At 32.0% G+C, this 71857-nt stretch overlaps 9 protein-coding genes and 1 pseudogene across 10 annotated transcripts in view; 3 read left to right on the forward strand and 7 right to left on the reverse strand.

Moving 5' to 3' along the window:
• The first annotated feature begins 4969 nt into the window (after positions 1-4969).
• Positions 4970-5928, forward strand: LOC129881854 (ethylene-response factor C3-like). The gene has a single exon (XM_055955964.1). It carries the CDS (start codon positions 5048-5050, stop codon positions 5765-5767), a length of 720 nt encoding a protein of 239 aa, XP_055811939.1. The 5' UTR covers positions 4970-5047; the 3' UTR covers positions 5768-5928.
• Positions 5929-17498: 11570 nt separating this feature from the next.
• Positions 17499-19665, forward strand: LOC129883126 (uncharacterized). Its single transcript, XM_055957715.1, has one exon. The coding sequence runs from the start codon at positions 17534-17536 to the stop codon at positions 19496-19498; it is 1965 nt and encodes a 654-aa protein (XP_055813690.1). The 5' UTR covers positions 17499-17533; the 3' UTR covers positions 19499-19665.
• Positions 19666-31615: 11950 nt separating this feature from the next.
• On the reverse strand, positions 31616-33389 carry LOC129881855 (germin-like protein subfamily 1 member 7; annotated as a pseudogene).
• Positions 33390-40363: 6974 nt separating this feature from the next.
• On the forward strand, positions 40364-42951 carry LOC129881856 (germin-like protein subfamily 1 member 17). The gene is made up of 2 exons (XM_055955965.1): positions 40364-40503; positions 41428-42951. The coding sequence occupies exons 1-2, from the start codon at positions 40383-40385 to the stop codon at positions 41976-41978; spliced, it is 672 nt and encodes a 223-aa protein (XP_055811940.1). The 5' UTR covers positions 40364-40382; the 3' UTR covers positions 41979-42951.
• A 2402-nt stretch (positions 42952-45353) lies between these two features.
• On the reverse strand, positions 45354-46704 carry LOC129881857 (germin-like protein subfamily 1 member 17). The gene is made up of 2 exons (XM_055955966.1): positions 46575-46704; positions 45354-45907 (listed from the first exon to the last, which is right to left on the reverse strand). Exons 1-2 carry the CDS (start codon positions 46702-46704, stop codon positions 45354-45356), a joined length of 684 nt encoding a protein of 227 aa, XP_055811941.1.
• A 2814-nt stretch (positions 46705-49518) lies between these two features.
• LOC129883127 (germin-like protein subfamily 1 member 20) lies at positions 49519-51166 on the reverse strand. Its single transcript, XM_055957716.1, has 2 exons — positions 50812-51166; positions 49519-50201 (listed from the first exon to the last, which is right to left on the reverse strand). The coding sequence occupies exons 1-2, from the start codon at positions 50933-50935 to the stop codon at positions 49651-49653; spliced, it is 675 nt and encodes a 224-aa protein (XP_055813691.1). The 5' UTR covers positions 50936-51166; the 3' UTR covers positions 49519-49650.
• Positions 51167-51883: 717 nt separating this feature from the next.
• LOC129883714 (germin-like protein subfamily 1 member 7) lies at positions 51884-52610 on the reverse strand. Its single transcript, XM_055958325.1, has 2 exons — positions 52517-52610; positions 51884-52431 (listed from the first exon to the last, which is right to left on the reverse strand). Exons 1-2 carry the CDS (start codon positions 52608-52610, stop codon positions 51884-51886), a joined length of 642 nt encoding a protein of 213 aa, XP_055814300.1.
• On the reverse strand, positions 52292-55776 carry LOC129883128 (histone-lysine N-methyltransferase ASHR2). Of its 2 annotated transcripts, none has more exons than XM_055957718.1 (2): positions 54341-55776; positions 52292-52431 (listed from the first exon to the last, which is right to left on the reverse strand). In XM_055957718.1, exon 1 carries the CDS (start codon positions 55515-55517, stop codon positions 54342-54344), a length of 1176 nt encoding a protein of 391 aa, XP_055813693.1. In that variant the 5' UTR covers positions 55518-55776; the 3' UTR covers positions 52292-52431; position 54341. The 2 variants fall into 2 exon arrangements, with proteins under 2 accessions (XP_055813693.1, XP_055813692.1); XM_055957717.1 differs by lacking the exon at positions 52292-52431 and adding an exon at positions 52535-53130 and having other exon boundaries at positions 54341-55775.
• A 1079-nt stretch (positions 55777-56855) lies between these two features.
• Positions 56856-58500, reverse strand: LOC129883131 (germin-like protein subfamily 1 member 17). Its single transcript, XM_055957720.1, has 2 exons — positions 58235-58500; positions 56856-57588 (listed from the first exon to the last, which is right to left on the reverse strand). Exons 1-2 carry the CDS (start codon positions 58359-58361, stop codon positions 57035-57037), a joined length of 681 nt encoding a protein of 226 aa, XP_055813695.1. The 5' UTR covers positions 58362-58500; the 3' UTR covers positions 56856-57034.
• Positions 58501-65921: 7421 nt separating this feature from the next.
• Positions 65922-71857, reverse strand: part of LOC129883129 (uncharacterized) — a 6306-nt gene continuing 370 nt past the window's right edge. Inside the window, exons 2-6 of the mRNA XM_055957719.1 lie at positions 68806-68949; positions 67899-67966; positions 67734-67784; positions 67406-67465; positions 65922-67258 (exon numbers count right to left, since the gene is read on the reverse strand). Of these exons, the coding sequence (XP_055813694.1) occupies positions 66968-67258; positions 67406-67465; positions 67734-67784; positions 67899-67966; positions 68806-68949 (614 nt within the window). The 3' untranslated portion in view covers positions 65922-66967. The remainder of the gene's footprint in view (positions 67259-67405; positions 67466-67733; positions 67785-67898; positions 67967-68805; positions 68950-71857) is intronic.

Below are 71857 nucleotides of genomic sequence, written 5' to 3' on the forward strand. Positions count from 1 at the left end.
CAATTTTTAACACATATATATAGGATGTGATCAAAAGCTATTGGTTTTTCTAGAGCTCCTCGTAAGACTTGTTGAAAAACTCGTTATCAGACTTGATTGATTTCGATATCTCGTATCTAAAGCGTTGCATCTTTGCATGAGGCAAGACTATCATAAAAAATACGAATTCAACAGAATTCAATAACTTTGATTCAAACCTTATATATTTATTGAAAAAATCACTGAATATGTACATATAATAAACTTTATTAACCTTAAACTTCAAATTCTAAATCTGTTTCTAACATAAGCCCATGTGATGTCTATATCACTATATGATAAAAAAACAAAATGAAAAATATATTCCAATATTCATTGCTATTTCCATAAAATGTCATTTTCCATGGTTTGGCATGTTAGTGAACTAACGTGAATTTGGCATATTTTTTGACTTGAAAGAAAATTAGAAGTTCACATGAATCCCATATATATATGGGGTAAATGCTGACCAAAAATTAATTAAAGTAGTGTAACAAATCAAGTTAAGATAAAACACGCAACTGGAATTTGATGATTCACCCCATAGAAATTTTGATGAGTATTTTGATCATTATGAAAAAAAATTAAAAGTCTCCAACTTTTTAACATCAAATAATTCAATGAACTAATTAGGTAGAAAAATATTAGTTAAAAAATAGGTATACCTGGCTTCTTTTCCACCGTCGTCTTATTATTCTATGACTTGTGCGGTAAACATTATATGCATACTACAAACAAATCAAGAAGCAAATGAACTCCTTCCACCGTTTCAATTTATTTGTGAAGTAAATTCCAGCTAGAAAATTTAAGAATTTTTTCATAATAAAAATAAATAGCAATTATAATTTAAATTATTAATTGTCGAAAATCTTAACGTGGCGGATGGATACTATTTGTCTGTTGCTCAAAAATCTCTTCATTAGTGGATTTGATCTAATAATATATAATGTATCAAAATATTATTTAGTTTTGTACTTTTAAAAATATCATATGAGACATTGAAATTAACAGTTATTCTCTCCCGTTTTTATTAAGTGAATTATTGGGCTATGACACACTCTTAAGAAAATCATGTAAGAATAAAAATTAAATAATACTTTTTCCACTATTAGTTTTTTGATTATTTTCAAACTATTTTTCTAAAAAATGTAAAGTAGTTAAAAATCTCATTAAAAAGAATGGAACAAATTTCTTAAACTTCGAAATTTTTTACTTATTTTGAACTAAAAAAAAATCTCAATAATCTATTTAATATGAACTAATGGGAGTATCAAATTAGGAAAAAAAATCTTTTTAAAATAATTTTTTTAAAAAAAGACAAATCAATTAAAATCGAGGAAGTAACTATGGTCGATATGACGCAGACTATTTTATATTTCGCAGGATTTTTAATTATCCCTGTCAGTTACTATTCTTTTCCTTAATCTGATAATTAGGCTGTCATTATCAGAAAGTGTCAGCCAACTTAAAAAATATGCGTTCTAGATTTTGCTGTGTCATCAAGTTCTAAATTTGGAACGTGAAATTATTAAATATAATTTTTATGCAGTTATTAATAGTGAATTGATTATTGTTATCATGTTATGAAATAATTATTTACTCTAAGAATATGAAAGAATTATTTACTCTTATGAGATGCAAGATGATTCATCTAAATTATTTTTTATCTAAAAATTACACTGTATAAAAACACTAAATATTAATTTCTTTTGACTTCTTCATACATATATGATATACTTGTTTATATTGTGAATTTCCTTAATGATTTTTTCCCCACCACGATAGTATCAACATTGCCAATCAAATGTTGCATTGAATATTACAACAATTATTTTTTTTGTTACACGAATAATTAATTAATACTATAATCTATCGATCTATCTATCTATCTATATATATATATATATATATAGGAGGATTATAGACAAAGTGATGTGGCACCTCTTTATGACCTCCATTCATATTATTATTTTTTGCCTTTTTTCTCTAATTTTCTTTCTAAATATGTATTAGTCACAGAATAATAAAACACACGCACTAACAAATGTCAAAAACTCATGCATATATATATATATATATAGAAGAGGATTATATGTTTTTTAAAGTTATATAAAAAAAAGAGATCTTTTTTAAGAAAACCTTTTTAAAAAGTAAAATGTGATAACGAAAATATTTTTTATCTAATTTTTAACTCTAATAGCAATATTTATAAATAGAATTAATTTTTTTTATGTACATGAAATTAATGAAGGGGAGCCTTGGAGTAACTGGTAAAGTTGCTGCCATGTGACCAGGAGGTCACGAGTTTAAGCCTTGGAAACAGCTTCTGGCAGAAATGCAAGGTAAGACTGCGTACACCCTTGTGGTCAGGCCTTTCTCCGGACTCAAAAAAAATATTTCTCAAATTAATAACCGCGCGAAGCGCAGATAAGTTCAGTAGTTTTATGATAAATTTTATTGATACTAATTAAACCCGACAAATCACAATAAACCAAACCACACAATTAAAAATCATTATTTTTTAACTATACAAATATTTTGATTAAATTAGTGAGAAAAGAAAAAATAATAATATTTTCACATGAAAAAATTTAAAAGTTTTTTATTATTTTATTAAGAATTCCTCTCCTACCATGCATATTTTAAGTGAGCTGATTCGATAAAAATGAGTCGAAAAATCATATTCTAAAGAACAAATTTTCCATCAAATAATTCTTGCGGCTACCATCAAATATTGTACTAAAATGATAAGTATTTTTCGATCTTTAATCAAAAGTTTTTAATTCTTTGTATGAGGTCATTTTATTTGGAAACCGTTAATTCCTCAAAATAAAAAAATCAATATAAATTTAAATTAATTAGACTTCAAATAAATACCAGACACTAGACACTGAATTAGAAATCAAAAAAAAATCTTGCAGCGAACAGAAAGTGTGACTTTTCTAGAAGCAAGAGTGAGATTCTTTATCCAAAATAACGGTCAACATATTTCGAGGCAAAGGAGAAAGTCCTTTTTACTAAAATATAATTTCTATATAATATAAAACCATATAGTATTGAGCAACTATTACAGCATTGACTAACAAAAATTTACCCAATTAAATCACTAACATTAATATAAACTACCCTAATTAGAAAACAAAAATTAAGGAACGCACAAAGAAAGAATGAAAAATAAATAAATAAAAAAAGGTAGACAATTCTTGAATACTCTACTTTGAAAACTTTTACAATTGAAATTTCTTTTGCAGCAAAATTCAACAAAAACTCATTCGTGGAAAAACTTATAAAAATGAGTCAATATATTAGTTTTATTTTGGAACGTGCGTTATATTTTTCTTAAGGCACATACCTTATATGAAATTGGTCAAGAAAATCAAATATATATTATCTACTTGTTGAATTTTTTTGTGACACTAATATTTATTGTGGTGGAATAATTGAATTTTTAGAAGTCTCGAGTTTGAGTTTCTGAAATGAAAAAAAATAGAAAGCGCTATCTCTAACAATAAGTTCAGTAATGTGCGAATTTAAATTTAATCAGATTTTAATATTATAAATAATAGACACCGAAAATGAAAAAAAGATTTATTTTTTTATTCTTTAGTTTTCCTTACTAGTTAACGAGCTTATAGTCTAAATTAATGCAGTAACAGTCAAAATTCTTATTTTATACCGTTCTCAATAAATTCAACTATACTTGGAAAACAAGTATGTAGTTTCAAGTCAATTTTGAGTGCAATATTGCACAGGCGAAGTCATAATTAAACCTTTTCAATTCTAAATTTTAAGATATCCATATCAGATATTAGTAATTGAGTTTTCAGTTTTATTAATATACTTATATACATATTCAATAGATTTTTTTAAATATAAATACATTATTCGAACAAAAGCTACTCATTTAAAAAATTCATAATTTTGTTTTCAATCCTCTATCTTTTATCTTGTAATATATTGAATTAAAATTATATTGTTAAGCTATAGAGTTCAATTCGTGTGTTTCATGTTCATAGACTTTTTTTTTTTTTTTTTTTCGTTGATGAGAGAATCCGCATTTGCTATTTTTCGAATACACACAAATTCCATTCAAATATAATAGCAATTGAATCACACCAAAGAAATAAACTACACTGTACAAACTCCAAGAGATGATCTCGATTGAAAAAACATACATAAGATTTTAAATTTCTAACTCTCTTAGTCCTTATTTGAAAAATCATGTGCTCAGCAAACTCAATCACTCTTATGTATGTGTTCATAAATTTTCATAACATATATTATCAAGCATTTATTTATTTGATATATACCTTTTAAAAAAAATTAATTTATTAACCAAATTTGGTGATTCACCTTGATTTTATTTTATTTTATTGAGATTTTATGTATAGTTGAGACTGTTTCCTCACCAATAATTAAAACCAAAAAAAATGAAAATAAGTGAAGTCAAAAAACGTCCAGGTTGCTGACGTCATTCGATCCCCGTCTGACTTGGCCGCCTTGATTGATTTGACCCACGTGCGCTATTGCCCATCGGTACAATTTAAATATTAAAATATTCTCAAAACATCTTCCTCGGTCACACTTCTTTTTTTATTTCCCCATTTTGCCCTTACTATCTCCTGCACTACGTATTTTACCCCTAATTCCTTATTTATATAAGTATATATTTTATAATTTTCTCCCATTCGCTAAAAAGTAAAACACTTCGTATCAAAGACGATTTCATATATACAAGATTCGAACTTGATATTTTTGATCAAGAATAAAAGAGTATTTATTACTCCACTAGAATTTGGCAATTATATATATATTTTTTTTATTTGGCTCCACCTACATATAATTTAATAATTTTTTTCATCTCCATTTAGATTTTCTTTGTGGGACCCACCTCAATTTTGGATATATATAAACAAGGCCAGCCAAGCCCAAAGTTAATTCTCCTAGTATTGGACCATTACTTGAAAAAAAAAACAGAGCATCTACAAAAACAGAGCATTTTTTTCCCCCAAAACATAAAAAAAATTAAATGGATTCTTCTTCTTGTTCTTCTCATTTCTTCTATTCTATGAATTCTGATTTAAATTCTTCTGATTCTTCATGGGAATGGTCCAATTTAAACATATCATCTTCTCTACCTTTCAACGTTAACGACTCCGAAGAGATGCTTCTTTTCGGTGTTCTTGCTAACGCTGCTCAGGAAACAACTTCAGAGACAGTTACCTCGTATCGCGTTAAGGAAGAGGAAGTAAGTTCAAAATCCGAGGTAATTGAGGCAAAACCTGGGAAGGAGAAGTCGTTTCGAGGTGTTAGGAGGCGTCCATGGGGGAAATTCGCGGCGGAGATAAGAGATTCTACTAGGAATGGTGTTAGAGTATGGTTAGGAACATTTGATAGTGCGGAAGATGCTGCTTTAGCTTATGATCAAGCCGCTTTTTCAATGAGGGGTACATCTGCCATTTTGAATTTTCCAATTGAGACGGTTAGGGAGTCTCTACGTGACATGAAATGTCACGTGGATAAAGATTGTTCCCCTGTAATGGCGCTAAAAAAGCGCCATTCAATGAGGAAAAGGAATACGAGTTCCAAGAAGAGTAATAATAAACTAGTGAGGGAAGTTAAAATGGAGAATGTAAATAATGTAGTTGTGTTTGAAGATTTGGGGGCTGATTATTTGGAACAACTTTTGAGTAGTAGTTCAAGTGATCAAAGTTGTTGTGATGCAACAACTTATTTTAGTCCATGGTAAAATCAAAGATTTATCCATGGTTTTTATTTATTATTTTATTTTTATTTCTTTTTGTCTTAGGGGTGGGAGGATTCCGTCTCTTTGTTGTAAAAATTTTGGTGATGGTTGTAATTTAAGCTTTATGTGATTTTGTTAGATGACTAGAGACTCATTTTCATGTTTTCGTGGTTTTTTTCTAGAGTGAAAAACAACTTTGCAATAGAATTATTACGAAAGAGATAATATTTGTTCTTATTTCGTATGGAAGGAGATCATTTTAAAAGATAATAATATCATAATTTTATTGAAGATAAGAGTGAAATTTGGGACGCTTTTAAGTAAATCGAACTGATTTGCATTACACTTCTAGTTTTGTTATGCACTAAGAAAGGAGTTCTTTAACATGCATGTATATAAAGTTTTTTCCATCACGAGTCAATTAAGTAGATTGATGAAAAAAGAATATATATATATATATATATATATATATATATATATATATATATATATATGTATTGAGAGACGCAAAAATAGATTCAAATAAAACGTGTCAAATTTTGGATAGTGAAAATAAATTGAGATTCTTGTGCATAACATTTTCAACGTCTACATTATACTCCTCTTAACACATGTAAATCCAAATAAACAAACCTAAATTGAACATGACACTTTTGAACTATTCCCATAGAAAGAACTTGACTTTAATTTCCATTATGCATAGGTTGACAAATAAAAATTGGCAAGTTGGCATGATTTTAACAAAGAAAATACAATATGCTAGTTTTAATGTTTTATAGAGCCTTCTTGGAAGCTCTCCCTATATCTTTTCCACATAACATGGTTACTATTTTGGTCCATTCTCAAACACAATTTTTTTTTAAAAAAAATAACAAAGAAGATTCTTTTGGTCTTAGAAGTTAGGTAGAGCTAAAAGCCATAGAAGCTATCATATCCCTATATTTTTGTTAAAAGTATAGGTGATCCAAGTGCATCGTATATAATTTACTTGAGATCTTTTATGAAATAATTTATTCTTAAAGTTATCTAGATGTCAAAATCCCACTTTGGTAAAAAAGTGTATAATCCAATCTAAGCGCATAGATCATCATTGTATTGCTTATCTCATATATTATTTTTAAATAAAGAATTGACTAGAGGGCAAATTTTTTATTTGGAGCAATGAGGTCCTCATTCATGCATTTAGCTCTTTTGAGCTCCTCCTCTTATGTTTGCTCATTGGTTAAAAGTAAAAACCTATTTTCCCATTTGGTAGGTCACTAAGTTATTCATATTTTTCGCGATTTTTTGGTGTTACAATTTTCTTACTAATTGAATCAATTTAGAATGAATCGATTAAACATCTCATTAGGAAGCCTAGTTTGATTTTTTTGTGGGGTATTTATTTTCATTCCACTTATATATTTAGTAGTGCACCGGGCGGTCCTTTATACATTTAGTAGTGAATGACATAATTGGTAAAATCCAGCTACTTTACCTATTTCATCATTCCTGACTATTTCTCATACTCTGTTGAAACAAAATAGTTTCATGTTCATTTAAAGATTGAATATTTTTCGATCTTTCTTGATACCACTTTTTTCAATTTCAATCTTAATTAGTTCGCAAAATTAAATGGCTAGTTTTTCTTCAAATCCTCGGATGTAACTTGTACCTATTACACATCAAAAATTTTGTATTAGCAATGCAAGAAGTTCATATCTATTTGAGAAAATTATTCTAAGACTGAAGTTTTTTCCTTACACGCACCAAAAAAAATAATTAAATCAAATACTAGTATCATGTGTTTGAATAATCAAACATGAATATTTACGTGTAATAAAATTATATTGAGCACGAATTCAACTAAAATGAAGAAGATAATACATATTACAGTAAGTAATTTCTTTACCGGTCTAAGAGTCTATTGGGCATTATTTTTGAGAGATTAAAAATATTTATTTTGAAAAAATAATATTTTTTTGAAAAATCAAGATATTTGGCCAATCAATAAAATTGTTTTTATATGGAAGCAGAAAAAATATTTCTGCTATTAGAAAGAAACTAAAAAAATAAAATTTCTTTAAAAAGCAGCAGCAGAAGAAGAAGCAGAAGCAGAAGCAGAAACAGAAAATTATTTATTTCAAGATCAAAATATCTCTGCCATATATACATATTTACCAATATATTCTTTATATTTATTTATTTTTGTAATGAAATTTTCGTATGTAATGATTTAATTTGTGGATTGATTTTTAAATTTATTTTGTTTGATAGTTTTAATTATATTTAAATCATCAAGTTAATATTACATCAATATTTTAAAAGGTTTGATGGAGTAATATTTTGTTTGAAAGTGCATTGATACTTGTCATTTTTCGTAATTCAACTCTCAAAAGCACTTTTTTTTTTAAAATTAGTCAAATATAATTTGCTTATCAAAATCACTTTTCAAATCAATTAGTGAAATACATATTGCTTTTTTTCTAAAGCATTTTTCTGAAAAGATATTTCAAAAAAAAAAGAAGAAATGCTACTTAAGCTAAATAGTTTTTAACATTAATATCAAAAAGACTTAACTTTGATGAACAAAAATACAGTGCAAGTATATACTTTTGGTAATAATAGATATTCGATAAAATCATTGAGGTATGGTAAACTATCTCAAACACTATAATTTACTAATCAGTATTTTCCTCTTTTTTTTTTCTTTGAATAGATATATAAAGTTCCTTCTAGAAAAATCTTGGAAGAATAGTATTCCACGTAGGGATGGGATTTGCAAGTTGCAAAGTTGATAGTATCATCAAAAAGACTTTATTAAATTTATCACGTGATTATAAATAGTGCTTAATATTCTTGGTTCAAATTCAAAGTTCTCATTCTGTCACCATCCTTAGCGTTAATTATTTATACACTCCTTAAAAAAATATTTAATTATATTATTTTTTATTTATGTTTTAAGATATGATTTTTCTTCATTAAATATTTATGAGAAATTAAGATCTATTGACCAATTACAAAATGAGTAGAAAAAACAATATTTTTGGCTATCTTATGTGTAAAAATAGCAATCTTTAATTTAAAAGTCATAAAATAATAATAATTAAGTGACCTAAAAACTCAATTCTCCTTAAACTATTTATGTGTCATAATTAGGATATTTGTAGTTTTTAAGAATAATTTCTATTAAAGATAAAAAAAATATTTTTTTTTATCTTAAAATTCTAAAATAATAAATAATTTATTAACATTTTGAGACGGATGGACTTTAAATAAAACTGAAAAGGGGCAATTAATCTACCGTACTCCTATTTCCTATGGACGTTAACATATTAAAATAATCGATTCCAAAAAGGGGTTAACTGAACTTGGCCACATTTTTTGGGACACCAAAGAGCTTTTTACCAACACACTAATGAGGATTTTAGTTATATACTAAGTATAATTGTTGTTGACTACGTTATATTTCTCCCTTATTATTTCAAGCATGCGTTGTAATATTGTATATAATTATATAATAGAAATGTGACAGCATGATATTGAAATATAAAATATTTTACATTTTGGTGGTAAAAGGCAGAATACGTATAACAATTTTTAAATTATTTTTTTTTGCGTAAGGGGAGGATTTGGTCTGATTTTGATACTATGTTGAAGAATGTCATGATCATTTCATCAATAAATTTAAATTGTTTAAAATAGCATTTTTATTATTTAATTATATTCTCAACACACACTCCCACATGTGGGCCGGATAAGAGAGAGCACACTTTTTCTAGGCTACACTTCTTCCAAATTTATCACAAAAATCAGATATCATGAAAATTGGTTAAGCATGAAAATAACTACTTCCCCTCAAATGGAGCGCGGCGTGAATTTGAATTAGTCGGACTTTAATGTGTATATCGAATATCGGATGAAAAATTAAAAACATTACGGGTCTTCTCTAAATCAAAATCAATATTACCAAAACTAAAAAGAGAAAAATAAAATAAAGAATATTTATTTGGGTTAACAAATTAGCAGGTATTCAAGAAACCCTGAATTCGAGCTTATAATACTGTATAAAATTTGAATGTTATCTGGGGGAATTTGCACAAATGGCCTTCTATGTCACTATTTAAATTCTGTCCCGTTAGTTTGCGAAGTATTTATTTAATTACTTCTAAAAGAGAAATTTAGTTCACTTCCATTGTAGGGACAAAATTTAAAGAATAAATCTTTAAAAAATATGGAAATTGAGGATTACGAAAGAAAACTAGCCAGTAATTGAGTGTTGTCACACTAAGTGGAAGAAACAGGGGCTATAGTCTCCTCTTCTCTTTATTATTAATATTATATAGTATTGATGTAGTATCTTATTCTTCATTTTTACTACTTGTTTCATTTGCTTTATTTATTTTGCTATTTGTTATCGTAATTTTTCTTTAATCTTGTTTTGATTACACTTATTTTGAACCTTGATGATCTATCAAAAATAACTTTTCTATCCAATATAAAAAAGTAAATATACGATTTATATACATTCTACCCTCTCACTGGTTATGTTGCTGCTGCTGCTGCTGTCATCTTAAAAAGGTCATGTGATGCAAATAATCCCATGGAGACAAATATTTAAGTTTTCACTATGACAGTACCTAGGTCCATTATTTGGGCCTTATTTGGGCCTTATTGGGCTTAATATATGGTACAAGTTGGCCATTATTTCCTTCTGATAACGAAAACATCGTATTTGATATACTGAATTTTATACAAATTAAAGCAACTAAAAAATTACCAAACATAGTATAATTTTACTACATGACCTTACAGAGTATTCCTAAATCTTGCAAGATTTTACTAAGGGGAGATTTGCGTTAGTATAGTTTAAACTTTAAACCTTTTGATGAAATTGTAACTTATATTTTAATTTAATCTGCTCATATGTTAATCCTTAGATGTGAAAAAAAAAATGAATACATGCATGGTTTTAGCTATGCTAATTTTAATATATGAGTAATTTTCTTCCAAACTAACAATTCATGGAATTTCCACCACTATTACCACGACCCCACCACCCCCTTTTTAGATTTCTTTTTCCACATTTTCCTGACACCCCACATCAAGATTTGCTAAAAAGATTACAACTTTCTTGGAATTTCAATGATTTAACTATTTGCAACTTAAGGGGTGTTAGAGGCACTGGAAAATCAATGAAAGAAGGGTTTTACACTTGTGCTTTATGGCTTCAATTTTTACCATCCTAAAACCCTTGCTTGTAATGTTAATGAAGCCATTCTTGATTTTGGGTATTTTAAGGATGTTTTGGAGATATTGTATGTTAGAAAAAAATGAAAATGAAGAGTGGAAGGAAAAAAAAATGGGACTAGTGTTTCTTATGTGGGTAAAGGTAAGGCGAAAAAGATTCGATTGGAGAAGCATGTTGATAAAGAACAAGATTGTAATTTTCGGTTTTTGTATGATAAAGTTTCTGTTTTTTCTTTGCTGATGCATTGAAGGAGGACATGAAATTGTATAATGAGGGGAAATTTTATGAACTTAACCTCGCGGCGAAGTGGTTTCCCTCTCTTGATTTGTCTTATAATAAGTCATTGTTAATGTGTGAAAGCATTGCAAGGAAATTATTCCCATGTGAGGAGTATGTTGAGTATAAGGATGTTGAAGAGGCGCATTATGTTTATTGTGTGAGGTATAGATTGAGGAAGGAAGTTCTCGTGCCATTACATAAGGCATTTTATTACGTGAATGGAATGGGGTTACAATACAGATTTTCAGGAAGTGTTTGATCAAATTCTTGAACTTGCTGTTGTTAGGAAAACGCGGACTAACACAAAATATATATGATCAAAATAGTAGAAATAAAATAAAAAAATAATGATACCAAGAATTTTACGTACTGCGGGACAAAAGGAGCAACTGATATCACTATAGTAAGGAGTTTTACACTGGATAGTGCTGAGTACAATACTCAAAAAATGACTACCACACACTCAAAAGAAATAACACTTTTTTGATTTACCACCTTACTAAAATATCGCTCACACTCTATTTTTCTTCACAGACTATTTTCTTAGAGTCTATGAAATCCTCACAGTTCTCTAAATAATTTTTATCTTTGTGAATTTTGGTGTATAAAATGAGGAGCTCAAAAGCTCTTGTTATAGGAACTCTTCCCACCCACCTTGCCTATCCTTTTTGACAAATCTTTGCAAACTCTTGAAGAAATCACTTGAGCCATATCATCTCTTTGTTAGCTTCAATAGCCGCAATATACTCAGCTTCAGTAGCCGCAATATACTCAGCTTCAGTTGTAGACAGTGCAACATACTTCTGCAACTTCGACTGCCATGAAATAGCTTCCCTTGAAAAAGTAAACAAATATCCAATAATGAATTTTTTATTATCAAGGTCACCTGCTATATCAGCATCTGTATAGCCCTTCAAGATTGGATTTGATCCTCCAAAACACAAACATTTATCTGAGCTTTCTCTCAGATGCCTGAGTATCTACTTTACAGCTTTCTAATGCTGTTTTTCTAGATTGTCGACAAACCTGCTGATAATACCAACAGTGTGAGCAATATCAGGTCTAGTGCATACCATTGCATACATTAAACTTCCGACGATGGAGGAATATGAAACTTTGGCCATCCTCCTTTTTTCCTCCCTAGTTGTAAGATACATCGTTTTGCTCAACTTCATATGACCAACAAGAGGTGTGCTAACAGTCTTAGCATTCTTCATGTTGAAGTGCTGCAGTACATGTTTAATGTGCTCCTCTTGTGACAGATAAATCCTCCTTTCATTTCTGAGACGAGTAATTCTCATGTCCAAAATTTGCTTGGCATGACCCAAATCTTTCATAGCAAAAGACTTATACAACTCTTTCAACTCGTCAATCTTGGAAGTATTCTTTCCCACAATCAACATATCATCCACATATAGAAAGAGAATGATTAAATCATTGTTAGAAAATTTTTGTACAAATACGCAATGATCTGAAGAAGTCTTCTTATAGCCTTGCTCCCCCATAACAAATTCAAACTTCTTGTACCACTGTTTAAGAGCTTGCTTTAGCCCATAGAGACTCTTTTTGAGTTTGCACACAAAATTTTTCTTTACTATTTACTTTGAAACCCTCAGGTTGTTCCATATAAATCTCCTCTTCTAGGTCACCGTGAAGAAAAATAGTCTTCACATCCATCTTCTCAATCACTAAATTAAGACTAGCAACCAAACTAAGAACTGTATGAATGAAGGACATTTTCACAATAGTAGAAAATATTTGGTCAAAGTCAATACCCTTCCTTTGACCAAATTCTTTAACAACCAATCTAGCTTTGTACCTGGGCTTCAAGCTGTGTTCTTCAACTTTAACTTTGAAAATCCATTTGTTCTTCAAAGCTCTCACGCCTTTAGGCGATTTCACCAACTCGTAAGTGTGGTTCTCATGCAAAGAGGTTGTTTGTGTTTAGTGATATGGAATTTGATGTGGCTTCAACAAGTCCATGGGAGATAGATAATTATCAAGTGATACATAGGATGTTTAAGGAAAAAGGTTATAACAAGGTACCTGAAATTGTGTTTTGGAGTTTGAGGAAACACCAGTACCTAGTAATGAAAAAGGGTGGCACTTGTGAATGGATTTTCCAAGAATCTGTTGACTTTTTTCTTGGAGGAAGGTGGGATTTTGAGTCCAAAAACTGTCATATGCAAGCTATTTTTAGTGAAGAGTATCAAAAGTTTGTAGTGTTTGATTGAATTTGTAAAAAATAATAATTTGTTGATGAAATTGTGTAGACATGTGCTTAATTCCTATCTATTAATGAGAAATATGAGTTCCTCTATATTTGTATTCATATTTATATAGTTTAATTTTTTTTGCTAATGCACTTAATTGTACAACCAACCCCCAAACCTTCTAGCGGAGAAGGTTTTTTTTCTTCGAATCTTTGAATAATCCTTGTGGATAGTGTTGAATGTCTCTCCGCCAGTCCTTAATCCTTTTCTATGTTTAAGTCAATGTCGTAGTATGAAAACAAGGAAAATCCTTCATCTTATTTGGTCTTTTAACCTTTTTATCAGATAATTATGAAGTTGATTCTTGCTTGAATTATAGGCTCACCCGAGGTGAGGATTAATTTCTTTCTTACTTTATAAAAATCACCTCTCTATTTTCATAAGATGGGGATAAGGTCTATGTACACATTGACTTATACTTTTAAGTGCTCTATGTAATCTTGATGATTTTTTACTCTCCTTGCCTAATGTTTGATAGTTTTTCCATGAAGAGTTTGTTATCATTAAGAAAAGAAAAAAAGGTTTTACAAATCCATCAAAATAGTAAAGTTCGAACACTAGAATTATATTTTTATATAAAATAAATGGTTTGGACCTAGCAAAGGCAGTAGTGAAGTTCATCTTAATATAGGAAAATATGATCATTTGGCATTAAATTCAGTGTTCAATATTTTAAGGAAATCTTAATCGTAAATTTTCCGTTATTCTTTTTCCACTACATTTATTTTTTGGTTGATTTTCTACTTTACCCTTCTAAACGGCAGGATCATTTCTACTAATAGAATTAGACAAAGTAAGAGTGGTTTAAACTTTAAACAATAGTTTTGAACAAAAATTTAGGTGTTTGAATGAAACTTTTTTTTTTTGTTTTTTCACTCGGTGTCTGAAGTCCGTAGAGCCTCGACTAAATTTGGATAGTGTACTGCAGGACCCAACAATTTTTTTTTTATACCCAGGATTGAAACCTGAACCTCTAGTTAAAGATGAAACAGTCCCAGCACTGCATCACAACCCATGTTAATTGAATAAATCTTTATACTGTCTATAAATGTTTATGAGGAACTTTTAGAAAAGTGTTATGAATAATTTATTTACGTAGATGTCTACTAAATGTAATATATATTTATCTCCCCATTAACTTTTTATTATTATGTTCTATCTTCTCCGTGACCTCAAATCCTAAATGTTATGTCTATCATATTCTTCATGATCTTCCCCCATAATTGTCATTCTTAAAGCCATATATAAGCACTTTTATTGCAGCCACTTGAACATACTTATTGAAAGAATAAGAAAGCTCTCATCTCTTTGTTCTATATATAATTTGTCTACTTTCTTGTTTCTTAATTGTTGCTTTTCGCTTCATTTTAAGAAAATTTTTATATTTTAACATTTTATTTAGTTCTTTATAATATGGAATATAATTGATATTTTAATTTTTAAATAGACTAAATGAATTGTACAAATTAAAATAAGAAGAATATTATCTTTAGCATAAAGAGAGTTAAATAGAAAAGGAGATAGATGAAGAAAATAAATGAATACGTAATATAGATGAAGGAAACTCGGGGTTGAAGAAAAGATAGAAGAAATAAATAGGGGAGAAGGTTGTTAACAAAAATGTTGAATATTAACATTAAAAAGAATTTTTCATGCGCTTTAAAAGGTGAGTAACCTCACAATATGTGCAGTAAATTTTTGTGTTAAAATGGTACTCCCTATATTGTATATTAATTAAAATTTTGGTTTTTTTTTCATAATTCAAAATAAGTGAATTATTCAAAGTTCAAGATAAATATTTGAACTTTTTCCATTTTTGCCTTTCATTTATATTTTCTAGATGATAAGTTCAAGAAGTTATTGCTCATATTTATACTTTTACTTTGAATTATTTCTATTTTCAAAAATAATTTGACAATTACTAAACGGGTAAAAATGGAAAGTGATGTTCAATTTATATACTAAACTTTTTTCTCCTTAATAAGTGTGTATTGCTTCACAAATTTGTTAATATGGAAATATAGAGAGTACGTGTGAAATAGAGTTAAAGGATTAAATAAAATAAGGTTGAGTTGGAGTGCCAAAATGAAAAGCATTTGACCACAAATTTTCAAGTATTTTGGCAAGTCATTTTGGATGAAATTTTGGGTGAAGTTTCACCATGCGTTTGACCATAGATTTTGGAAGAAATAATTGGATTTTTCAAAAAATATGATTTATACCCATAAGTTATAGAAAATACTATAATTATCTATAAGTTTATATTGTTATTTTATAATGAACATGTTTCATAAAAAAATAACATTATAACATAATGGCGGAATGACTTGGGAGACTATTGTAATTGGCTCTGTTTGTCACTTGAACCCTTCTACTCACGATTTTGCCAAGTGAACACTTAAAGTTATTAAAACACGTTTTTTTAAACCCCCTATGGCCATAAGTGTCTCTCAATCGCGCTGATGTGGATAACACATCACTATCCACATCAGAAAAAAATTGCCACATGGATAAAAATTACCACATCATTTTTATCATTACAAATACTATTTTCTAAAATAAAAAATAATCTCAAATTCATCTCCAAAATTAATCTTTTGAAATTGATTCACTGAAAAAAATGTCTTTCCGGCCACATTATTCAAAGTTGACTACCGCCGGCGAATTGTTTGGTTGAAATTGAATTGGAGTAAAAGTGTATCTTCCTTTTCTTTCTTGATTTCTTTAATTAACTAGAATAAATCTTAATCTTTTTCAAACTTTCATTTTTTTTCTCTCTCTTCTAAACCTTTTCATCTATTTGCTATTTAAATTTTGTTTTCTCTCTTCTTTATTTTTTTTTCCTTTTTTTCTTTGATAAATCTTTTGTGTTAGAAGAGAAAAATAGAGAAAAAAGTAGATGATAGAAAGATGATGGAAAAAGATAGGAACTGAAGAAGAAGTGGGGCAGGGAGGATGGTGGGCGGAAATGGCCACGGCGGCAGCAAGGAAGAAGAAGAGGAACAGTAAATGGAAAGATTGGAAACTTTTCTCTTTTTTTTTTTAATTAAATATTATATATTTTTTAATTTAAATATATTTTAATTAAATTTTGTCTTCACGTGCTTTTAAACGCGTGTAATCACACATTTCATCTGATTCAGTAAATAAATGTCACATAAGTTTGGTCAATGATCAGAGAGGTTTAAAAGAACGTGTTTTAAGAATTTTAAGTGTTCACTTAGCAAAGTCGTGAGTAGAAGGGTTTAGGTGACAAACGGAGCCAAGTACAGGGGTCTCTCAGGTCATTCCGCCTAACATAATTGATGAGATTCAACAACAACAAAAACAACAATATAGGCAAGATCAATATAATAATCACACACTTAAACTTGTCACTGATTCAATATCAACTTAACTCATTAAAAACAAATTATTCTTTTTTCTCAAACTTGCCACTCAAATTATAACTCAAACTCGTCACTGATTCATCAATACATTAAAATCAACAATGATTTAGTAACAAGCTATTCTTTAATATAATATTCTACGAATAATTTTTTTTTCTCGTGAACAAATATCATAATGGAGTTGGTTATACATAGATATTAATTGAAATTAATAGATGATGAACGTTTTATAAAATATAAAAGTTTGGGATAATTTTTAAAAATTCCTAAATTCTAGAATTTGGCCTAAATTCAAGGTTTTTTTGTTTGTTTGTAGAATTTGACAACTTGAAATATTTGCTAAATATATTTGCCTAATAATAATAAGTTATATGGCCAAATATTAATTATTATTTTTTTCAAGTTTTTCCCAAATATAATTGTGGCAAACGGCACCTTAGGAACTAGTTTGACCTTAATTATTTTTTTTATTTTTTTTTAAAACTTTCTCAGTGTTAAGTAATTGAATTGGGGGTATTTGTGGAAAAAAGATTTTGCAAATATTATTCCCCTCCATTTTCAATGCACATTGAACGTGTCCAAAACGTGTTTCTCCCGCATGTTAAACTTCTCACTGAAGTTTTTTTTTCTTTTTGGTTCCATTCATCATATGCCATCAAAATCTTTTCTTGTTGGTCCGCCGGTGCTCCGCCGTGAGCGACCGTTCTCCGCCTTCACACTCGACGATCCCGAAACCGTTGATATCCCCATCACCGGTCCATCTGATGAAATAAAAAATCTCGATCTTTCAAAGCTTCCTCTAAGGGGTTTGACTGAGAACAATTCCGCCACTTTCATATCTTCTGGAAATCCTTGTTTGGATTTCTTCTTTCATGTCGTGCCGGATACATCGCCGGATGATTTGATCGGACGGCTGGAATTGGCTTGGGCTCACAACCCTTTGACGGCTCTGAAACTGATTTGCAATCTCAGAGGCGTTAGAGGCACAGGTAAGTCTGATAAAGAAGGGTTTTATGCGGCTGCGTTTTGGTTACATTATACTCACCCTAAAACCCTTGCTTGTAATGTTCATGCACTTGCTGATTTTGGGTATTTTAAGGATTTACTAGAAATTTTGTATAGAATTCTAGAAGGACCATTTGTGAGGAAAACTGAGAAAGAGGAGAGGGAAAAATCGAGAGGTAGAGGTGGTGGTGGTCGTGGTAGATTCAAGAGGGTGAGTAGGCCTAGTGAGGATAGTAAGGAGAAGAAGGTGAAAGTTAAGAGAAATTTAGAGGAATTGAAGGAAGAAATCAAGGCAGAGCAAGAGAAAACAAGGGCTTTGAGGAAGGAGAAAGAGGTAGCTAAGGCGAAGAAGGCATTAGATAAGTATTATTCGGATGAACATTATAGGCGTTTACATGATAAGATTTCGGATTTCTTTGCTGAGCTTTTGAGGGCTGATCTTGAGAAGTTGAATTCAGGGAAGACAAATGAGATTAGTTTGGCTGCAAAATGGTGCCCAACTGTTGATTCTTCATATGACAAAGCCACTTTGATGTGTGAGAGCATTGCGAAAAAGATGTTTCCAAGAGAAAGTTATAGTGAATACAATGGGGTTGAGGAGGGTCATTATGCTTATAGGGTGAGAGATAGATTGAGAAAAGATGTGCTTGTGCCTTTACATAAGGCATTAGAATTGCCTGAGGTGTACATGAGTGCTAATAAGTGGAATTCCTTGCCATACAATAGGGTGGCATCAGTGGCTATGAAGAACTATAAAGAACACTTTTTGAAGCATGACCAGGAAAGGTTTAATGCATATCTTGAGGACGTGAAGTCAGGGAAGGCAAAAATTGCAGCCGGAGCGCTTCTGCCTCATGAGATTATTGGGGCATTGAGTGATGGAGATGGTGGAGAAGTAGCTGAACTTCAGTGGAAAAGAATGGTTGATGATCTTCGTAAGAAAGGAAAATTAAGTGATTGTATCGCCGTATGTGATGTTTCTGGAAGTATGAGTGGGACACCGATGGAGGTGTCTGTGGCACTTGGTGTCTTGGTTTCAGAATTGAGTGTGGAACCATGGAAGGGAAAATTGATCACATTCAGTGAGTCGCCTGAACTGCAGAAAGTTGAAGGTGATACTCTAAAAGAGAAGACCGAGTTTGTTAGAAATATGAACTGGGGTATGAACACAAATTTCCAGAAAGTGTTTGATACTATTTTGGAAGTGGCGGTACAAGGAAATCTTAGTGAGGATCAAATGCTAAAGAAGGTGTTTGTGTTCAGCGATATGGAATTCGATCAGGCATCAGAAAATGCATGGGAGACAGATTATCAGGCAATTCAACGAAAATTTGCAGAGAAGGGATACAAAAATGTGCCCGAGATTGTGTTTTGGAACCTTCGAGATTCAAGGTCGACTCCAGTTTTGGAAAAGCAAAGTGGTGTAGCACTTGTGAGTGGGTTTTCTAAGAACCTATTGACCATGTTCTTGGAAGGTGGTGGAATTGTTAATCCGGTGGAAGTTATGGAGCTTGCTATTTCCGGTGAAGAGTACCAGAAGCTAGTCGTTTTAGACTAATGTGTGAGTCTCTCAATACATTTTGGTTGTTTTTTTCAAACTGTATTGTCCAACTTTGTTACAGAGTCTCTCTTAGTTGAAAGAGTTGTGTGTTACTTACCGTCAACCGGTGGGGTTAAGCTTTGTGTTATGGATCTTGTGTTTATAAAATCTTGTGTTTTTTGTGATTCTTCTGTTCTGTTTTCTTTTAAATATGGTTATCTGAATCCCTAAGCTTGCTTGCATTCTTTATTAGATGTATGTTCTGCAACTGAAGCTCAATTAAACAAATCATTCTATGTCCAAAAATAAAAGTTGGATTATGTCTTTGATTAAACAGAGGTATGTAAATTCAGACTATGGTGCTGGGGATTTCCGATTAATTCGTTTCTGATTCTGAAACAATTTTCTTAGATTATTGGTTCGTATAATGCGAGTGTGGCGTTAGAAGAGTAGTCATGAATCTCAACTGATATTGAATATCCTCTTCAATGAGATGAAACTTTCAGGCTCTGGATATCAAGTATCAATCTCCTGGTTCAATATTTAGAAATCTTTATTGTTAGTTGATCTTCTTTGATCCATGTTTACAAAGTTCTGTTGAGTGAAAATGTGCATTGATAATAAAAAAAAAGTTCTTTATACACTAAACATTATAGTAAACTCTTTCCTTTTGGCAACTAAAAATAGAAGAGGGGTTGGAAAGATTTCTTTTCTTAGGTGTAAACCTGAAAAAAACATCTTTCGTGCAATAGTACTATGATGGTGTCAGGGGAGGACCCACGTGCAACCCTTCATTAAAAAATTACACGGTATATATAATATAAAAATTTTAATTTATGTGTATATATTTAACATTGAAACCCCTGAGCATAAGCCAAAGGACTAGCTTAGTGGCAAATGGGGTCCAATATTTTGCCTTAGCTTGTCTTAGCTCGCAGGTTCGAATCCGAATAAGCACATTTTTTTTTCTGATTAGCATATTTAATTTTTTTTGAACCCCCTTCATAAAATTTCTGGGTCCGCCACTGGATGGTGTGGGAACATTTCATGCGGATTTAGGGTATAGAGTGAGGGTTATCGAACCCACTAACTTTTGCGTAGACTTGTATTTATATTGAGAAATTCATAAAACATATAAGAATTGTATTTATATTGGGAAATTGATAAAAACATATAAGAATTATTAGTTTGGAACGCAATAACAAAGTAGGTTGTTGGTTTAGTAATATAATTGGAACCTCTTTGACGAGTGTTCATTTACCACCCTTTGGCATAGGCCTTCATTTTTCTCTCCTTGCCTTTTTAATTTAGTTTTTTTTGGAAACCTTTAAATTTTGAATTCGAATTTAATAAGAACCAAGGTGAATCAATCAAATTTTATATGCAAGTTAGTAAAACATTATGAGGGTGGGGTCGGGGGTGGAAGGGTTGTGATGGGGGTTGGGGACATTGTGTGGGTGGGGAAGAGATAGCAAAGTTACTAATGAATTTTTCTTCCCTCAACTTCCACTAGAAAAATTATTTTCCTCATTTTTAAGGAGTTTGTTTTACTAGAGAAAATATTTTGACCAAAAATGTTTTCTTCCATACCAAACACACCCTTAGTATAAGTTTTAGTAATAAGTTATTTTCCCCTGTATATATTGCCATAGGACATAACTTGTATGCCTTTTGCAACATTTTTTTGTGGGATGTTGTGATGCTAACGTATAAATTTAAAAAATAAAATAAAATTATTTGTTATTTCGATGTCAGGGACATAAGTTATTGCGTTTTTACGATATAACTTGTGAGATATTATGATACAAGAATGTAAACTTCTGCCCTGTAAAAAGTTATTTGTTGTTTTGATGCCAGAGGTATTTTCAATCACTTAAGTTATTACTTAAAATATCGAAGGATAAAATAATAAACCGTCCCTAAATAAGGGATATTTGTGCGAAATGACCCGTCTTATTTTGGTGTAATTTTAGCAGACCTATTTACCTGCTCGGCCCAATATGTGGCTCTCGGCCCAAGTGAGCTCATAATTCAATGTCTCATCCGTATACTTTGTATCACATGTAATCTCATCAGTTTGATGCAAAATTAATGCAATCTTGACTAATAAATGCAGGTAAAATAAATTCAAAGAGGAGATAAATCACAATTTAATCCAACAAAAGCCATATTTCCACTTTATAAGCAACTGTTTTCTTCACAATTTCTCACCATTCACAAAAATGGCCACTTTTTCACTTTTACTCTTTCTTTTCATTGGCCTTATCTTTCTCTCAACTCCAACTCTCTCAAGAAAAATACATTTGAAAAATACTTCAAGTGCCCCTTCTCCAAGCGAAGACACTTCAACTAGTATTTTATCACCTGACTATGGAGAAATCACTATTCCACCATCTCCTCAAAATTCATCAGGTGTCATCGTTACAGTTTCTCCAGCTCCAGCTCCTGAGCGTATATGTGGCGGTCATCCCAATAAGGGCCACCACCCAAGTCACCATCCTAAATGTCGTCACGAAGGCCGTCACAAAGAACATGATAAACCACCTTCTCCTGAGGGTGTTTCGCCTGCTCCAGCTCCAGCTTCTGAGCGTATATGTGGCGGTCATCCCCATAAGGGCCACCACCCAGGTCACCACCCTAAATGTCGTCACATAGATCGTCATAAAGAACATGATAAACCACTTGCTCCTGAGGGTGTTGCTTCTCCTTCTTCTGCTCCTTCTCTTGAGCGTATATGCGGCGGTCATCCTCACGAAGTCGACCATCTAGGGACTGTAGGCCACCACTGGCCCTACACTAAATGTTATAACCCCCACCACGGTCATAAAGACCGCAATCAACAACTGATCAACTATCTACATAAGAACCTGCGGCTGACGCATTAGCTCATTCTTCTAAAGTTTCTAAATCAATTAATGATTTCTCTTTCTTAAAGTTTCTAAATCAATTAATGCTTTCTCTTTCTTACTTTTGTAATACCTTATATATACAAGGGTTACAAAGGTAGATCAAAATTATTTATGAAAAAAAAAGGAGGAGAAAAATGTTGTATGTGAAATTTTGTTGTTAGAAGTGAATACAATGTTGTAGTACTGGATTAATCTGAATCTAATGCTTTTAATATAGATCATAAATTTTGTGTAAACATTCATTAAAATTGTTCAAATAGTAGGTCCGATCTAGTAACTTTAAAGTATCATGAGTTTGATATTAAAACTCTTAAAAATTGAACCCCATAAGATCTATATCTTGAATTTGTCTAAGTAAGTAGTGGGTATAAATTCACAATTTTGAAAGTGGGAAAACTAAAACAGCTTTATAAATTTATTCAAAGGACAATTAGAGATCAGAATTATCAACAAAAGAGAAAAAGGAAAAATGATGTTATATATTTTGTCTTTAAAATGTACTAGTAAAACAGTAGAAAATTATTCCAAATGTGACAACTTAAAATTTCACATTACATTTTTTACTTTCTTTGTGTTATATATTTTTCAATTTTTTCATTTCTGATTTTTCAATATACTATACGAGTTGCCATGTGCTACATTGAAAAGTAATGTACAAAATATCAGCCTAAACGATTGAAATAGACTTTAAGAGAAATTTAGATGATTGAAATGGTTTTAAAATGTTTAATTTTGATTATACACAATAAATTAATCGATGGATGTCTATCTCAAAAATCAAGGTGGATCATCAAGAGTTTTAGTGTAAAATTAAATTTCTTATTGATGGACTCGTCAAAATTCATAACAAACTAATAATTTAGTATAAAAATATTCCATCGATCGTCAGAATTTATGATTGTTACGAGGGTTGCGCTTGCCACAACCACAAAACAATTGAAGTACACCAACTAAACTTTATATAGCCAGAAGTTTGGAGTGGGTCTCTATCCATCATTCTAAATTGAGATTTATTTAAATTAAATACATTGTAAATGTTGAATACGTTATACTGTAAGTTAATTAGGGGTGTTCACATGTTGATTTAAGTCAATTATTTTAAAGGAATTCAAATCAATTAAGTCGATTATTCAAATATTGAAATTAAATCAAATCAATTAAGTTGATTTTTGCAGCTTCAAATTTTTGTTGGGTTTTCAATTTATTCAAGTTTTGTCAATTCTTTTAATAAAAATATATGATAATATAATTCTAAGCACATATTAGATTAACTATGTTCCAACATAATACTACCAAAATAATTATTTTTTAAGAAAAGAAGGAATACAAATTTTCAGGAAATATAATCAATGTCCTTAAAATTTATACAAAAAATTACTTTATATATGTAACTTCCTCTCAAAAAATCGTATGAGTTGTCCTACAATCAGCCATTTCCAAGAAATATAATAAAAAGAATATTTTTTGTGCTAAAAATTTAGTTATGATATACTAGAATATCTTGACGATATTTGATTAAATAAAGATGATTACTTTAATGGATTCAAAGATGAATTATTTTTGACCAAATAGATTCTTGGTATTATCAATAAGAAAATTCCCTAATTTGTAGAAATACTAAATAACTTTTGAATTCTTTTGGATAATATGGTTATCAAACTATGCTCATATTTAACAAAGTAAAATCTAAATAGAAACTTTTTAAACGAAAGTTTACCTGCCTTAATTAGTATCTGTTTTTAGACATAGTACCCCTTAACACATTATATATTTATATAAATTATTAACTAAGGAAATGAAACGAACTCAAATGAATTCGAAGTTGATACAAATAATTCATATAATTAACCCTAACATCAATATTTTTGAATTGCAATATAATTGTTATTGTTAAACAAATAATTGAACAACCATTCTCAACTCAACGTGTTTTCATTTATTTATTAATTTATTTATTTTGTTTCCTTGACCATAAGTGAACTAAAATAGTAAGTGGACATTATATATGATACTTAAGAAAGTATAAGATTTTCTTCTTTCCATTTTATATGATACAATTGAAATTTTCGGCGTTAACTAAAGAGATTTTTAATCAAAAGTTCTTTATATGTGTTTTAAATATTTTTAAATTATTAAATTATTTTTGATTTACAGTATTTTAATGTTGTTTTTAAATATATATATTTTGTTGGAAAAAACATAAAACTTCTATATCTGAATTAACGATTAAAATTTAAAATTTTGAATTTCAAAATTTCAATTTTTCAACTGTGCCACATAAATTAAGACATAGAAAATAATAATTTTCCTATTCGTAGATTCAGATTAATTTTCATGTACCTAATTCAATTCATCAATATAAATATTATTCCTTAATTGCTTTTGGTAAGCAGTTAAACTATGAATTTACTAACCTTGTATATCAATTCAAATTACTTCAATTCATTTATATGGTTACATATTAATAAGATAACTATATATATACTATTAAATCTTATGCATTTTTAGTAATACATTAAATTTTTTACTAGATATTACAATACCTTAATTAAAAGTGAGAATTATAATTAGTACTACTATATATAAAAATCAATTTTAGAGAATTACTTTGATACATTTGTATGGTTACATATTTATAAGATAACTATATATATACAGTTAAATCACACATTTAGTAATACATTAAACTTTTTACTAGATATTACAATACCTTAATTACAAGTGAGAATGAAAATCAATTCATAGATTAATTTATCACTGATGGAATATAATTTTTATTTCATTCGCTAAATTTTTAAATTTTTTTTAAAAAAGGGTCAAATAAGTTTTATATAATTAGTTTTACGTAAATCCTGTAAGTATGAGTGTATGACATGTAAACTTTCATCAAAAATTCACTTTTTCAAAAAATAATTTAGTGAGATATTTCTACAAGTTGGATAAAGAATCTAATAATGTAAACACAATTAAAATATTTGTTTTAGATAATCAATATTTCAAAACTTATTCTTCACTTTGTCTTTTAAAAAGGAGTACTCCCTCCTCCCCGTTTTATTGGCCACATTCTGATTTTCGAAAGTCAATGACATGAATTTTAACTAATATTTAAATTTTTTTAAACTGTATAAATTTTGACCAATATTTAAGATACGACCAACTCAATAGTAAGACGCAATCTTGATTCTTAGAAAGTAAATCCAATGGAAATCAAATAAAATAGATTAGAATTTAATGTCAAATACCTTGGTATCCTCTATAAAAGCCACTATTTTCTTTACACTTTTTTCTCACCATTGCAATTACAATACAATTTAGTGAATTGCAAAAATGGCCTCTTCTTCACACTTACTCCACTCTTTTCTCCTTGTCCTTTTGTTTCTCTCAACTCCAACTTTCTCTAGAAAAATAATTTTAGAAGATACACAAATTGCCCCTTCTCCTAGTGATGATGACACTTCAACCCCAATTAGCCCATCAACTTCCGGAGAAATTACTATTTCACCATCTCCTCAAGATTCACCAGTAGATGCTCCAATTAGCCCAGAAATTACTATTTCACCATCTCCTCAATATTCACCAGTAGATGCTCCAATTAGCCCACCATCTTCCGGAGAAATTACTATTTCACCCTCTCCTAATGAACATAAACATCATCATCAACATCATCATCATCACCAACATCATGGTCATCACCATCACCAACATCATGGTCATCACCATCACCATCATCATGGTCATGAAAGCCACCATCATGAACATGATCAACCTACCCCTGCTCCTTCTTCTGAAGTTTCAAGTGACACTTCTAAATTTTTAGATGATGATTTTTCTTTCTTAGTATTGTAATAATTTAATATAGACTAGGGTTATAAAAATGCTAGAAAGAATGATTTGTTATTGATTCCAATTTTCTTGGATCATGGCTATTGCCTATTGGAATATTATAATCATTCTTGAATTTCTTAAACAAGGCCTTATTATTCCCATATGTCGAACTCAAAATAGATATAGTAATTATATGACTCTTGATTTTCATTTTTCATAAAATAATCTCCGTAGAGTTTTAAAAATTGTGCTATTGTTGTTGTAAATAATTTAATCATTAAACGAGTATCATATCGATACTATCAGCAAAAATAAAGAGTATCGCATCGTTCTTCACTAGGATTTTTATTTTTTTGTTAAAGACTAAACTTAAATTATTTTAGACTATGTAGTCAAATTTATATGAAAATACGTTTTTAAATTTCTAATCAAAATAGATTTTATACTATTATAAATATTGATATAAATTATGATTTACTTGGCGGAGATTATTCAGATTCATGAGACTATAGTGAATTAGTTTTGGGCTAATTGTATCTTTCATTTTTTGAAAACTCAATTGGTGAAATAAACATAAGTCTTGAAAATTTGATGAAACAGACACCATTTCACATAGCTTTTCAATTTATCTGTCAATGACACCTTTTATGACATCAACAACAACAAAAAAAAAAACCTTAAAAAGTTGCTAACCTTAACACTAAAGTCTTGAAAAATAGTATAAACTAATTCTTATTTCCAAAACTCCTAAAAGATTTACGCATTTCCAACTCCAAAGTCTTGAAAGATAAAAGATAAGCCCCATCCCCAACGTTTTTAAAAATCCAAATTATTAATAAAAATAATTTTTTCCACTCAAAAGTGTATATTTTTCTCCCCTTTCAGATATATTTCTTTTTTTGGCGAAAAATTTAGAATTTTCATTAAAAATCGTTCCTCAATGTTGAAAAGCTTTTTTAATTTAACCATTGGTATTCTTAACTCTCAATTATTATTATCATCCAATTCAATTATCGTTATCTCTGATTAATTTTTTTATTGTTGTAAAAAGTTAAGCACTTCACTAATAATGATCGACTATCCACCATGTTGATAATGGACAATAGATAAGTATATCATACCATTGTCCATGTCAAATGTTAATATATATGTTTTCTACTCAACTAAATCATTTGCCAATAATTGATCGCTTGATAGTTGATATATACAGAATAGACTATTATTTAGCCAAAAAGCAATTAATTAATTGAATTATAATAAAGGTTTTAACACTATCTAACATGAAACTAATTCTTTATTATATTATATGCGAGCCACTATCAAAGACTTGAAATATAATTAGGCTCATTAACTACAGTTTACCTAATTATATTCTATAACTATAATTTCAGTTGCTATGCCAATTTTCATTTGTATATCTTGCTGCATTATACAAATTGAACTTTTCCGTTTGTATATCTCACTGTATTATACAAATTGGACTTTCAAAGAGATTGTATATACAAATATAAATTTGCTTTAGAGATTTGTATATGAGCCCTAAATTATCTTTGTATACAAAGACAAACTTTTAAAGATTTGTCTATGAGCCCCTAAATTCGCTTCTAGATTTGTTTATGAGCCTCCAGTTTTGTATAATAACAAATTTCATAAAACTGTAGCCGCTATTCATAATTATGTAAAACTATAATTATATTATAATAACTAGTACTGTTTGCCAATTCGTATAATTTTTCCATAATTATTTTATTTTGGAGTAAATGGACCTTCAAAATTCTCTTGTTGTCAACAATAATTTGTTGGGAAATCTAAAGAAAATACAAAAAGTAGTATAAGCTGTAATTGCTCTTATATCAATATGATAAAAAAATACGTTTTAACATATTGGTCAAAGTTTATATCGTTTGACTGTCAAAAAGAAAATTGTGACAAGTACAAAAGGAACAGAGGAAATAGGACCTTTTACGTAGTTTCCAAATGTGTAAATTTTATTACTAAAAGATTTTGTATCCAACCATACAGTCAAAATTAAAAAATTTGAATCTCGAAAAGCAAAAAATATCAGATAAATTGAAACAAAGGAAATAGGAGGTACTAATGACATCTATAATATGCAATCTTGTTAGACCGTTGGTAGCATTAAAGTTTAATTACTCTTTTCAAAGAACAACATGCTTAAGATCATGTTATTTCCTTTTTCCTTTTTTTTTTGTTAACTTTGAAGTTTGACCCTATAATCCTCTTCACACAACCATCAATATTTCAACCAGGTTTCTACCATGAGTTCAGACTTCAGACTACCCCAACCCCCCAATCAACAAAAAAAAAATTAAAAAAATGTCTTGTTGGCCTTTAAATTTCTTCAATATAACTAAACATTTGAAAATAAATTCTTTTAAACTACTCTAGTTGTCGTGCATATTTAAAATAATTGATCTACAATAGTTGTTATTTTAGAAAATTAAATTAAATTAATTATTAGTTTGCACCTTTGTTCTTAATTAATAAATATGAAAAGAAATTAATATAACGAAAAATAAAGTAATATTAAATATTAAAGATCAAAAAAGATAATTTAGTCACATTATATCTTTTTAATTAATGTTCTCTTAAGAATATTATAAATGAAAAACAACGACAAGTAAATTGGACTGTACTTATACATTAATGCTACCAAGCCTCTAAACTAGATTTGAGTCAATGTTGAGTAAATGCAAGTAAATACAATACAAAGAGGAGATAAAACATAATTTAATACCACAAACCACTCTTCCACTATATAAGCCAATGTTTTCTTCATAGTTTTTGACCATTGAAGTATCATTAGCACAATTCATTAGTGATTCACAAAAAATGGCTATTTCACATTCACATCTTTGTCTTCTCCTTGGCCTTGTCTTGCTTTTTACTCCAACTCTCTCTTTGAGAAGAGACTACTTCTTTAGAATTGGACCTAATGTTGATGATCATCATCTAGATATCCTACATGATCAAAAAATCCCAATAAATATTTCTCCTTCTTCTGAAGATCTTCCAATTGTTTCACCACCTCCAGAAGACACCCCAATTTCTCCACCACCTCCAGAAGAAACTCCAGGTAGTTCACCACCTCCAGAAGAAACCCCCGGTGTTTCACCACCTCCGGAAGAAACACCAGGTAGTTCACCACCTCCGGAAGAAACTCCAGTTGTTTCACCACCTCCAGAAGAAACCCCAGTTGTTCCACCACCAACACCTGCGCATAAACACCACCACCATCACCATCATCATCACCACCATCATCACCACCATCATCATCACCAACACAAGCCCCACCATGATCAACCTTCTGAAGAACCTCCACAAGTTGCTGCACCAGCTCCTTCTCCTGAAGTTTCAATTCAAGCTCCTGATCAATCTATGATTTTAGACTATATCAATTAATTCGTCACCCTTATGTATACAACGCTTAGAAAATCAATCTAAATCTAAGAGTACTACATAACAAATATAAAACTAGAGTTTAATTAATTTGCTATTTTGTTTTCCATAATGTTAACATGTATTATCAGTTTAGGTGGCCTGAATTTGTTTTAATTTGCCCTTTTCTGATTAATTATGATATATAAACGTTACTGATATTACTAGATTCTATGTGGATTTTAGTTTATTCCTTTTGACTTTTTAATCATCTTCCTCTCCAAAATAAAATAAAATAAAATAATTTTGTGGATTATTCCATTCCAAAGGAACTCAAGCCTAGCCTAGCGATGTTCCTTGGATAATTAAGTTTTGTACAAATAGGAGACGCTCAAAAGTTATGGTGATTCTCATGATTTCTTATTTGCGATTGAAAAATATTTATTTCAACTAGAAATTATGATGGTTTTCCATGAGTTTTGATCAAATTTTGGTTATCATAATGTGACGTGTAGTATAACAATTCACCACCATAGTTTTGCTTTTTGATATACAATTTTTTAATATCAATTTCGACAATTTTTAATAATTAAATTCAACATAATTAGATTCAATACTTAGATTCAACATAAGTCTTCAAAAATTGATAGAATCACTTGTTTCTTCAAAAAATCACTAATAAAAAGAAGAATTAGCGATTGATAAGTTTGTAGCTAAACAATAAAATTCATCGGTAATTCTATTTAGCGACGGGTTATCATAGTACGAGGAATTCAGCTGCAAAGTTCATAACTGATTTCATTTTTTTTTTTTTAGTGAACTAGGAAATAACGACCTTGAATAATAGTAATAGTTAATTATGACTTCAAAAATCCAAATTGACCGTCAAGAACAAAGGAAGGTAACAAAGTAAAATCAAGCACATTATTCCAAACGTTCATAGTTATCTCTAAAACATTACAAAACCGATAACAAATAGTACATATTAGAAAAAACAACTGTTGGCTTGTACGAGTCCACCACACGAGTCAGGGAACCATGTCCCTTGACACAATCAGTTAACAGAATGCTCAAGTTAAGTGCAGAAGGTAAAATGACACACAATGTTTACTTGTCCAACAGGATTTCACCAATCATTCTTCACTGAGATACAAGAACAAAGTAATCTATTACAACTTATTATAACTAGACACTAACCCTCTCCACCCCTTGGCTTGCAATACCTCTATTACAAGATTTTGATCCTAAGCAATACCTCTATTGCGCACTATCCCAACTAACTCTAGTTGACATAGACTTTGAATACTCCGATCAAGCTAACTCTAGCCATGACTCGGAAACTAAGCAATAACTCTATTGCCCACTATACCAACTTCCTCTAGTTGACATAGACTTCAAACACACCTTTCAAAGTTAACTCTAGCTATGAACTCGATGCAAAACTGATAAAAGAAAACATGCTCAATATTCCTTTATAGCATAGTAACTGATCTTACAATGTTAGAACATAAGACACAACATTACAACAAATCAACATCCTAAAAACTATTCTTCAATAGTAGCTCAATCAGGTCCCTTGCTGCTTTGAGGAAGTATTCTTTTTTTTGAGCACACACTCCTTTTTCCTTATGTCTTATAAATGTGATGTGTGGAACTGATTTGTTTCATGTCCTAAAGATAGTATTTAGCATATGAACAAAATTACCTAGTACCTTCTGATTGGCTGGACGTCTCTGTCCTTCAGCTGCTTTCCACCAACTACAGCAGGTGGTGGCAGCTTTTACAACTGGACCAGGTTCCCTGATCAGGTCCCATAGTTTGTAATCTATTCTTATTTGCCTACCAACCACAGCAGGTGGTGACATCTTTTACAGTTGGCTCCCATTTGGTATGTGACACACACCGATCATGGGACCAGGTCCACCAATCAGGTCTCATGATTTGTTGATGCATCAAAACTTGAATTATAATAACAACCAATAATTCCCACGCAATATAATTCTTTTTATTTTATTTTAAATTTGGGGTTATTAGGGGAAGGTGATACAGGGAGGGGGAGGGGATTACAAGGCGGAGAATCAAATCTTCATCAACAAGATTAAAATTCAGATAGCCAATCAATTACTGATCTAAGATTTCCTAACATAGTATACATATTATTTTTCAAGACACAATTTCTCTTGTTTAATTCTATAAGAACAATCCTTGAAGTTGTTTCACTATTTTCTTGTCCAACTGGAATGCTTTTGAAAGAACATCATCCACAAGTGGCGGATTTGATCCAAATAGTTCACTTCCAACCACAATTAGCCCAGCATTTTGGCTATTAAAAGCACCAAAAACAGTTGCATTAGTATGTCCAATATTATACTGAAAATGAATTAATCCTTGTGGGAACACAAATACATCCCCTTTACTCAATATTTTTGTAAAAGATTTAGTTTTTAATGGATTTGTAGTGTCAAGGGCCAAAAATCCAACATAGAGAGTACCCTCTATGACAACAATAATTTCAGTGCCACGAGGTGTGTATGGGGTGGAATTAGGCCCAATGGTGAAAAATCAGAGCGAACAAGTGAAATTTCAAGAGTGTTGAGTCCTGCAAGACGATTTATATCGACTAAATTTACAAATGTTCCCAATCCTAGTAAAGGATTTCCACTAACGTTAAGTCCTGCAAGAAAGAAATCGTCTGCTGTGGCCAATTTTGGATCTTTGCAAAATTTTCCATTCACAAACACTGCAAAATAAATTAGAACAAAGTTGGAGTATGTATTGGTGCAAGTCTAAGAACAAAAAAAAAAGAAAAAGAGTTTAACTTCTATACACTGAAAGAACGTTTGGTTCAAGGACAATATACTAAATGGATGATTATAGTAGATGGCCATTCGATCATTTTAATTATCAAAAAAAGGCTAGTCGGTGTATATTCGGTGTATATTCATGTATACTCCATGTATATGTCATGTATAGAATGTATCATAATGTATATTCAGTGTATAACTCATTTATAAGTAATTTATATTGTATAGTCAGTGTATACTTTCTATGACTTTTGGTAAGCTGTATTATATAGTCAATTTATATTTCCTATGATTTTCGGCTATTTTTTATGTAAATAAAACATGACTATATTTGTTATAAACTAAATAGTTTATTGTATATATTTGAAATTGTCCCTATACTAAAATATAATGCAGGAATAGTAATTGAGAATAATAATCCATGTTTTTATGTATTATTAGTATTTTTTTTTGATTTTATTGAATTAAAAATTGAGACATATTTATTCAAAACAAGTGTTTGGTTTGAAAATGGACAAAATTTGAATAAGTTTTTATTTTAAATTTTAACCTTGGCTTTCTTAAAGGACCTTGATAGAAGAGCTTTGGAACAAGGGCATATAATTTGTCATTTGTTTTGTTTGAGTTGAATAAGGTAGTACAAAGATTAAGATATAAAATAATCCCCAGATTATTTAACCTGAAATCGAATGTTTCAAGCAAACACAAGATAAGATAATTTCATATGTCTTGGAATTATTTTTTTTATTCTGATATCAAACGTCATTTAGTTAATATAAATAAACTTTTATATTATTATCGTCAGATCAGTGAATAATACAACTAAATTAGATTGAAATGGTAATTTTTAACTGCAGCATTGGAATCACTAGTTGCAACACAAAAATCTTGAAAAGGGGTTGGATCAAAAGAAGAACCAAAGTAAGAAAGAAGACCAAAAGTGACTATAATTGTTAGGAGGCAAAAAGCCATTGAAAACTATCTTTTTTCTTGTAGGGATAATTAATATAATAGCTAATCACATGTGATGAATTTTTACAGAAAAATCTGAGCCTATTTATAGATATAAAGTTGTCACAATTTTCTTAATATTGAAGTGTGTAGATTTTACGAGAAAATGACAAAAATAGTCCTTATATTTGGAGTAGGTTTTAAGTATTATGTAAATATATATTACAAAAATTATCTAAATACACAACTTATTTTATCATATTTTCTAAAAAATTTCATCGTTTGAAAAAATTACAAAATTGCTACTCTCTTTATTCTCGGATACATCACTTTACGCGATGTATCCGTCGGATACATCATTTTACATGAAAAAATTAAATATTTTTTATTTTATTTAAAATTTTTGAAGTCGGAGTTGGAACAAAAGTCGTGGTTGGCCATTTTTTTTACAAAGAATATTTATAATTTGAAAGTATTTTTTTAAATATAATTTGTATCCCAAACTTCTAAAAGAGAAAAGACATAAAGTCATAATTGAAGTTGTCCTGTTTTTTCAAAATGACACTTTAACTTTGGAGGCGTCCTATGACCCCCCTAAACAATTTTAAAGTAATACTATTGCCTCATTTTTCGATCAGCCCCTCTTTTAAAAAAATGAAGTGATGTCACGCACCAGTTATTACGTGACACGTATTAATTTAAATTAAATATATATATTTTTAATTTTAAGTTTTTCTTTATTCTTTTTTGCCTCTCATACTTTTTGACTTTTTCCCACCCTACCCACCCAACGTTCCAGCCCCTCCCCCAATTTTCTTCTTTCTTCTTCTTCACCTCCCACTCTTACCTAGGGGTGGGCGTTCGGTATTCAGTTCGGTATTTTCAAAATTTAGATTCGATAATTCGGTAATCGGTAATTCAAAGTATATACCAAATACCGAATTTTCAAACTTCAGTTCGGTAATTCGGTAATCGGTAAATAAAAATTCGGTTCGGTACGGTATTCGGTAATACCCAAATTTCTGCATCTTATAAGATCAACACAAATGCAAGCACTTTTTTTACAAGATAAGTAGCCACAAACCATCTTAAAATAAAACCTAAAACTAAAAGGCAACAACAGGCAACAACAACAAAGTGCTTCAGCCCTCAGCTGCAACACACAACAACTAACAACAATACAACATAAGCTGCAACACTACACACAACACCACCACCTCCATCGACACCGCTCGAGAAGCAAAGGTAGCTTGGTAATATTGAAGTCGTCATATAATGCGTAGAACTGATCCAAGTATTTTTGTTGCATCCGCATCCTAGCCTTCAGCAACTGGGATTCAACAACTGAAAATAGTTACAATTTAAAGAATTATGTTTTCTCTTGCACAGGAACAAGTTAACATAAACAAAATGAGATCAAGTACGACTGTACGAGTCATCTGCGATTGACAGTACTTTGCATTAATAATAGATATACAAAAGTCATCCACTTCCTACAAGCTGGCTTGAACTTTCAGGCTTGTAGATGAAATGAACAATAATTTTGCACACATTTCTAGTAACCTCTTATACTCCAAACACTATTACAGAGTAATCCATTGTTCTCACCAATCTAGAAAGAAACAAATCGAGTGAATTGAAGTCCACGTGAAAAAGAAAACACCAAAAGTGTACATATAACCAAAAAACACAAGTTCATTTTTGCTACTAGATCTCAAACAAATTACTAGCATATAAGTACTATCAATGTACCATAACAGGATGAAACTTACCAGTGAACACTGTTAAAAAGATAATCAGCTATATATGATATAGATGTCTAGGAAAGGAAAAGCAAGTACGAGCAATTTAAATGGGAATTAACGTAAACCCCACAATCCTGTTTCACTTATAATTAGCACATATGTATTCTGAAGTTGAAATTCACTGCAAGTGACAGCCAGCTTGATCCCAAGAGTTTCCAGCATAAACTCCAAACACGTGACCATGTTACAAAACAGGATACAGTGATGAGGTGAGTGAGCTACTTCACAAAATAATGTACTTCTAAATAAATTCAAATCCATATCAATGCAGTGAGCTACCTAACAATTAAAATTCATTTTCAAAATCTTTCTGCAGAGTAACAGAAATCATGAAAATGACAAATGAACAAAAAGAGGCCACACAGCTAAGAACCATTATAATATACATATATATTACACGAGTTAAAACTTCGACGCAAAAGATCAACCAAGACAAAATTCAAATCATTCTCCGTGTTGGCCTTTGAGTGTTTGTTATGGAATGAATCACTGTGCCATATTTAACAGTCAACAGCACTTGCAACAGCATACAACATGCAGCAACAACAACAAAATGATTCAGCTGCAACACACAACAACAACAAACAACATAAGCTGCAACACTACCTGCAGCAGCAGCAGCTACACACAACAACACCACCAGCTGAAGCAGCTCCAAAATCAGAAGTCAGAAACAGTAGCAGCAGAGGAAATAGAGTCCAAAATTTGCTTTTACTGTTTTTCAGCTTGAACAATGCAAGTCAATATCATCCATAGCTAAAAAGAATTTAAAACGTGTCAACAATTAAACAAAGTAAAAAAATATAAAAATAAAATACAAAAACTGAAAAACATACCAAGTTCAAGTTTCATAAGATCATTAAAATCTTCTTCAACATTTATGGGATAAGGCTCATTTCGATGCCAATCTTGAAGACAAATAATAGCTTGCACCAATTTTGGAGTCAAAGAACTCCTAAATGAATCAAGAATACGGTCCCCGGTGCAGATCTTGATTCAATAGCTTTCCTCTTCACAGCCACTGATTCCGGTGTTGAATCAAGAGACTCAGTAAGAGCAAGAGGTGCGACATTGGTTGTTCGACTTGATTTATCTTCCATCTAAACATAAAAGAGATTACAAATGTTATAAGACATAAATTGGAAGTGTAAAACAAAATAAAAAAAGAACAGATATCATCTTGCTCACCTCTGAATAGTGAATTCTGATAGAACAATTTGCGCTAAACCTATGAAATTATTAAACACAATGTGTAATTATTTCAAAATATAAGGAGAATTAGTAAATATAGTATAAATATTTGCGTAATTATGTAATTTTTCCTATAAAAAGTTGTGAAAAATTGGAAAACAAAAAAGCTGAAGGCATCAAAAGTAGCCATGTCAAGAGAGGCAAAACTGTGACTGCAGTGAATCTCAATTCCTTTTGTTCAAGCTTAATGTCCTTTATCTTTCTAAACCAAAAACCTTTTCTCTAGTAATAACAAACTCACAGTAAGAATCAGGCAGATGTGGAGCAAAAGCAACGCGTATAAACCTCTGAGTTTGTGTACTCTCCAACTCTCCAAAAGCTTTGGGGTCGGTACAGTATTCTTTAGAGTACTCTCCAACCAGTCTGAAAATTGAGAAATCATGAAATATGTCAATCCATAGACAACCAAACAACAAAGGCAGATAATGTTTTGAAACCTTCTACAAATCAAGACCATTATGAATGATTTACACAACTTGCAACACAAAGCAGAACACTACTTCTGCAGCAACCTCTTCTTAAGTTGATTTCTACACAAGTAGTGTTAGATTCAGAGAAGATGGAGTTTTTTGATAAACTTCAAGCAAAGGGGAAAAAAGTAACTCATAGTACATATGTGATTAGTGATTACGATATATTCCCAAGTGCTCAGACGACAAAGATAAAACGGATGTTCACTCAACGCCGCCGTCTGCGATGCAGCTGAGGAGTGGTCGGAAGTTTCTAGTTTGTATTTGTCATTTGTGAACTGTGAACTGTGAAGACTGAAGAGTGAAGTGGGCGTTCACTTAGGGAGTTAGGGACTTAGGGTTACTTAGGAGTTAGGAGTTAGGATTTAATTTGGATTTGGTCTTTGAACCTAAACATTTATGGATAATGGGCCTTTTGCCCTTTTCTATACTCCTTTAGGCTTTAGCCCAACAGAATATATCAATATAATGGGCTGCTAATTCTCATTTAAATTCGGTATTCGGTAAATACCGAATACCAAACGGTATAAAAATAAATACCTAATACCGAACCCGAATATCGAAAATATGATTTTTGGTACCGAATACCGAACCGAATTCCCGAATTACCGAATACCGAAATACCGAATTAGCCGGTTCGGTTCGGTAATTCGGTTTTCGGTATTTTATGCCCACCCCACCCCCTACTTTCAAGCCCTCCTCAATTATTTTTTTCTTTTTTTCTTTTCAATCAACTTCCTTTCTTCTTAATGACACATTAATTAAGAAGGTCACATTAATTAATATTATAGATAAAAAAATAGTGAAGTAGATCATAAAAGTGGAGGAAAAATTAAAATATTTTTCACCGAAAAATAGTTTTTCGCCGGATAAAATGATGGCTAGTAATGATCATCTCCCTCTTCATTTTTTCCTTTGACTTTTTGTTATCTTTATCAAAAAAATTAAGCACTAACGACGAAATTTATTATCAATGTAGTGCAAAAAACATCTCTTTATCGCCGAAAAATATTTTTTCATCGGATAAAATGATAATCAATAGTAACCATCGCCCTCTTTATTTTTTCTTGTCATTATTATTACCTTTTCATCATTCCTATTAAAAAAAAATTAAACACGACGACGAAAATCGCTATCAACGCGTTGAAGAAGACCGGAAAAACAAAGAATTCAATTGAAAATAAAAATTAAAAAAGGAAAGAAAAATTAAAAAAATAATGAAATGATTGGTTCTGGGAAGAAAAAAAAGTTGTTCACGCGCGTCAGTTGCGTGTTCACAAATGCTGGGTCAAATTGGGTTAAAATGATCTATTTACAAAGGTATTAAATAGTTAAGGTGACTTTTTGAAAAAAGGGGACAACTTCAGTCGTGTCTTTATGTCTTTTCTTCTTCTAAAAACTAGTAAAATCACCTCACTTGACTAATATACCTAAAACGTACAATCAAATCTGCTCTAAAAGTGTAATATCTCAAAATATATAATCACATAATATCATAAATTAGATTTCATAAACGAGCAACTACATACTGTTACAATCCCCCTCCTCCCCCCCACCCCCCAACACACTTTATTTAGTTGGCTATAGTTTTTGCAAATAATATTTAGTTGTTTGAATGTACATTTTCTATATATAAAAAAAAGAAATATAATTTAAATAAAATTTTTCGAATAGAATTTTAAAAAGAAAATTATAATGAAACTAAAAAAAGGAGTTTGAGTGTTTTCTAATAGAATTTTTATGATCAAATACTGGTTTTAAATAAAGTGAAAAAAATAAAAAATTCTCATGGCTAAACGGATTCTTAATTGGAGCCCTAAAAAATTTGACTTCAAAATCAATAATAACGTCAGTAGTTATCAAACTCACAAAAATTTAGTGATAGCTGGGCACGAATATACTTTTAAAATGCACTATTAAATAGTGCAGGGGTAATAGGACCCGTCCAAAATTTGAAATTGTTACAATAATTTTTGTCAAAATTCAAATATTTTTCGGACCATTATTCCTAAAAATTTTGACTTCAAAAACTTAACGGGATTTGACGTGTGGTCCTCTTAAAAGAGAGGGATGCCTTCGAGGAAGTTGGACATGGATATTTTTTTTTCCTTTCAAATCCAATAAACTCTTCATATAGTATAGGTTGTCGATTTTATTGATCACAATTCACCTAGAACTTAATTAATTAATTTGTTATCTACCTGCATGATATCAAGTATCATTCAACAAGAATTTGATGTTGAATTAAGGTAATATATCAACTTCTAATTTTTCTTTTATTTCAAGGGAGCAAGGTTAAATAGTTGAATGAGGTTTATATGTCACAAACAAGTTATTATCAATGTGGCTATTTTCAACAAAGAATCAGTTCTATATCAAATAAGTATCAAGAAGAGGAAGCAATTGGGACTATTGGGGAAAAAAAGAAAAAAAAAAGGTTCTCTGTAGAAAACTTAATTCCAAAGTTAAAATCATATAGGTAAGAACTAGAGAAAATAATAAAAATGGTCCTTATGTTTGAGTTAGTTTCAAAATAGTCCCTTAAATATATATTAGCATTTTTAGTCTGTTAAGTTCGCTTTGGTCATCGTTAAATCAGCTATGTCTATTAGATTTGACGGAAATTAGAAAGAAAAAAAGGATTACTGTGTGATTTCTGTAGTTTCTACTATTTTGGGTCTATTTCAAAAATATGGTGTGAGTTTCTGAAGCGCTAACATTTTTTTAATCTAGTTTTGATATCTAGTACAGTTTTTCGTTTTGCAATTTCTAAAATTTGATTTGAATGATTTTGGTTAAATCTGTTTGTCATCAATCTAATTTAACAAACATATTTCATAAAACTATTTGCATAAACCAAAAGTCCTCATTTTTGAAAAATTTAAATGACCAAACTAAAACAGCTCAGAAATATATATGAAAGGATTACACAAATCTCATAGTGTTAAGAGCTAATTAAATCCTATTTTTATTCTTTTTCAAATCACAAAAATCCCTTAAATTTGGTTGAATCCGGATACATCCCAAAACGTCCTGATACATTACGTAAAGTGATGTATTTAATCGATACATCGCGTAAAGTGATGTATCCGATATCCCGATACATCGTGTAAAGTGATGTATCCGACGTCCCGATACATTACGTAAAGTGATGTATCCGACCGATACGTCGCGTAAAGTGATGTATCCGAGAATAAAAGAGAGTAGCAATTTTGTAATTTTTTCAAACGATAAATTTTTTTAGAAAATATGATAAAATAAGTTGTCTATTTAGATAATTTTACTAATATATATTTACATAATACTTAAAACCTACTCCAAATATAAGGACTATTTTTGTCATTTTCTCGTAAAATCTACACACTTCAATATTAAGAAAATAGTGACAACTTTATATCTATAAATAGGCTCAGATTTTTCTGTAAAAATTCATCACATGTGATTAGCTATTATATTAATTTTCCCTACAAGAAAAAAGATAGTTTTCAATGGCTTTTTGCCTCCTAACAATTATAGTCACTTTTGGTCTTCTTTCTTACTTTGGTTCTTCGTTTGATCCAACCCCTTTTCAAGATTTTTGTGTTGCAACTAGTGATTCCAATGCTGCAGGTAAAAATTACCATTTCAATCTAATTTAGTTGTATTATTCACTGATCTGACGATAATAATATAAAATTTTATTTATATTATTCGAATGACGTTTGATATCAAAATAAAAAAAATAATCCCAAGACATATGAAATTATCTTATCTTGTGTTTGCTTGAAATATTCGATTTCAGGTTAAATAATCTGGGGATTATTTTATATCTTAATCTTTGTACTACCTTATTCAACTCAAACAAAACAAATGACAAATTATATGCCCTTGTTCCAAAGCTCTTTTATCAAGGTCCTTTAAGAAAGCCAAGGTTAAAATTAAAAATAAAAGCTTATTCAAATTTTTTCCATTTTCAAACCAAACACTTGTTTTGAATAAATATATCTCAATTTTTAATTCAATAAAACCAAAAAAAATACTAATAATACATAAAAACATGGATTATTATTCTCAATTACTATTCCTGCATTATATTTTAGTATAAGGACAATTTCAAATATATACAATAAACTATTTAGTTTACAATAAATATAGTCATGTTTTATTTACATAAAAAATAGCCGAAAATCATAGGAAATATAAATTGACTATACAATACAGCTTGCCAAAAGTCATAGAAAGTATACACTAATTATACAATATAAATTACTTATACATGATTTATACACTAAATATACATTATGATACATTCTATACATGAAATATAAACTGAGTATACATGAATATACACCGAATATACATGAATATACACCGACTGGCCATTTTTTTGATAATTAAAATGACCGAATGACCATCTACTATAATTATCCATTTAGTATGTTGTCCTTGAACCAAACGTTCTTTCAGTGTATAGAAGTTAAACTCTTTTTCTTTTTTTTTGTTCTTAGACTTACACCAATACATACTCCAACTTTGTTCTAATTTATTTTGCAGTGTTTGTGAATGGAAAATTTTGCAAAGATCCAAAATTGGCCACAGCAGACGATTTCTTTCTTGCAGGACTTAACGTTAGTGGAAATCCTTTACCAGGATTGGGAACATTTGTAAATTTAGTCGATATAAATCGTCTTGCAGGACTCAACACTCTTGGAATTTCACTTGTTCGCGCTGATTTTTCACCATTGGGCCTAATTCCACCCCATACACACCCTCGTGGCACTGAAATTATTGTTGTCATAGAGGGTACTCTCTATGTTGGATTTTTGGCCCCTGACACTACAAATCCATTAAAAACTAGATCTTTTACAAAAATATTGAGTAAAGGGGATGTATTTGTGTTCCCACAAGGATTAATTCATTTTCAGTATAATATTGGACATACTAATGCAACTGTTTTTGGTGCTTTCAATAGCCAAAATGCTGGGCTAATTGTGGTTGGAAGTGAACTATTTGGATCAAATCCACCACTTGTGGATGATGTTCTTTCAAAAGCATTCCAATTGGACAAGAAAATAGTGAAACAACTTCAAGGATTGTTCTCATAGAATTAAACAAGAGAAATTATGTCTTGAAAAATAATATGTATACTACGTGAGGAAATTTTAGATTAGTAATTAGTTGGCTATCTGAATTTTCATCTTGTTGATGAAGATTCGATTCTCCGCCTTGTAATCCCCTCTCCCTCCCTGTATCACCTTCCCCTAATAACCCTAAATTTAAAATAAAATAAAAAGAATTATATTGTGTGAGAATTATTGGTTGTTGTTATAATTTAAGTTTTGATGCATCAATAAATCATGAGACCTGATTGGCGGACTTGATTCCATGATCGGTGTGTGTCACATATCAAATGGGAGCCAACTGTAAAAGTTGTCACCACCTGCTGTGGTTGGTGGGCAAATAAGAAGAGATTACTAATCATGGGACCTGATCGGGGGACCTGGTCCAACTGTAAAAGTTGTCACCACCTGCTGTGGTTGGTGGGTAGCAGCTGAAGGACAGAGACGTCCAGCCAATCAGAAGGTACTAGGTTGTTTCGTCCATATGCTAAATACTATCTTTAGGACATGAAATAAATCAGTTCCACATATCACATTTACAAGGCAAAAGAAAAAAGGAGTGTGTGCTCAAAAGAAAGAATACTTCCTCAAAGCAGCAGGGGACCTGATCGAGCTACTATTGAAGAATAGTTTTTAGGTTGTTGCTTTGTTGTAATGTTGTGTCTTATATTCTAACATTGTAAGATCAGTTCCTATGCTATAAAGGAATATTGATCATGTTTCCTTATATCAGTTTTGCATCGAGTTCATAGCTAGAGTTAGCTTTGAAAGGTGTGTTTGCAGTCTATGTCAACTAGAAGTAGTTAGTATAGTGGGCAATACAGTTATTGCTTAGTTTCCGAGTCATGGCTAGAGTTAGCTTGATCGGAGTATTCAAAGTCTATGTCAACTAGAGTTAGTTGGGATAGTGGGAAATAGAGGTATTGCTTAGGCTCAAAGTCTTGTAATAGAGGTATTGCAAGCCAAGGGGTGGAGAGGGTTAGTGTCTAGTTACAATAAGTTGTAATAGATTACTTTGCTCTTGAATCTCAGTGAAGAATGGTTGGTGAAATCCTATTGGACAGGTCGTGATTTTTCCTCCCCTTGAGCAAGGAGGTTTTTCATGTAAACATTGTGTGCCATTTTACCTTCTGCACCAAACTTGAGCATTCTGTTAACTAATTGTGTCAAGGGCCTAGTCCCCTGACTCGTGTGGTGGACTCGTACAACCCAACAATTGGTATCAGAGTAGGTTCCTTCTAAAGGGTTAACACTTAGAAAGGATTGGTTCTCATGGATACTCCACCAAATCATGAAAAAGATGTTGATATGGACTACTTCACCAAAAGGTCTCAAAGAATGATAAGAAAGAATGGTAAATTTCAAAGAAGAGGGAACTCAAGCAAGCATGCAAGGAGAAATGATACTTGCTACACATGTGAGAAATCTGGACATTTCATTAAAGAATGTCCACTCCAGAAGCTGTATTACAAGGACTACATCAAAAACAATCCAGAGAAAGCCTGCATAAGGAACCATGTTCCTAAAAAGAACAAGAAGAAAGAAGTTGAGGACACTTCATTGCCAGTTATTGAAAATGAGTCTTTAACTTTTGACTCATCGTTTTCTTTCATGGCTGCCTCAGATATTGAAGATGAAGAAGAGCTAAACTTTCATGATGTTAAGAAAAATCTCAAAGATTATTCTATAAAGGAGTTGCGAGCCTTAGCTAGTGTTTTAATTGATGCTTACTATGAACTCATTGGAGAAAAAGAGTTTTTAACTGATGCTCTTGCTGAGTTTGAAGTTGAAAAACTTTATCTAACAAATAAAATCTTTGAGCTTGAAGGAAAACTTTTTTCCTTGTCTGTCGAAAGTGAGAGTTTGAATGAAAAGCTGAAAGATTACTCTCACAATGGTGCAAAGGAAAAGGGAGAAGGTGGTAGGTTGTACTTTGAATTTGAAGAAAAGCTAAATCAGTCCAAAGAAAATCTTATTGCCTCTCTTGAAAGAAACAGGGAACTGGAAGGGACCTGTCAAGATTAAAGTTGATCTTGAAAAGTTAGTTTGTTGGATAGCCTCATCAGAGACCTCAACACATCTTGTCAATATGAGATCCAACACCAGAGAAGGTCTCGTTTGTCGAAAGATCTATGCACCCTATAATCCTCATAGTAAGTATGTGTCAAATCTTGACAATTGATTGTGCACTCATTGTGGCAGAAATGGTTATTATAAAAATGCACGTCCTGCTAAAATATCTACTGATCAATAGGGAACTCAAAAGGACTTGGTCCCAAGTCTAAAAGGACCAGGCTATCATTTTGGGAAAGAAATCATATTCATCCGTTATCTCATTTTTGGAAATCCAAACTTGTTTGGGTTTCTAAATCTAACAAGTGATTTTGCATCCAAGGTAGAGTGAGAGGAGGCAGTAAAATGGGTAGAAAAAATAAATATTGATAGTGACTGCTTTAAGCTAATGACAGAAAAGATGGAAAATTCCTCTCACTCAAAGCTTTCGAAAAAGGGAAGTACTTCTTTTGGTGATGTAATCTTGGTAGGAAAGAAGTTCAATAATGTGCATGTGACCTGGTTCGTGATTTGTCGAATGAGTATCACAAATTTTTTGTTTTGCCATATGTATATCATGTACAGTGTCAATTTTAGTAGGGAGCGTTTTACCTCTCAATATAAGATTTTTCAACGCGAATTCGAATATAGTTAAGGTACAATATGGATACCAGACATCAGATGAATAACCTAAAAATAAAATAAAATCAAGGATAATTAATCGTCACATGTTACATTCTAGGGAAATTTCTTGAACCACAAACACATCGCCAGGATTCAAAACTATGACCTTTGAGTTTCATTCTTTTAAATATATTACTACTCTATAGACAGGATAACTAACGTCTTAGCTCTAACATTGTATATATATTCACCATATGCCTTTAATTTCCTCATTTAATTTGAACATCACCAATCACTTCTAATGTTATATCATCCTAATTATAAATCTGAATATGGTCCGTGAATTATAAATCGATCATAGATGGAATCGCGAAATCAAAAAAAAACTAAGGTACTATATATATAAAAGTATCTTGTTTATGCATTTTGGATTTAGATAAGTAAAGCTACTAAATATCACATCACAGGATATAATTACATTTGCAAGAATCTACAGAGCTTCTTCAAATATTTATATAGTTATAGAAGACCTTATTACATGATGGAAAAACAGAGAAACAATTAGAAACATACAACAAACAAGTGATCAATATCCTAGGGTGAATTTCTTCAACACACAACAACATTTGTAATAACATAACCTAGGAGAATTTATAATCAGTACATAATTTCTGGTGACATAACCTAGGCGAATTTCTTTCGAAGTTGTTTAATCACTTTCTTATCAAGCTGGAAACCTTTGGCAAGAGCATCGTCGAGAATAGGTGGATCAGAAGCAAAGATTGAATTAGGAATCATGACGAATCCAGGATTTTGACTATTGTAAGTAGCAAGTATAGTAGCATTTGTACGTCCAACATTATATTGGAAGTGAATAAGCCCTTGTGGAATCACAAACACATCGCCAGGATTCAAGATTTTAGTGAAGAGACGACTCTTAAAGAAGTTATTTTCATAAGGTAGAAGAAATCCGGCATAAATTGTACCCTCCAAGATGGTTATGAGCTCAGTAGCTCGAGGGTGCGTGTGCAGTGGGATAAGACCTTGTGGTTCGAAATCAGCACGAATTATAGAAATGCCCAGAGTGTTGAGTCCAGGCATATTGTTTACATCAACAATATGCACAGAATAACCAAACTTTTGTCGCACTACTTTACCACTTTCATTAAGACCTGAAGTAAAAAAATCATCTACCTTTGCAAGGTTTGGGTCTTTGCAGAACTTTCCATTCACGAAAACTGCACACAAATGAAATAAAATGAAGTTACCATATTATTAACATATAACATAAATTCAAATTATACAATATATTTTTTAAAATAAGGAAAAGAAAGATTAGTTAAAGCCCAAGGGATTTTGTCTAGTGATGTGAGAGTTATGTGCACATCATGGGTTCAAACCTGTTATTAGTGAAAGCTTAGTACTTAAGTGGATATTGTCCAATTAGATCCGAGTTTAACGTTTTCTCATATATTTCTAAATCTTCACGTAGACAAAACATTAGACTGTCTTATAACATATACAATAACATATAAAATTTTAGACTTTCAGTTTGTTAAAAATAATTACCTTTAGATTGTAGTCTAAGAAATAGTCATTTACTAAATAGATATCGTAAGAACGAAACAATTCGTGCAAATTTCTGTTAAGGTAGAGGAGTAGGCACATTATCCATCAATTTTCTTTAAACCATGCGCCACTACGCCTCCAAGATTTCTCGATTGCAAAATAAAAGATATTTTTATACTATATAAGTGTCATATAAAATAGTTTCGACAAATATATAACATACAATACAATATATATAATTAGCTAGTGTCTAATTTATGTAGATATGGCTAGCGTTGGCCAATCGACCAAATGTGTAACTTAAAAGGTTGTCATGACTATAAAAGAATGATTTACCAGAAGTGTTGGAGTCTTGAACTGCAACACATATGTCTTGTAGAGGATTGAGATCATATGCATAAGCTAATTGTGATGAAAAGAAAGCTGCAATGGCTAAAATTATTGTTATTAACCAACTCATGCTCATTGTTGTAGCAAAGTCTAATTTTTTAGATTTGGAAATATTTTGCTTAATTTGGCTTGTTATACTTTTTATTGTTTTCCAAGAGAGATGTCCACTACTATTTATAGTGGTCAGTCATTTATTTAAAGCAAAGTCCACGTAATTTTTTCATTTTTAAAATGCTAGTTTAAGTTCAAGTGGTAGCCATTAATCAATCTCATTATCTTTTTCCCCCTCTAATTAGTGGTCAAAGTCAATAGTCAATTTATCCAAAATTACTCTCTGCACATGCCTGGTGAACCCCCCCCCCCCCCCCCTTTTTTTTTTAGTCTGTGTTTGATATTTGTATTAGGCCCAACCACTTATGAGTTAGGACCAATTTGGGCATGGATTTTTTTTTTTAAAATCTCAAAATCAGTCTTTGATCAGATGTCTAACTTGAACCTATATAATATAATCGATCAATAGATTCACTTGTATCATAGACTAAATATTTAGTGTTGACCACACTAGGTGCTACCATGGTAGCAAGAGAGGCCATACAATGACAATCGATAGGTTGGCACTGAGCATAATTCCAAATTAAATAGCAAAATTACAAGAAGCGAAACATATAGATCGAGTATATATCCTTTTATATTGAATTGTGGATTTCGATATGGTAAAAATATTATTTTTTTGGACAAATAAAGGTCTCCTATAGAAGCTCTGTCCCTCTTATCTACGATAGCTATAAACTCCACTTATCCCCTTTCATATGATGGGAGTTATTGGTGTATTGGGCAAGCTGCATTTCGTTTTTCTTTTGTTAATTTATTAGTCAGATAATTTCAAATAAAATTTGAAGTTGTATTTGAAATTTGAAAAACACCAAAAATCTTATTTTCACTTTTCACTTTCACTATATATATTTTTTTTCAAATTTTACGCTAATTAAATTGTTTATTTTATAAAAATGACCCGATCTAACTTACATTTCATTTTTTTAAGGAAAAGTACATTCAAACAACCAAATGTTATTTTCGAAAAAATTGTCAAACACAACGCCATTTCGACTACAACTCCGAAAATTCTAAATAAAGTGAGAAAACAATTATAATAGTATGTAGTAGCTCATGTATGAAATCTAATATATGATATTATGTGACAATCTATTTTGAGATATTTACTTTTTTGGAATAAATTTGATTGTATATTTCAGATAAATTAGTAAATTTAGGTGATTTTACTAATTTTTAAAAGTTGGGGGTATAAATCATATTTAGAAAAAGTACATACAAATTCTAAATATCCTTTGTAAAAAATATAATTAAACATAACTTCAATTTCAGTTCCAACTTTAAAATTTATGACCAAACACCCACATTTATAATTCGATCTGGTCAGTCTTAATGAAAAGTCAAGGTAATTTTCTCATTTTAAAATGCAGGGTCAAGTTTAAGTAGTAACAATTAATCAAGAATATCGTGATTTGTTTTTTACTCTAATCAGATGTCAACAGTCTACGGTCAATTTATTCACAACTCTACGCTTATGCATAGAAAATTTACGCAATCAAAAAAGTGGATTAATTTACAGAAATTAAAGGTAAAAATTTACGTACCAAATATTTACATCAATCAATAAATATATGATATGTATCTGTCACAAACACATTTATCATATGCCATATCCACTTCTAATTAAGTGATGTATTTTGGCTATAATTTTTAATTGCTAAGGTTAATTTCGTTGAGTTGATATAAAGAATCAGTGGAAATAAATACTTAATTATCAAATTTAAATACCTTAACAAATAATCAAAGGTTAGTCCATTGGTATATTTTGCAGAAAATTTTGGAAAAATGAGAAAAGTCCACGATTGAGCAATTGTAAATCAAAGCATGTTGTCCTAATTTATTATTTGCTAATAATTACTCCATCCGTCTCATCTTAATTGTCGATTTAGCTCAAAAATTATAATTTTAGAAATTCAAGACTAATAGTCACAACTATATTGTTAACATTAAAAAATAGTTCTCTTTAATACTACTAAGTTCTGAAGAAAAAAAACATATAATAAATAAGAGTAATTTAGTAAACTATATAAATAAAGAATTAAAAAGAAAATTAAAATAGGACAGAGGGAGTATAAGATTATATACTTGAACGTACCTAGTGATCTTTATATATTTCTTGTGAAATACAAAAGAAAAATATAAAATATGAAATAAAGAATACAAGATTTTTATATGGAAAACTTTCTGATTAAAAAACGATAAGACTCACAACCTAACCTTATAGGTTTTAATCCAAACTCTATTAACATAGTGAACTAAAATCCAAATTACAACTCTTATAACCAAAAATATGACAAGAATGAGTTAATAATTAGAAAAATGAGGGGGCAAAACAGTGAAACAGATCCAACAAAGGGAGTAGTTATTTCAACTTTGAAATGGTCTCTTCCTGATATAAAACTCAAATGCAGACAATTCTCTTCCTTAATCAATTACACGAAAAAAAAAACATTTTAATCAAAATATAGTTGTCAAAATTCCAACATCTAAACAATTAATTTTGTATTAATACTAACATAACAATATAAGTAAATTGTATACGTACCTATATACTTTGACAGTATTTGTTTTATAAACGCCAAATACCACAAAATTTTAAATTGCTTATCACATGTCATAATATCGAAATCTAAATATCAAAAATTTCAGTTTCAATATGGTAAATTTAGTATCTAGTTATCTACCATACCATATCCGCCCCTAATTATGGACCTAAGTTCATATACTTTAATTTCGCTTTTTCAAAATATTAACAGCATGATAGAAAGAAAAGGGGAAAATGTCAACTTCTATGAATGAAAAAGTTCATCCAGAAACTGGAAAAATATAAAGAACAGTGTCCAATTAGAGAGTAACGTATTATTCCAAACAACTTTCAGTAAGCACACAATCATATTTTTAATGTCATATTCTAGGAGAATTTCTTTCGAAGTTCATCAATCACTTTCTTATCAAGCTGGAAGCCTTTGGCAAGAACATCGTCCAGAATAGGTGGATCTGAAGCAAAGATTGTATTAGGAATTATGACGACTCCAGGATTTTGACTATTGAAAGAAGCAAGCAGAGTAGCATTTTTGTGTCCCACGTTATACTGGAAGTGAATAAGCCCCTGTGGAATCACAAACACATCGCCAGGATTCATGATTTTGGAGAAGAGACGACTCTTAAAGATGTTTGCAGCATTAGGGAGAAGAAATCCTGCATAGATAGTACCCTCTAGGATAGTTATAAGCTCAGTAGCCCGAGGATGCGTGTGAAGTGGAGATAGACCCTGTGGTTCCAAGTCAGCACGAACAATCGAAATACCAAGAGTGTTGAGTCCAGGCATATTGTTTACATCCACAATATTTACAGCAAAACCTAACTGAGGCACTGCATTTCCACTAACGTTAAGACCTGAAGCAAAGAAATCATTCGCGCTTGCAAGCTTCGGGTCTTTGCAAAACTTTCCATTCACTAAAACTGCACAAGTGAAATAACATGAGGCTAAGCATATTATACAACATATGTTTTATGGGTCAGATCGGGTTGGTCCATTATTTTGGTGAGCCAAAAAAATAAAACAGACAGTTTTAGTGAAAGGAAAGAGAACCAGGCTACTAGTTAATCAAGTCTCAAATCTATAAATAAAATAATATTAATAATACTTATTAAGTTTGGCTTCAAGTAAAGATTTGGTTGTATTTCATCAATCTGAAATCATTGTCACTTTATGTAAATATTATGAATACAACCGTACAAGAAAATATTTTTTATATTTGAATTTTTGAACTTAGTAATATTCGGTTTAAGACTTTAAGTTTGGACTACTCTTGTTATTTTCAGTATTCTATTTTATTTTTTATTTGACCCAAGAGCCGGCCCAACCACGTTGTTCAAGCCCTACAAACTGGCAGGCTTATCCGGGCCGAGCTAAAAATACTTTATTCTTAAATGGGCTCTAAAAATCTTAGCTCAATCCTATTAAATTACGGGTTGGGCCGGACTGAACCACAATCGCCTAGCCCTTATTGACGGTTTTAATAACAACTATGACTTGTTTGTAAGCAAAAACTATAGAAGGATGATTTACCCGAAGACTTAGAGTCGTTAACTGCAACACATATATCTTGTAGAGGATTGAGATCATAAGCATAAGCAGGGGAAAGAAAGAAAGCAATGATGGCTAAAGTTGTTATGAACCAGCACATCCTCATTTTTATAGCAAAGTTTGGTTTTCTTGCAAAAAACCAAACTTTTTCTGGAAACAAGTTTGTTTGCTTTGAGCTTGTAATGATTTTTTTTTCAAATAACCAGAAAGGTGTGACTACTTATAATCTGATCTTGTTGATTTTCATATCTCTGTTTCCATTTTTAATCATATTTAATAATCCTTTGTTTTCCATCTATCCATAAAAATTAGTCCAGGTGTTCTCATTTCTAAATGCAGATTTCAGTCCAAAGAAGAAACCTTTAATATAATTAGTAGTCAAAGAATTGGTTTATTAATTAAATTTGCTTACTTACCTAACTGGATTTAATAATTTCATAGGCCACTCAATGACTAGTATCCAACCATTTAATAAATTTCATTGACAATTTATTTATTTCTTGATTGTACAGAATTACAAGTATCCAACCATTTTCTTTCAGCAGTGTGGTGGTTAAGATGTAACATCCTCAACAAACAACTTTCTGATGTGAGCATCAGCTGTGGATGATCTCATAGGTTCTTTATAAGAGAGAATTAATTCTAATAAAGAAGGGTCCCCATAACCTATATTCAAGCAGTTTATGTATCCGCAGACAGTTGACCTTGCTTGTGCTACGACATTTGCACATTTAAATGCTACTAAAGAGTAATAGAGTTGAATGAGTCTGGTTTTAGATAAACCATGTCATTGATGAGATCAAACCCCTTTAACTGCTTGTTGATATTGACTTGGTAAATTGAGATTAATGAAAAATGGATCAGATTAGAATGATTAAAAATTTTGGGTGTATATAATAATTTCTACCATTCTTTGTATTTATATAATAAAATACAACATACAAGTGTAACAATTAGTATAATGTATTATTGCAACGCTTTCACAAATTGCTAGTGAGCAGCGCGCTCCAAACAACTTTCAGTAAGCACACAATCATATTTTTAATGTCATATTCTAGGAGAATTTCTTTCGAAGTTCATCAATCACTTTCTTATCAAGCTGGAAGCCTTTGGCAAGACCGTTGTCCATAATAGGTGGATCTGAAGCAAAGATTGTACTAGGAATCATGATGACCCCAGGATTTTGACTGTTCAAAGAAGAAAGCAGAGTAGCGTTTTTGTGTCCCACGTTATACTGGAAGTGAATAAGCCCCTGTGGGATCACATACACATAGCCAGGATTCATGATTTTGGAGAAGAGACGACTCTTGAAAAGGTTTGCATCAGGGACAAGAAATCCTGCATAGATAGTACCCTCCAGGATAGTTGTGAGCTTGGTAGCTCGAGGGTGTGTGTGAAGTGGAATGAGCCCCTGTGATTCCAAGTCAACATGAACTATAGAAATACCAAGAGTGTTGAGTCCAGGCGTACTGTTTACATCCATAATCTTTACCGAAAAAACAAACTGAGGCACTGCACTTCCACTAACATTAAGACCTGAAGCAAAGAAATCTTCCGCTTTTACAAGCTTTGGGTCTTTGCAAAACTTTCCATTCACTAAAACTGCACAAGTGAAATAAAATGAGGCTAAGCATATTATTCGGATATTAAGCACTAATGGATGAAAGAAATTATACAACAACTATGCCTCGTTTGTAAGCAAAAACTATAGAAGGATGATTGACCCGAAGCCTTAGAGTTGTCAACTGCAACACATATGTCTTGTAGAGGGTTGAGATCATTAGCATAGGCAGGGAGACAATAATGCAATGACGGTGAAAATTATTATGAACCAGCAAATCCTCATTGTTATAGCAAAGTTTGGTTTCTTAGCAAAAACCAAAGCTTTTTCTGGAAACAAGTTTGTTTTACTTTGGGCTTGTTATGATTTTTTTTCAAACAACCAGAAAGGTGTGACTACTTATAATCTGATCTTGTCATTTTTCATATCTTTGTTTCCTTATTTAATCATATTTTTGATTGAACAAATTCTTTTCAGCAATGTAAGTAGAGCTGTCCTGGTTGTTCAGATTTAACATCTTCAATAAACAACTATCTGGTGTTTTCAGCAATGTAAGTAAAGCTGTCCTGGTTGTTCACATGTAACATCCTCAATAATAACTACCTGCTGGGAGCATCTACTGTGGATTATGGCCGGCCCTTAGTACCAAAATAGGTTCTTTATAAGAAAGAATTCCCCATAACCTATATTCAAGCAGTTTATGTATCCGCAGACAGTTGACCTTGCTCGTGCTACAAAATCTGCACATTTAGATGCTATTAAAGTTAATAGAGTTGATATATTCTGGTTTCAGACAAACACTGTCATTGATGAGATCAAACCCCTTTAACTTCAACCTCTTACAGTCAACACATTTATTTCACAGAAATTTTGGAATTTGAGTTGAGAAATGAATTATTAACTTAAAGCATTTAATCCTAATTTTTTTTGCTAGATTGTTACTTCTCCTACAAATGAATGTTCTCATCTTAGTATGAATCAAAGTGGAATTTATCGTCTTTAGCCCTTTCCACTCTCAAGTAGTTAGGCTTCTTTTTTGGTGAAGAGTACAATTTCTAAGATACCACGTATTCAATACTAATACCAAAAATCCACATTTACCAAAGATGCTAAGAATCAAAATTCATCTTTCTTCAACTTGATACTTTGCAGAGGGCACATCTCAACCAGCAGGTATCTCTATATCTAAAGATATCTTGACACAAGAATGATTTGCTACTTGGATTTGAGTCTCTTTTCCTAAGGTTTAATCAATATTGGGCTACAACAATAGAGTCAACAAAAAGCTAATGGAATAATTAAGGGGTTAAATGCTAGAAAAAATGGTCAATAGACATACTCGAGTATTGAACCACCCCTTTAGAGTGATCCATTAAGTTTTTATTGGTATTTTAATAAAAAATACATTTTACCTATCAAAACAAAAGCCAACAAATATACAAAGCAAGTTCACCCGCCTCAAAAAATATATACGAGCAACTTCATGTTTATTGGTAATGGCTCAATGATGATAAAACTTTTCATCCGAGTCATAGATACAAATATCCAGTTTGTATAATAAATTCTATCACATTAACACTTCACCAATTGATACTCATAACTTGAGGGCTTGGGCTTGTTGAAATCCTCTTGTAGCTTATTTTCCAAGTTAAACCGAAATGGTATAGAGTATTCAAAGCCAACCTCAACGTAGACAAAGTTGTTTTATAGATTGATTGTTAAACTGCTCAACATGTCACTCACAAAAGGTATACATGAAAATTGAGGGTTCACAAGTCAATACTTTGGCACTTGCTCACAAGCTAACAGAAGGGAAAACCAAGGTGAGCTACCAAATTCGGAGGGAAAAGAAGTTCTAGCTACAAACTAAGCTTATAAAATCTAAGCATGGAAAACAGACAAGAGAAAATTGCGAAGAAACAAGCAAGCTAATATGGAAATGTGGCATACTCTAATGGTCCCCAGAGCCAACCATAAGCTCATCAGATTTGCTAAAATTACCACAAACATTGCATTCCATAACTGTGGATGGAGATGCATCAGGAGGCAATGGAGCCAATGTACCCCAGCAATTCTCTCGATTACACATGTATCTAAGGAAGAAATACGCGTGAGGAAAATCTTGATCCCTCTCCTCCATCTCGCCATTTACATTTACTTCATCATCCATATCTTCCTCCATCTCTTCATCCTCTTCCTCTTCCTCTTCACTTCCCTCGCCCTCCTTATCCATAGCATCATCCTCTCTATCAGACCAATTAGCCTCGACCTCACACCGATCGCAATTGCAAGTAAAACCATAATCCTCCTTCAACCTTTCCTGCCTTTCCAAATACTTAAAATTCACAGGGAAATAACTCAAACAAATCTCTCTACCCTCAGGCACATCATGAATCACCCTAACAATAATATCAGTATTACTCCTGTTATTAACATCCGTATCAACATACTCAAACCTGCACGCATTCGGAAGACAATCATGATTGAAAAACGACGCCATCGGATAAATCCCGTAAGCCCTAACACCCCTTTCTCTATTAGAATCAAAAGGTTCCATCAACCCAAATGCATTAACCTTATCCTTCGCCAAAAGTGCCGCAGTAAGCTCTTGGGAGAACCCAAATTCACCAAGATTCGTAGACGGGCACGTAGCAACAAGGGAATGAAGCAAATTAGCATCAGTTTCCGACACAACTGACGAATCCCCTTGAAGGGATAACAGAACACGAAAAGAGGAAGGAGAAATCACTGCCAAATTATAAGCAGAGATAAGAAAAAAAGCTTGAATCTGTTGATCTACATTCAGATTATGAGAAGAAAAGCTGTTTCTTAAGTGAGTCAAGGATTGGCAAACCCAAGGAGTGTGAGAAGAGGATAAAGCTGAAGACTGACAATTAGAGGTACAGAAGAATGAAGAAGGGCACCATGGACAAGGAATGGGAGATTGGAGGATTACCCTGAAGCAATTTGAGCAAAAAGTGTTTGATGTGACCAAAGAAGAAGCAGAGTAAAGAAGGAGAGGGGAGTCTTTGAGGATGAGTTGTCCAGGTTTTAGGGGTTGAGTAGCAACAAGTCCTCTTCCTCTTCCTTCAATTTCTGAAATCTTTAACAATTGATTGTTCGCCATTGTTGTGTGCTGCGATTTCTTCTCTCAAACTCTGCCGCAATTAGGATTTTTAGCTATGAAGATGATACTGTCACTTTCGGGTTTCTCTCGCACGGGAACAAGTTTAAAAAAGTATCCAATTTGGGATCCCTATTTAAAGCGTAGTCATATTTTATGAATTTTGTAAGTTGGCCATTTCAGATATAGTGCGTGCAAATGAAGTTGACTTGGGATTCCTACTAAAGGGCTATAATCGAAGTTTATGACATTTGTAAGTTTAGTCACTTTTGATATAGCCAATGAAATTGAAGAAACTTAAGACATGTATGTATGAAAATTAGCATTTATAGCTAAACTTATGTCTGTTTGTATAGATAATGAGGTTGATGCTAAAATCTTAGAAAAAAGTTAGCAATGTTGTTATGAACCAAGTCCAGCACAATGTGGCTATTGGGCCGTGAACAAGTGATAGGGCCAGGTTAATTTGGGATAGAGGGTTGAGTAATAGGTGTGAGAACAGTTTCATCAAAAGGGATAGTGGTATGTGATTTAGAGATTATGCTTATTGTTGAGTAAAAAATCTGATTTTTCTCATTTCCCTTTTCACAGTCCGAGCTTCTCATTCCCATTCTTATCTCTATCATAGCTACTTATAATTTCAATAGTTTTATTTTAATTCAATAGTTTGAATGTTGTAATCACAATTCTAAAGTTGTATTCATGTTCCAAACTCTTTTTAATATAGTGAGAAATTCGGATTTGTTACACAGTTTCAATTGTCAATTACTTATTAATGCAAACTTAATAAATTTTGGGAATATATATATTGTGATTCTCCCTTTCTTGGGGATTGTTACTTTGAGGCGAGCGTTTTTCGAAAACAGCCTATCTATCTCCATGAGGTAATTGTAAGGTTTGTGTACACTCTACCCTTCTCAGACTCCACTTGAAATTTTGTTGGGTATGAACATTCACAAAATTACAACATGACAAGAGTCATTTCAATTATGACAGAGTTGTTTACCACTACATGAAATTTCACATGAATTTGAGTTTGAAAAGATTTGAAATTATGGTTTGAGTTTCAAGTAGTGGTACAAAAGTGGCTAATTGTTAATTTCTTCCAATTTTACTTTGTCACTGAGAACTGTGGTGGGATCGATGAGATCCCTCCACCCTTAATGAGGTCGATGAGATCCCTCCACCCTTAATGAGGTCTCAAATGTGATCCCAATGAGTAGAGAAAGCTTTCATAAGTCGCGCTCCCACCTTAGTGTATCATATTATATGCAACGTGAATATGAATTAATCCGCACATTCAATCCACTAACTTTTATGGGTGTGTGTGACAAGATCTCATATACAAAACAAAACTTTCAAATGAACATCAAGTTACAGAAAAGAACTACAATAGCAACTATGGACTAACCAGAACTAATTGTCTCCTTACATTTTCACCAATTTCACAAACATGTTCAATCATTTGCTCGAAAACTAGTAAATCCAACAAATACGTACAATCCTTTTCTCCACATATCCTACGAGAATTGTGCTCGAAGATGTTTGATAACTTTCTTATCCAATTGAAAACCTTTGACAAGAACATCCTCAAGAATTGGTGGATTTGAACCAAAGAGTTGATAAGGGATCATGTGTACTCCAGGATTTTGGCTGTTGAAACTACTCAAATGTGTTGCATTGGTGGTTCCCAAATTGTATTGAATGTGAACCATACTTTGTGGGATCACAAAAGCATCCCCTGGATTCAAGATTTTATCGAATAGCCTCGATTTGAAAGGATTTTTCGTATCAGGAACAACAAATCCAACATAGATAGTACCCTCCAATACGAGTATTAGCTCAGTTGCTCGAGGATGAATGTGAGGTGAGATTAAGCCAAACGGTTCAAGATCAGCACGAGCCATAGAAATGCCAAGTGTGTTGAGTCCTGGCATTCGATTTACGTTCAATATATTCACGGCAAAGCCAAGATTTGTTGGTGTTGGCATTCCACTTTCATTGAAACCTGAAGCAAAGAAATCATTTGCATTGGCTAGCTTTGGGTCTTTGCAGAACTTACCATTCACAAAAACTGCACATAAATGAAACAGAACAACATTAGGAACACAAGTTAAAAAATACCTTTCACAGCAAATAATTTAGAGAAGAGTCTAAGTTCAATGCTTAGTAACAAGCACGACACAATAATATCCTCTGTAATCCCACAAGTGCGAATTGCAGAGAATAGGATCTATATAGACCTTAGTTGTTTCTGATACAAACTCGGCTCAATAGAAACAGGATAGACGAGAAAATAATGACAACAGAATAGCAAGATAAACGAAATAAACAAAGTGACATCAAAATTAAAGAATAGGGTACTATGTTAATACTAGGTAATAGTACTAAAAATGAGGAGGAGACAAGCTCCCTGCCTCTTCCTCATAAAAGTACTCCAACACACGACTACCTACTACCTATGTTTCCTAATCCTCGACCTTCAAACCTCCCTATCTAACCTAAATCCATTGTTAATCCTATTTAATGACGAATCATCAAAAATTCCTACCAGCTACTATAAAGTTATCCAGCAACACATTAGCAATGAATTTCGTAGCTAATACTTACCTTTTTGGTATCCCTCAATGTATATAACTTAAATCCTATAAAAAAAACTCTATAAGTCATTATCTAGAAAAAGGAAAATAAAATAAAATGAAGATAGATAAGTGAGTTACCAGAATGATTGGTATCTTGAACTGCAACACATAGATCTTGAAGTGGATCAAGATCATAAGCAGAAACAAAGGAAGAAAAGCAAGCAGTGATGACTATACTAATTATAATCAAGAAAGCCATTTTCATTCTAATTATATTTATAATTAGGCTACTAATCACAACCAGTTAAGAGTTATTAGAAATTTTTGTAGAAATCTGAGTTATATAGTACAGTAAAAAGCAGTCAAGATTTAGTTTCAAGAATCTAATGCTTTTTTAAGTTTCCAATTTTTTTTCAAGATGTAGATTTTTTATAATATATCTTTGTGGCTTGAAATAAATGAAGAAATGTGTAGTAGGGTCGAATGACTTCATAGACAAAAGTCTTTTGCCGACAAAAAACACATTCAATTTCTTTGTCAGATTCTCTTGGTCTAAAATAGAGTCGTCTCTTTGTTAGGAAGGAAGCGTGTCCAATTTTTTGACTCAAATTTAAATTTAGTACTCTTTTTATCCATTTTTATTTATTTATAATATTAAAATTGAATGTTTAATAATATTTATTTAATTTATAAAATTAAAAGATAATTTTTATTTAGTTTCTAGTTTATTTTTATTATTAATTAATAATTATTTATTTATTATATTCAAAGAGTAATATGATAAAATTATGTTTCTATTTATAATTTTTTAAAGATTATGTAAAATCAATAATGAACAAATATTATTGAATGGAGGGAGTATGATTTTGTTTTAATATAGATATGACACATCCGAACACAACAAAAATGAGTTTGTTGTAAAATTAATTGAGTCCAACTCCTATCGAAATATCTAATGCAAATTCAATCATTTTATGCAATTTCCAACAACCAAGATAATAATATGCATTTAATTATCATAAATCATAATATTTAAAACAAAGTAATGGATACATGATCCTCTGCCTTATATAGAAGTTATAAGAAGCAGGGCCGGCTTTAGGCCCCTCAATTATGAAGAAACCATTCTTTGTTATTCATGAATTAATTATTTTTTAAAAAAAAGATGGAGTAGTTTAAATGAAGAAGTACAATATTATTATTTTTTTAGAGTGAATACATCAAAAAAAAAATTATAGCAAAACTTACTTTATCACTTTAATTATATGGACGTTTAAATGCCTCTTAACAATTTTGACGTAAATTAAATATCACCCTAAGATTATAATACCACTCTCACCAGCTACATCATCACATGTAAGCACCACATTATTAATTTTATTGCAAATTGGATGTCTAATTCTATGTGGGACCCACCCACATGGAAAATGCATAGACAATTTTAAATTGGTGCACTTACATAATGCTGCACTTGGAAAAGTGGAGCACTTACATACCTATTCTATCTAATATATATATGTGCCATATTTGGCATTATGAGAAATATAGAAACGAAAACAGAAAAACATAAATTCATATATTGCTCTCTGCTCTCTTTCTCTCTTGTGTTCAGTTTTCCTCACTATCTTTCTTTCAATCATTTTACTAAATCTGTAGTATATTTATAACACGTTATCAGCACGAGGCTCCGGCTATTTGTTTTTGAAGGTAACAAAAAGCGGTAAGAATTTTATTTAATTTTCTTTTCATAAAATGGCAAATATTTCAAAAATTGAATTTGTTGCTTTGGATATCTCTGGAAAAGATTACTCCTCATGGGCACTAGATGCCGAAATTCATCTTGAATCGATGGGTCTGGCAAACACCATCAAAGATGATAACACGGCATCTAGTCAAGACCGTGCAAAAGCTATGATTTTCCTCCGCCACCATCTTGACGAGGGTCTTAAATTACAATATCTTACATTAAAAGATCCCTTGAAATTGTGGAAAAATTTAAAAGAAAGGTATGACCACCTGAAGTTGGTCATGCTTCCACAAGCACGTTATGACTGGTTAAATCTGAGACTGATGGACTTTAAAAATATAACTGAATATAATTCTGCTTTATTTAGAATTATAGCTCAGTTAACTTTATGCGGAGATGAAATCACGGAACAAGATAAACTTGAAAAAACATACTCCACATTTCCACCCGCGAATATGCTCCTGCAGCAGCAATATCGCGAAAAAGGCTTTAAAAAATATTCTGAATTACTTTCTCACCTTCTTATTGCTGAAAGACATAATGAACTATTAATGAAAAATCATGATAGTCGGCTAGTTGGTTCTTTGCCACTCCCTGAAGTGAATCAGGCAAATTCTAACCAACGAGAAAGAGGTCATGGCCCCAGTCGTGGTCGTGGTCGTAGTCAAAGAAGAAATTTTAATCATGGTGCTCGGCTGGCACCGAGAAATAACCAGCAATATAAAAGATAGGGTAAAAAGCCAGAAGCTTTACCGAAGAATAATTCAGAAACAATATGTCATAGATGTGGAGGTGTGGGTCACTGGTCGCGGATTTGCCGGTCATCAAAACGCTTGGTTTAGCTATATCAGGCATCGTTAAATATGGTAGAAAATAATCCAGAGATAAATTTTATCTCTGAGGACAATATTGAGCCCATGCATCTGGATGTAGCTGATTTCTTTAATTTTCCAGAAGTAAATATGAATGTTGATAAGTCTGATAATATTTAAATAATTCTCTTTGTTGTTGTATGTATTAAATATTATGTTTGTATTTTTCTAGCTCAATGTAATGAAATAAAACTTTGTATAATAAATCAGGTATTAATTATAATATTTACTTTCTTTCTTTTTGAAGAAAAATATGGAAATGCCTCAAATTTTATTTGGATCAATGATCAATCAAAAAGATATTTGTGTAATTGATAGTGTAAACAACTCATGCTATTTTTAAAGACGAGAAATATTTTTTCAACTTGCTTAGAAGAAAAGCTAATGTTATTGCGATATCTGACAATTCCAAAATGATTGAAGGCTCCGAAAGAGCTACTATAATTTTGCCTAAGGGGACAAAAATTATTATAGAAGATGCCCTATTCTCTTCTAAATCCCCACGAAACTTGTTAAGTTTTAAAGATATCCGCAGAAATGGATATCATGTTGAGACACTAACTGAAATAAATACTGAATATCTTGGTATAACCAAGAGTGTCTCAGGCCAAAAATATATTTTGGAAAAATTACCAACTCTGTCATCTGGCCTATATTATGCAAAAATTAGTGTAATTGAAGCACATATGATTGTAAACCAGAAGTTTACTGATCCAAATATATTTGTGCTATGGCATGATCGAATAGGTCATCCTGGATCAATAATGATGAGACGAATTCTTGAAAATTCAACTGGACATCTGTTAAAGAACCAGAAGATTCTTACAAATAATAAATTTTCATGTGCTTCTTATTATCAAGGCAAATTAATTGCCAGACCATCGACCCTGAAGGTTGGCATCAAATCTCCTGGCTTTTTAGAGCGTATACATGGAGATATATGTGGACCTATTCATCCATCTAGTGGATTGTTTAGATATTTTATGGTCCTAATATATGCATTATCTAGATGGTCTCATGTGTGCTTATTATCATCTCGCAATCTGGAGTTTGCGAAGTTGTTAGCACAAATAATAAGATTGAGAGCGCAATTCCCAGATTATCCAATTAAGGGCATTCGCCTTGATAATGCTGGAGAATTTACATCCCAAGCATTTAATGATTATTGCTTATCAATTGGGATAAAAATTGAACATCATGTTGCTCATGTTCATACTCAAAATGACCTTGCAGAGTCATTTATTAAGCGCCTACAATTAATAGCAAGACCTCTACTAATGAAAACAAAATTGCCAATTATTGTTTGGGGTCATGCTATCTTACATGTAGCAGCACTTGTACGTCTTAGACCGACTCATTATAATAAATACTCTCCATCACAATTAGTATTTGGTCATGAACCAAATATAGCCCATTTAAGAATTTTTGATTGTGCGGTATACGTGCCTGTAGCACCACCACAACGTACAAAAATGGGTCTTCAACGAAGGTTGGACATATATATGGGGTTTGACTCACCCTCCATAATTAGATACCTTGAACCGTTGACTGGATACTTATTCACTGCTCGATTTGCAGATTGTCGGTTTGATGAAACAATTTTCCGCCATTAGGGAGAGAGAAAAAGGAACCCAAAAAAGAAAAAGAAATTGCGTGAAAAGTTTCATCACTATCTCATTTTGATCCACGCACCCGCACATGTGAGCAGGAGGTCCAGAAGATCATCCACTTGCAGAAAATAGCAAATCAAATGCCAGATGCATTTACTGATTTGAAACGGATAACTAAGTCACATATCCCTGCAGTGAATGTACCTATCCGGATTGATGTCCCAAAAGGACCATCTACAAGTATCATAGCTTCTGAATCTCAAACACGCCAGAAGCGTGGTAGACCATTGGGTTCAAAGGATAAAAATCCTAGAAAGAGAAGCGTGAGAAATAATAAAGATGATACTACAAAAGAACCTCCTGAAGAAGGTCAAGATTTGAGTAATCTTGATATTCCTGAAGAAATCAGTGAACCCGAGACTCAAGTGAATGAAGAACTTTCAATAAGTTCTTTCGGTGATGAGATAAAATTAGATCGATCTAAAATCACGGTTGATAATATTTTTGCATATAATGTTGCACTTAACCTCATGCAAGATAGTGAAAGTTTTGAGCCTAAATCCGTCGAAGAATGTCGACGTAAATGTGATTGGCCAGAATGGCAAAAGGCAATTCAATCAGAATTAGACTCACTTGCTAAACGTGAGGTTTTTGGACCTGTAGTCCAAACCCCTGAAGGTGTAAAACCAGTTGGCTATAAATGGGTTTTTGTTAGAAAACGAAATGAGAGAAATGAAATTGTAATATATAAGGCATGCCTTGTTGCACAAGGATTCTCTCAAAGACCCGGAGTCAACTATGAAGAAACATATTCACCGGTTATTGATGGAATAACATTTCGATATCTCATCAGTTTAGCTGTACATAAAAATCTTGAAATACACCTAATGAATGTGGTTATAGCTTACCTTTATGGTTCACTTGATAATGAAATTTACATGAAAATCCCAGAAGGATTAAAATTGCCTGAAGCATGTAAAAAGTCTAGGGAAGTATACTCAATAAAACTCCAAAGATCATTATATGGTCTGAAACAATCAGGGCGCATGTGGTATAATCGTCTCAGTGAGTACTTGATAAATGAAGGCTATATAAATGATGTCATTTGTCCATGTGTTTTTATTAAGAAAACGGAATCAGAGTTTGTGATACTCGTCGTTTATGTTGATGACATAAATCTCATTGGAACCCCTGAAGAGGTCCAAAAGGCGATTGAATATCTAAAGAAAGAATTTGAAATGAAAGATCTCGGAAAGAAAAAACTTTGTCTAGGACTGCAAATTGAACATTTAGCAAATGAAGTTTTTGTCCATCAATCTGCCTACACTGAAAAGATCTTAAAAAGATTATACATGGACAAAGCACATCCATTAAGTACTCCAATGATTGTTCGATCACTTGAAGTAGAAAAAGATCAATTTCGACCTCCAGAAGAGGATGAAGAAATTCTTGGTCCTGAAGTACCATATCTCAGTGCTATTGGTGCACTTATGTATCTTGCTAACGCAACTAGACCTGACATAACATTTTCTGTTAATTTGCTAGCAAGGTATAGTTCATCCCCAACGCGAAGGCATTGGAACGGTATCAAACATATTTTGCGATACCTGAAGGGTACTATTGATATGGGTTTGTTTTATACTAACAGAGGTTGCGCATACCTTATTGGTTATGCAGATGCAGTTTATTTATCAGACCCACATAAAGCTTGATCTCAGACAGGTTATCTGTTTACACACGGAGGGACTGCTATATCATGGCGATCTACAAAACAGTCCATTGTTGCTACTTCTTCAAATCATGCTGAAATAATAGCAATTCATGAAGCAAGTAGAGAATGTATGTGGTTGAGATCGATGATACAGTTCATCAAAGAAAGATGTGGTCTAGAAAATAATGTTAAAATACCCACAATTATATTCGAAGACAATGTCGCGTGCATAGCTCAATTGAAAGGTGGCTTCATAAAAGGAGACAGAACGAAACACATTTCACCAAAATTATTCTTCACACATGATCTTCAGAAGAATGGTGAAATTGATGTACAACAAGTTCGTTCAAGTGATAATCTTGCAGATTTATTCATAAAAGCATTACCAACATCAACTTTTGAGAAGCTAAGGCATAAGGTTGGAATGCGCCGTCTCCAAAATATCAAATGAAGCTTTCATCAGGGGGAGTAAATACGCGCTGCACTCTTTTTTCCTTAACCAAGGTTTTGTCCCACTGGGTTTTCCTGGTAAGGTTTTTAATGAGGCAGCAATCAAGACGTATTACCAGATATGTAGACACAAGCTTTATGGATATTCATGATAAATATGTATATTATGTTTTGTAATTTTTTTTTTTTACATTGACATCCAAGGGGGAGTATTGCAAATTGGATGTCTAATTCTATGTGGGACCCACCCACATGGAAAATGCATAGATAATTTTAAATTGGTGCACTTACATAATGCTGCACTTGGAAAAGTGGAGCACTTACATACCTATTCTATCTAATATATATATGTGCCATATTTGGCATTATGAGAAATATAGAAACGAAAACAGAAAAACATAAATTCATATATTGCTCTCTGCTCTCTTTCTCTCTTGTATTCAGTTTCCCTCACTATCTTTCTTTCAATCATTTTACTAAATCTGTAGTATATTTATAACAAATTTTTATTTATTCACCATTTTTTCTTAAACATTTTTAAAAATTAATTACACTAGTCAATTAATTAAAAAATAGATTTTCAAGAATCAAAAGTTAAATGTGGGCCATTTTCATTATGTTTAATTTATTAAGTTTAAATAGTGTACCCCATCTTCTTAAATCTTTTCTCCTCCATTTCCCCTTGCAGCCCCACCCTCCACACAACTACCCTCTCGGAGAACTAACTTTTTTGGAAGCCAATTTTTTCTTGACAACTCAAATAAAAAATAAAGGTTAAAAAGTTGATAGATTCATAATTTTTTGCACCATAAAATAATAGAAAATTAAATGGGTCTCACAAAATTCAAGAAAGTTTACATTTTTTAAATTAATGTCAATAATATAGAGTGAAATCAACGTCAATAATATGATATTGATGTTAAATTTTATAGATTATTAAAGAGTTAGTGAAATAAAAATAGTTGACACGGGTGTGACGAAGAGGGAGGAAAAGGTACTTCAACAAAGAAAGAAGTGTATTGGGGAAGACAACAACGTAAAGACAAAAAAAATAATTTTTTTTAAAAGGGAACCCACAACTTTCATTTACCTCTAATTAAGAAGATTTACATATTTTTTGAAGAGTTAATATATCAAGAAAAAATATTTAAAATGGTAGTTATATATTGGCCAATAAAAAAATATCATGTGTACGATTTTATAAATTTAGTTTTTTCTTCTTTTTTTGCGTGCTTTTATGAGAGTGAGGCCACCACGTTACAACGTTACTCCTTAGGGGGGTATTTATATCACTTTAAAATTGTTAAGGGGATATTTAAACGTCCGTGCAATTAAAGTGCGTAAGTTTTGTTGCCAAGTTCAGGGGGATTGACGTATTTACTCTATTTTTCATTTAAAAAGAGAGGAAATGTTTTAATGATGATTCTAACTGTAATACATTTAAAAAATTATTCCACTGAACGTTCTCCTCTCTGGATACAGAAATAGCAACATGGACTAATGTCATGTTCAAACTAAGGAACTTACGCCAAAGAGTCTTGACAAATGATTATTCAGATAAAAGTATAAAAACATTAGCTTTTCAAATATTATTTTTCATTACAACAATTTGGTCATTTTTTAGGACCAAAAATGCATTTTATTTAACCATACAAGTATTACCATAACATGATTAAGATGACTCAAAGTCTATCATCATTGATCCACCATCCTCTTCATGTGTTCAGGATCTTATGTTTTATGAATGAATTCCAGTTGGACTCATACTTGTGATCAGGATCTGGTTCCATGGCTATGTAAGCTTTCTTGTTTGGCTGATTAGTGGCAGAACCAAGCTCATTATTGGTATTTTGGTGGTGTTGATCAGCAAATGAAAATGTAGTAAGGACCATTAGTGCAAAGAACATGACTAGCAAGCATTTGGAGGAAGACATATTTGCAATGTGTTTGTTAAACTAAAGTTCATTGTGGTCTTCTTTATAGTATCTTGTCTTGACAGGAACATGAAATTTGTGTGATCTTTTGTTTCCTTATATTAAGGAATTCACTATATGGATGTGAGAAGAATAAGGTTTAAGGACGGAAACCAGAGTTTACATCAAATTGCCAAGTAATTTAATCATAAGAGTTACGAATTAGAGTGAGATTATATATCATATAACCGTGATAAGTGATAAAAGTTTATATACAAGATGTGTATCTTACATTCACACACAAGCATGGGCAAGTATTGTCTGAAGTGCACTCCCTAAGTTGAAGTGTTCAACTGACGCAGTTGAGACGAGGTGTCTAGATGTGCAATTGACACAGTTGAGAGTCTAGATGTGCAAAAAGAACTTAAAACCATAACAGCAAAGCCCCAACTAAATAACTAGACCTCCAAAAACTGCATAGTTTTTTATCAATTATTCGGTATATATACTAGCCACTAACTATCTTAGGACGAGGTTGTTTGACCAAGCTTTTCGAGCAACTTGCTCATCATTGAGCCCTCCGATACTTATTTCCTGTCCTTGAATCATCTCCTACCTCGACTGTATTGGACGGAGAATTGCCATTCTTAGAAAACTGTGTGGCAGCCGCTCGAGCTCCAGCTATTGCAGCAACAAGATTTTCAGATCGGTTGTTTACCTCAGATGTACTGGAGCTACTTGGGAAGGAAGCAAGGGATCTTGGCTTCAATGAAAAGGGATCCCGCAGATTTGGAAGGGGAAATTTCACTGGAAGTGGGGGCGCAACTGGAGAGATACCTCGGATTGCAGCTTCATGTATCTAGAACACAAATTCAAACGAAAAAGTTGAATAAATTAACAATGCAACAGGAAAATGAGCTTTAAACGAGGATCAACTACAAGTGGAAATGTCTTAAAATCATGTATAATGGGGAAAGATGATAAGTTTCTCAAAAAATTTTAATACCTTTCTTTCCAAGTTATAAACACCTTGGAACCCTCTCATCTCAAATGGTACGATAAGTTTCTGCATGAGTTAAAAGGAAAATAGTGATTCTTTTGCTAGAGATAATACGAAAGAAACAGATAATTGACTTCCAATAACAACAACATACGCCAGGTAATCCACAAGTGGGGTTTGGGGAGGTAGAGTATACGCAGACCTTACCCCTCCTCGTAGAGATAGAGAGGTTTCGATAGATCCTCGGCTCAAGTATTGCATCTCAAAGCATTTTAAAGAAAGGAAAAACGGAAGCGCAAGTGGAGATAATTGAGTTCCAAACAAACCAAAATACCTGTGGCTGCTCACAAAGCCAGCAAAACTTTGTTTGTCCCTCTAGCCTCACCTGTAAGCAAAATGGATCAAATAAAATAAGAACACATATCACACAACAAAACCAAAATACTTGAGAAAATAAACTGCATCAATGGATAGGAACAAATAGACTTTTGAAGCTCACCCCTTCGGGAATCTGATCCCAGTTGACTAGCTCGTCACATGTGACACATCCAACTACTTCAACACAACCTGTACAAACCAATAGTTTCAAAGACTTTTTGGATGACAATTAAGAACAAGTAATCTCTATGTTGAAGAAAACATAAAGTGATCACAACATAAGTCAAAATGCAGATGCAGAAAGTTAGATCTCTTTTAGATGAAACCGTAAACCTAGACAGGAACATGTCTCTGCCTATTTCAGATTTATCTGGCTATCATTGGTGACTTAGTATGACATAAGAAAGAAAGAGCCATGCAAATGCATTTAATGATGGTGTTTTTTTTTTTTTTTGATGACCATGGTGTCTGCCTCGACTCCACGGGATACCTGTCACCTCCCACTAGCAACAGATACCAAGTAACTTTGTTCAGACTTCATAGGGATACCTGTCACCTCCCACCAGCAACAGGTACCAAGTAACTTTGTCTACCAAGGCTAGGACATATGGGAAGAATCACCTAGTGTTTTCTGTATCTATTGAGTTTCAAACCTGAGACTTTAGGATTCTCAACCACTTCATTGACCACTAGGACACACCCTTAGGTGCTAATGATGGGGATTATATATGACATATATTCATAAATATCAATTGTGGAAAAGAAAAGGCAAAATCCCATATTATAGCCTACAAAAATTAGCACCAGATGTCAGAGAAGCTTCTAAGTTGTCATTAAGTTTGTACCCCTTGAGCATGAGTTCTAAATAGGGTATTGATCCAGCACTTCAATGGTCTATTCAATCAAATACAATATCTTAAGTATAGGAATCTTATCTAACTTTTTAATCCAGTTGAAGTAATTTTCGTTCAAAACCAGAGGAAAAGAATTAATTAGCAGGCAAAATTGTGTTGCAAGAAGTTGGTCACCTAGAAGTCTTGAGACTGGATAATGCTCAGGAAACTTGAGATCTGTTACGTCATTCACAGCATAGATTTCCCTGTAGAAGTCCTCCATTGCTTTGATAGTTTCAGGTTCTGGGATTTTACTAGCAGCATGAATCCAAAGTCGACCTTCATGAAAGAAAGGAAAACATTATAATTAGATAATAAGGAGTTGAATTCCAACAAGAAAGAGTGTAAGATTACTCAAACAAGTAAGAAACGGACAACTAGAGATACCCTCTTGTACTACTGCAGCCTGAAACTAAATTAGAGTGAACACAAATACTCAATCATACAAAGAGAGAGTAGCCAAAAAAAATTACACAAAACAGAATCCTAGTCCCTTTATTTTGTTCTATATATTTGGCAAGATGAAAAAGGTTTTCTGAATCTAAAAGAAAAGGGTAACTTTTCATATATTCTCGAATCAGAGAACCAGATCGCTGGCAAACGATTACTTGAATGTAGGTCGGTCATGAAATAGGATTATGTAAGAGAAGAAGGTTACTTTCCATGCATTCTCGAATTAGAGAGCGAAATTGTTGGTGAAAAGTAACTGGAATGTTGGTCATAAAATAGGATTCACAAGAATCTGAATAATTGCTGCCTGCTACTAAATACATTTTGGCTCAATTACCTACTATTTTCGATATTATAGAACATTGTCAATTGTTTTAGGCAAATGGTGTACTTGGATCACAAAATAGAGTTGTTACCAACTAAAATCTCATTCAAAACCTTTGATTTTCCTCAGACTTTTCTTTGGTGAAGATGAGAATGAGATAGAACAATGGTTGGCTTTTCGAAAGAAATAAGTTTTTCAATGGACGTACTTTAGAGTGACAATCTCTCAAACAATCCACACATTTGTTTAGCACCAACACCTTAGTGGAACTTGAATTCATATTTACCAAGAATACCCCACCATTAGCAATACATCCATTTGAATATGACAATGTGAAGCAAATAGCGCTAGACCTGGCTTTGCAACCTATACACTACCACTAGCTTCTAGAGGTGATTGAGCAGATTATTTTTGGCTTTCATCTCACCTATTTTTAGCCATGCATTGCAAGTTATAAGTTGCTCGACTCTTGACCCTCTAAAGCAAGAGCCTTTATTTGTCACAAATGTTCCTCATCTGTCCCATTGGGTGCAGGTGATTCTAATGCCTAGACAACCTATTCTCCAGTAAGTCTACTGGTGACTTTCTCTAAAATTGTCTATTGACTAAATCCTACTATATGGTCACGTCATAGTCAAATACTTATACTGTGATCATTGACTTCATGTAATGGGAGGACGAACCGAAATTAGGAAAGCATTTGAAGAAGTGGGGGAATGGCAAAACATTCTATCAATAGACACTTCCTGTTTCTGCTGATGCACAGAGAGTTAAAAGATATATTTCGGGTCCTACACTCTCCCATTTCACGTATATTTTTGGCATCATCTTGATGAAATGATTTAGTGATATTTGACAAATCAAAAAATTTAAGTTTTTTGTTGTATGATGTCAGACGAGCTGCAGTAAAGCCGGATGGGAGTTCATCTCTTGCCCTGAAGATGAGATGATGCATGCGTAGAACCGACAACTAAACCATTGAAGGGCAAAAGCACACTGGAAAACTAGTATGTTTAGCCATTCTCTAGTTAGAAATAGTTCACAACGAATAGATTCTATTTGATACGCATTCCAAAAGTTATCAAAGAGTTTTAAGGAAGGCTGAGAGACTATGGCGTCTAAATGGCAAGATTGGAAATTTGCAGTCATGTTGATGGTGTCTTAGAGAGTGAAAGCAGGAAGAACTTAATGTTTCTCATAGCCGCTTTGAAGATAAAGAATGACATCAGAACTTCATTGGCTTGCTGATGAAGCGCTGCAACTTTTCCTTTATCAACAAAAAAAGAAGCACCTATTGTTCCGCTCTTTCCAAATCACACAAAATACTGCAAAGGAAAAACCTACCAGCCTAGTGAACAAACTAGTCCTTCGTAAAATTAATAAGCTGAAACAACAATAAAATACCCAGTGTAGACCCCACAAAGTTTGATGTGGGGAGGGTAGAGTGTACACAAACCTTATCCCAATCTCAGAGGTCCGATAGATCCTCAACTCAAGGAAAAACAGTTGAAAGCATTCCAGAAAAAAAGTAACGGTAGTGTAACATAACAAAGTATTCTGAACAGTAACTACAGCAAATTAACACGATAATCGAAGTACAAGAAGCAACAGCTAGTAACAGAAATTGAAGGACAAGAAACTACATGAGCAATACTATGACTACTAGCTAAAAGACAACCTAAGTAAATAAATCAATGCGGTACTCAAGACGAAAGTATTCCTAAGTCCAACGCACAATATAATTAGAGAATGATTATGCTAAAAAAGGAAATCTGTTAATACTCTGAACTACTGATATAGATTTCTGGCCAAGCAAAGCAAGGATTTTTACACATGATTTGCAATCAAAGAGTTACTTCCCAAGGAGTGAATTTACCAAATTTAGAAAGAAAAAACAAATGTACAGTAGATTTTTCTGATACCAAGTAGTAATGAACCAAATAAAAACCTACACACCACCATAACTAAAATCAACTTGAACATGGGATAAAGCTTACAACTTTACACCCCCTCCCCCCCCCCCCCCAAATCTTTCTTCTAGCTAGTGAAAGGCCATATACATAGACAACCCCTCTAACTTGTCCTCGATTCTCAGTTTGACACTCCATCTCAACCTTGTTCCGTTTAAACCTTCAACCCCATTTCTCATGTACCATCTAAACACAAAATACTAAAAATAGACAAATGGAGTTGGAAGGAAACTCAAGAATTAACAAAAGCATACCTAATTCAAAAATAGATGTATCCCCCACCCCCACCCCCTTCTAGTACTCATCATGTCACCTCACAATCAAAAAGTTACTTCCCAAAGAGTGATTTCACCTAATTTAGGGAGGGGGGGTTGCTTTTACTGATATAAAAGGGCAACTTTCCCAGCGTAGTTTACGCATCAATTAACTCGATAATGGTGTA

Source organism: Solanum dulcamara, chromosome 3 (genome assembly GCF_947179165.1).
Source record: "Solanum dulcamara chromosome 3, daSolDulc1.2, whole genome shotgun sequence".
NCBI classification, from domain to species: domain Eukaryota; kingdom Viridiplantae; phylum Streptophyta; class Magnoliopsida; order Solanales; family Solanaceae; genus Solanum; species Solanum dulcamara.

Excerpts from the sequence above, each read along its gene's own strand:
- LOC129881857 (XM_055955966.1), bottom strand. The coding sequence starts at position 46,704 with ATGAGCATGAGTTGGTTAATAACAATAATTTTAGCCATTGCAGCTTTC. Across the intron at positions 45,908-46,574 it reads TCAAGACTCCAACACTTCTG|TTTTCGTGAATGGAAAGTTC; the intron begins GTAAATCATTCT and ends ATTTGTGTGCAG.
- LOC129881856 (XM_055955965.1), top strand. The coding sequence starts at position 40,383 with ATGGCTTTTTGCCTCCTAACAATTATAGTCACTTTTGGTCTTCTTTCT. Across the intron at positions 40,504-41,427 it reads TAGTGATTCCAATGCTGCAG|TGTTTGTGAATGGAAAATTT; the intron begins GTAAAAATTACC and ends TTTATTTTGCAG.
- LOC129883714 (XM_055958325.1), bottom strand. The coding sequence starts at position 52,610 with ATGATCTCAACCCTCTACAAGACATATGTGTTGCAGTTGACAACTCTA. Across the intron at positions 52,432-52,516 it reads AGTTTTTGCTTACAAACGAG|TTTTAGTGAATGGAAAGTTT; the intron begins GCATAGTTGTTG and ends TCACTTGTGCAG.
- LOC129883131 (XM_055957720.1), bottom strand. The coding sequence starts at position 58,361 with ATGAAAATGGCTTTCTTGATTATAATTAGTATAGTCATCACTGCTTGC. Across the intron at positions 57,589-58,234 it reads TCAAGATACCAATCATTCTG|TTTTTGTGAATGGTAAGTTC; the intron begins GTAACTCACTTA and ends ATTTATGTGCAG.
- LOC129883126 (XM_055957715.1), top strand. The coding sequence starts at position 17,534 with ATGTTAAACTTCTCACTGAAGTTTTTTTTTCTTTTTGGTTCCATTCAT.
- LOC129881854 (XM_055955964.1), top strand. The coding sequence starts at position 5,048 with ATGGATTCTTCTTCTTGTTCTTCTCATTTCTTCTATTCTATGAATTCT.
- LOC129883127 (XM_055957716.1), bottom strand. The coding sequence starts at position 50,935 with ATGAGGATGTGCTGGTTCATAACAACTTTAGCCATCATTGCTTTCTTT. Across the intron at positions 50,202-50,811 it reads TAACGACTCTAAGTCTTCGG|TTTTAGTGAATGGAAAGTTT; the intron begins GTAAATCATCCT and ends TCACTTGTGCAG.
- LOC129883128 (XM_055957718.1), bottom strand. The coding sequence starts at position 55,517 with ATGGCGAACAATCAATTGTTAAAGATTTCAGAAATTGAAGGAAGAGGA.